The sequence below is a fragment of the Nelumbo lutea genome, chromosome 3 (assembly GCF_056320005.1).
Source record: "Nelumbo lutea isolate HS-2025 chromosome 3, American lotus-T2T, whole genome shotgun sequence".
Taxonomy (NCBI): domain Eukaryota; kingdom Viridiplantae; phylum Streptophyta; class Magnoliopsida; order Proteales; family Nelumbonaceae; genus Nelumbo; species Nelumbo lutea.
The window spans coordinates 81,620,160-81,687,500 of NC_142686.1; the positions used below are offsets into that span (position 1 = coordinate 81,620,160).

At 39.3% G+C, this 67,341-nt stretch overlaps 2 protein-coding genes and 1 non-coding gene across 17 annotated transcripts; all 3 read left to right on the plus strand.

The window, feature by feature from the left end:
* Window positions 1-4,920: 4,920 nt before the first annotated feature.
* On the plus strand, window positions 4,921-5,754 carry LOC148865977 (uncharacterized). The gene has a single exon (XM_088976406.1). The coding sequence runs from the start codon at window positions 4,921-4,923 to the stop codon at window positions 5,752-5,754; it is 834 nt and encodes a 277-aa protein (XP_088832532.1).
* An 8,395-nt stretch (window positions 5,755-14,149) lies between these two features.
* On the plus strand, window positions 14,150-52,197 carry LOC148865978 (uncharacterized). 15 transcript variants are annotated; one of them, XR_016109303.1, is made up of 9 exons: window positions 19,054-19,307; window positions 20,152-20,213; window positions 32,748-32,894; window positions 33,042-33,249; window positions 33,330-33,420; window positions 33,566-33,725; window positions 33,807-33,909; window positions 34,000-34,104; window positions 34,178-41,903. XR_016109303.1 is itself a non-coding variant. In XM_088975415.1 (4 exons), exons 1-4 carry the CDS (start codon window positions 14,246-14,248, stop codon window positions 33,586-33,588), a joined length of 381 nt encoding a protein of 126 aa, XP_088831541.1. In that variant the 5' UTR covers window positions 14,157-14,245; the 3' UTR covers window positions 33,589-33,740. The 15 variants fall into 15 exon arrangements, 1 of the variants encoding a protein (XP_088831541.1); XR_016109302.1 differs by lacking the exons at window positions 19,054-19,307; window positions 20,152-20,213 and adding an exon at window positions 14,150-14,304 and having other exon boundaries at window positions 34,178-41,902; XR_016109300.1 differs by lacking the exon at window positions 32,748-32,894 and having other exon boundaries at window positions 34,178-41,908.
* A 2,768-nt stretch (window positions 52,198-54,965) lies between these two features.
* On the plus strand, window positions 54,966-55,036 carry TRNAG-GCC (transfer RNA glycine (anticodon GCC)). The gene has a single exon. It is a non-coding gene; the product is annotated as a tRNA-Gly (tRNA).
* The last annotated feature ends 12,305 nt before the right edge of the window (window positions 55,037-67,341 follow it).

Consider the following 67,341-nt stretch of genomic DNA (forward strand, 5'->3'; position numbering starts at 1 on the left):
TGGAAATGAATATAATTAATAATTAACAAATTATTAGCTCATTACTATTGCATAAAAATAATAATTAATGATTGTTAATTAATAATAATTAAACTAGAAAATAAATTATTAATAATTTCATAAGTAAACTAATAAAAAGATAACAATTTCTAAAATAGAAATAAATAAGTATTAATTATTATTTTATTAATTAAAACTAAACATCAAAAATTCATTTAATTATTTAAGTAAATTAATAATTAATAGAAACTAATAAATTAAATATGAAAAACCACTAATAGAAAATTAATTAATTACTTATGAATGAAAATAATATTGACAATTAAACTAAATTATTTAAATTCATAAATAAATTATTAATAAAGTAATAGTTATACAATATAGATAAATACATATTAATTAAATAATAACTAATAATTTATTTAGTAAGTTGATACTTATTTAATAAATTATTTCAACCACTTTACCAATTTTTTTTTGCCTCAAAGTATAATTTTTAACCCTATGTGTTTTAATGTATTGAAGGCACCCTTACTTTACTACTTTTGCCATAAAAACAAGGGTGGTCATTTTAGCAAGTTGGAAAATTTCGCTTTTGGACCTAGATTTTGTGTTTAAGCCCTGGCCAAGGCTCAAGCCCTCATTAGAGCACTTGGATTTATCACATTTTAGCTACCAATATTGGGTTAAACCCCATTGGATGCTTTGTTTTCATACCATTTCAATGATGTGTTGTTTCAACCGATAAGAAAGTTGTGTTCTAATTAGTTAGACTCTTAGTATATCGACAATCATTTGTCTTTGAATAGTTGATATTTTGTATTTTTGTAGTTTAAGAAAATTATTGGGGGAAGGACATTTAATGTTTTTGTTGCCTAATTCATTATTTACTTGTTAAGTCTTGCAGGTTTAAAAGAAAGTGGTATAACATTAAAGCAGACATTATTGGTGTTGGATGCATGAGCAAGGCATTGAAGATTTTCTTTTTTTGAGAACACTTATTTATGTATTCTTTACAAAATTTCTTTGTTTTTTTTTTTTTTGTTGAAAACATTTATTCATGTATTCTTTACAAGTGACAAATGTACTTTTGTAATAGCATTTGATAATTTGAATAAAAATATATTTGTTTATAAATTATTATTTATTTGTATAGCATGGGAACAAAGAGTGTTTTTACATAATCAATGCTATAAATATGCCTTTAGCAATGGTTATTCAAGATTAATTGTATATAGCAATTGTGTTATAGCAAGGATTTTAAATAAAAATTGTTGCTTGCTGCAGATAATTTCTAGTAACGGTTTTGAATTATAACCGTTGCTAAAAGTATATTGTAGCAACGACTTTCATGGCGAAACGTTGCTATAGATATCATTTAGCAACCTTTTTCTTATTGAACTGTTGCTATAGGTGTCCTTTAGCAACGATATATTTAATGAATTGTTGCTAAAGGCTACATATAGCAACGCTTTTCTTAATGTACCGTTGCTAAAGGTTATATATAGCAACAGTTTTCTCAATGAACCGTTGCTAAAGACTACATATAGCAATGGTTTTCTTAATGAACCGTTGTTATAGATATCATTTAACAACGGTTTTAGAGAATAACCCTAGCAACATATCCACCAATTTTTTCTTTTGCACTCTTTTAGCTACGGTTTTGTCCGTTGCTATAACCATTTTAGCAATGGTTGACCTAATGTCCGTTGCAAGAGATTAAGACTGTAGCAGCTGTTACATCCGTTGCTAAATGATGTCTCTAGCAACGGTATTATTTATCCGTTGCCAGAACCTATTGCCACCGTGGAAAAGGCATCAATTTTGTATCCGTCGCTGGTCCGTTGCTATAGGTCTCTAGCAACGATTTTAAGGACTTCTCGCGATGGTTTTGTCCATTGTTAGAAGTCAAATTTCTTGTAGTGCATGGAGGATTCAAGTCTCAAATCCAATCCGTTAATTTTATAAGAAACCATGGGAATAGCCACATGTCAAAATCTTTCATCAATAAGATTTTTTTTCCTTTTTATTTTATTTTTTAATAGTCGTTTATCAATAAGATTCGAACCCCTTTTCCTCAAACCACGCTTGCTTGCCTCTTTTCCGAAAGGAAAAAGAAGTTTTTAGAGTTACTACTACTTGCTAGTTGCTACAGGCGTTTAAAGTTTAAACAGCTCCGTCTCTTCCCAGACAAAGGAAAGAATAAAGGAAGAGAATTCCTTGATCCACCCTTCACTAGCTACGTGCTTTCTTTCTGAAACCATGGGCATTGAGTACGATGAACACCATCAACCAAGGCTTCTCTCTACTGTGGTCCGAATATAACTTTTCTATAGTACAGGCGAGGTTGGTGATTTGTCAAACTCAAGTTATATTTGGACCATCCAATCCAATGGTCTTCACCCAGATTTAAAGTTTCTTGAAGCTTGAAGCTGCCTAACTTTTTCTTTCTTTTCCCAAGTTTATCTGATTTTAGAGATGTCAGTGGTTCGGGTCTGGTTTTAGACCGAGACAATTATATATTAATCAATCTTGATCGGTTCTATAAGACAAATCCAGAACCAAACGATGCAACCCGATTAGGCCCAATTATACTTTGACATGCATCTATCTATAATTATTTACATATGATAACAACAACTTACAATTTCTTTCTTCTTAAAAATAAAAGGGTTCAATTATGATATTCGAAAATTTTATAACCAATCAACCGGTATCATAAAAGAGGTGACCGATCAAGTGGTATTCATCAAAATTCATAGGGTGTTTTAATTTTATTGGTCAAAACTCTTTTGATAACATACATTTTCCCTTAATTACTTCTTTGTGCCGGTTGATAATTGATTGTAAGTTTTTCAGTATCATGTCATTCCAGCATCATGGTATGTCGAACTATAACATTAAAATAATAAATTATTCATATGTTAATAAAAATACAAATACTTTTAACCAAAATTATTAAATATATAATAATCAATTTACGTCTTAATCGGTTTGAAGCAACAAGAATCGGTGTTGACACAATTACAAAACGGGTCAAAAACCACATAACCAAAACCAGAACCAATATAATTGATTCATGAGGAAAATGTGTAAGAACAAAGTGAAGAAGCGTTGTAGAAGGAAGCTTAACTAGTAAGGAAAAATTATATATGGCCTTCACTGATTATTACAACTTTTTTGAAGAAGAATAAGGGAAGCGACAGTCATCTCTATCGATGCCTTTTTTAAATTGTTTGTTCCTTTTTCATTTTCTCACATAAAAAATTATTTGTTTCTATTGAAGAAATTCTGATGATCATTTCTTACCTTCTCTGTTCAGCCACACACGTGGCAAACATCTAAGTGACTTGGCTGTCTACCATCTGATTTTCGATCTCATGATCACTAGGAGGAAGTTTGGGTTAATTAAGGATCAATTGGGACACGTGTACCCCTAATCAGTTCGAAAGAAAAAGGAAAGGAATGAAATAATTGGAGCTGTAGGAAAAAACAAAAAAAAAAAAAACAAAAAATGAAGGACCCACACTGAGCATTATCTGCTTGAGATCGATCAGATTTCAGGAGTATGCCTTTGATCATCTATTCTAGTTACTGGTTTTTGGATCGGCGGTCTGACCGTTTGGTTCAAATAAATAGTTTCATTCTGATAAATAAATTAAAAAAAGAAAAATAATTAAAAAATAAAAAACAATAAAAACTGTTAAATGAGTCAATAAATCGACGGTTTGATCACCGGATTCAATAAATTATTAATTTTTTCAACGGTTTTTAACTAAATATTAAATTTGAAATAAAACAAAACCAATTGTTTAAACGATCCCCAGGCCAAACGATTCGACCGTCCAGATCAACAGCCGTTCGAAAACCTTTACTATGTTTGGAAACGCATCAGGATTTAGGGGTTGAACACCTGATTACAAGGCTTTCTTATTTTTCAATTGGAGTTCAGTTGTATGCCACTAAGAGCCTACATGTGTCAAATAAATGATTTTCTTCTTAGAACAAATCTTGCTGAGAACAAATACAGAGGTCATGTGCTAAATCATGAGCTCTTTAGTGCTAGAGTTACACTTCATTACTTCCCCAAAATTACAAGATTTTCATTATCAAAGGACACGTTGCTTAGTAGTAATTTTCCATCTGATCTGTTTGATCAAGGGAAAAAAGGTCATCTCCCTTTTAAGTGCAAAAACCAATTTTTATAATATTTTGTTCTAAAAGATTTGGGGCATTGATGAAAAATTTCATTTCAACTCCCCCACAAGAGAAGAAGAAAACAAAGAACCTTTTGCCCTAAAGAGGCCCTTAAGGAAGCAGGACAACCTAACTTTCTTTTGATTTTTTTTTTTTTTGTGGGGCTCTTTTAATTCAGAACTAATACCGACGAAACTAATTTTCATATTCAATTATTGGGATCAGAGAAGAGCTGTTCTGGAGGCAGCTGTCCTAAAACTAATCAACAAAACCCATCAGAATTCTCTTATGGGGACACAGCCCTTGCAACAAAACCCCATTCTCTTGAAACCTAGCTCCCTTCTTGACATTAATGGCTATAGATCCATGAGAAGGTTTCATCCAATGGATTGAGTTCAAGGAGGGCTCCACCATGATTCCACAGCCTCCCAACAAAAAACTAAAGAGAAAAAGGGAAAGAAATAAGAATCAACCAAGTACCATTCTAGTAAATACAGTAAAAGCACTGGGGCATTTGCACTTCAACGGTTCAATTATTAGCCACCCAGTAGATTCGTCTTGTCCTCGTGTTCAGCTAAACCCCCTATAAAACCCCTCGCTCCCTCACTTCAAGCCTCAACCAACAACTTCTTTTCAAAATTAATCCGAACCCAATCACGCACAGTGAATAGAACTTCTCTCCATCGACTCACCAGCCCCCAGCTCCCTGATCTCTGTCTGCAAATGGAGAAATCACTGCTAGATTTAGAGAAGCCAATGAAACCCAGCTTCATTGAGATACCCCAGAAAGTAAAGAGTATCTCTTTGTCAGCTTTTCTCTTCTCCTTCTTCATCTATATCTTCCTCTCCCATCCCTCCCCTGCCACTCTCCTCAAAGACACCAGATTCTGGTTTTTTCTCTCTAATGTCATCATCCTCGTTATCGCTGCTGATTCCGGCGCCTTCTCTTCCAAACAGAAGTACGATCTCTACGAAGAATACTTGAGAAACAGCAGAGTTAGGAGAGTTTCTTCATTCGTAGCTCAGCCGCCCGTGAACGTTCCTAAAGCTCATATCGAAAAGAAGCCAGAAATCTACTCAGAAAGAAAAATTATGCCTGTAAGTATGCCAGAAGCCTCCCTGAAAGCTGAAATCCAAGAGATACCAAAAGAAGAAACTCCAGAAGAGCTTGAGACTTCAAAAGAAGAGACTCCAGAATCCGAAGCTGTGGAAGAAAAGACACCTGAATCTCATACAAAGGTCGACGTTGATGCCGAAACTCGTTTTGAGACAATGGACATTAAACCGATGCATTACCGTAGTAAATCAGAGAAATCTATCTCTGATGAGATGGGCAATGAGAATACGAAGAATCTACTCAGGTCAGAGTCTGAAAAGCATGAAACGAGGTCAGAAGAGGAGTTAGAGGTACCGAAGGAGGAAGAGAATGAGTTCTCAATTATGTCTGATGAAGAACTCAACAGAAGGGTGGAGGAGTTTATTCAGAGGATTAACAGACAAATGCGGCTTCAAGAGAGCAGTAGCTTGAGAGGCTGGGAACTAGATAATGAGATTTAGAAGATTGAAGTATTTTTCTTTATCTATTTTTTCTCCTTCAGTTTTTTTGTTTTTCTTTTTTTATCCTTTTCTTCTTCTTCGTCTTTTGTTGTGTGTCATCTCAGTGAGACTGTGAGAGTGTATATATTTTGGGAATCTGTAAGGGAAGTGTATTTTCCCTTGAAATCTCAAAAGAAAGCTTGAACTATCCTCCCTCCTTTCAGTGCTACAACTATTGTCTGCTTCTTCTTCATCACCACCAGAATTTGTTTGGGCAATCATAAGTTACAGAATAATTGAAATATTCAAATATGCAAAGGAATTTTCAAATATCTCCTTATTCTTGTACCTTTGTACGTACCTTCTAGTCCACAGCAACTCCAAAGGTAGAAATGGAATGTTCTAAATATCTTATTAAATAATTCCTGTAGCAGTTGTCCTCTCTTTAATTGTTTATCTGGTTCTTTCTGGGGAAGAAGAATTCTCTTTAAACCCCATTACATTTTCATATAATAACAACAACAACATCTAGTCCTCCTTGTTCACCTAAGGTGGTTCTTAGTTCATTTCCGACTGACATGTATAATTAGTTATAGATGTAAAAAAAAAAAAAAAATCTATTTTGGAGATACAAAAACACACCCACAAGCACAAAAAGAGACAGAAAACAGAATCAAATACATCTCTTACTGGTTAATTATCTAATTGACGGGTTCTGTTTTTCTTTTTTCTTTCTTTTTGAAAATCTACAATAGGTAAAATAATAATAATAATAATAATAATAATTATTATTATTATTATTATTACAACATGTGCCACAATAAAGATATTATTTGATACATTGATAGACATGAGTTGTCTTTGTTTTGGCAATAAATATGATGATGGCTTTATATTTCTACAGTATTGTCTAGAGAGATTGACTAATTGTCATTGTTGTTTCATGTCACTTCACTCAAACAATTTTATTTGTCTTCTTCGGAAAGGGAGAAAAGCTTTCCTCATTTTCTCACCTAATGAAAGCATAAATTCAAGGAAAGAAAACACAATAAGTATACTGTAATTTTATATATGTGGGCTCAAATATATCGTGTCAAGACCTTGATCATGTTGGTCGGCAATTTTGGTTTTTATTTTCTTGCATACTTCTTTAATTTATTACAAGAACAAGCGTTAAAATTTTGATTGATAGGAAGCCGATCGAGAGAGATGCTCTTACTTGTAACAGTGGATTAGAGAAAACCATCTTTGTGGCTTTGTTTTTTTCGATATTTTTATGTTACGAATAAGGATTTCCTCCTCACAGAATGGTTGTCGTATACACCTTACAGCAATTGCAGCCGTGTATTGAGAACATCTCCCCAGAGAGTTTGAGAAGGATTATGTATGGAGGAAATTTGAACCAACATATTACACATAAGAGGGGATTAAAGAGTGGGGACAGATTTAGTAGGATGCAATTGAGGGCTACATCTCCGCCCCACAACACCCCACAGCACATTCCCCCATGTATTGGGAGCATCTCCCGATGATGACATCATCCGCTCTGATATTATCATCGGGAGATGTTCCCAATACACGGCAGGGACATGCTGTGGAGCGGGACGTTGTGTGGCAGAAATGTGGTCTCCACTTGAGGCAGGGATGTCAATAGGGTGGGTTCAATGAGAGTTTTGTAAATTTAAGATCCTACTTGTCTCCGTAGACTTTCCAACTTATACTCTCCCAAAACTTTGTAGTGATTTGGATTTTCCTTCCTCCATGTGAAAATGCAAAACTCTCCCTAGCCCCACCCTTTCCACATTTGAGGTTGGGGCAGGTTAGGTTAACAGGTTGGGTCCAGAACTCATATCTAATTTTATATTATTTCCTATTATATATAAGCAATAAACAAATAAAATAAATGAATTAATGTTTTATTATTTGATTTAAGCATATAGAAAATACATAAACTATCAATAATTATCTTTGACATAAAACTCAAAATACTATTAAATTCAACACTTAATACATAAATTTATATGCTTTCCATTGATATACAGGTTGGACAGCGCTAGGTTTAGCCTAATACCATAAATTTATATCCCAAAACCAGTTTCTACCCCAAAATTTGTTTAAAAAAAATAATAATAAATAACCATCCCATTGAAAACGGGGTGGACAAGGATGGATATCCACCAGGTAGAGTTGAAATTGCCACCCCTCCCATAAGCTCCATTGATCTTACCACAGAGAGCCTGCAGTTAGATGGAGGGATGCCAAATAACCATTTCAGCTACTGATGCGTCATTGACTTTATAAAATGGTCATCGGCTCACTTGAGTCTCAAGGATTTCAGTATCTTGTGATTCCCGAAATAAGTTCAAAATATTAAAAATATCTGGTGTGATCATGCCTTATTGGGGTGTCATCATACTCGATAAAATGATTTCACTATTTGATGATCAATGAAAACTGTAATGTATTTTAATCACAATATACATTACAGCAGTTGAGATACTGCATACAGAGACTTTAGCATTCAACAAATTAGAACAGCTGAACCTTCCCTACCCCCACCTTCTAACTTCTAACAGATAATCGTTGAATTTTTTTCTTAATTCTAATTTTTAACTAAGTAAGCCGTCCTTAGGTCAACCAAATCATCAGAAATGAAGTAAATCAAAGATCTTTGGTGCAACTCATCATCTTGATAATGAGGTAGCTTTCTTGTCATTAAAAGAGTAATTAATCAAATAAACAAGCAATTCATTTCATAGATCCACCTCTTTCTATCATCCTCCAGCCATCTCCCCTGGGTCACCCTTAGATAAAGCAAGTGATTTTGATTTCAATACTACAGATGGAACAAATCGGCTATGACCTAATAGATGAGATAGTAATTTAATTTGCATAATTGAACCCAAAGTGGAGTATCATCATACCTACAGGGAAGGCAACATTGTGGCGGATTAGTTGGCAAACTTTGTTCACTATAATGTTGTATTTGATTCTTTCATGCCAAGTATATATCCTTAAGTATGGTTAGCTGTTTTGATTTCTGGGGATGCACTACATACCCCCGTTCTGTAAAAGCCCTTTTCCTGGATTTATCCAAAAAAAATAATATTTCTTTTAATTTCTCATGCAAATGATTCATAGAAAAAACTGATTAATTGCCTCTGACCCTTACAGAGAAATAAAAACAATCTGATTAATTTTGGGATAGAGAATTAAAAAAAGAGGGTATCAGATGCATGGAATTAATGGCAAGAAATTAATTTATGCAAAATCTCTCCAAGTCTTGATCCAGAATGTCATACCACTCAAGCTTTTTCTCAACTACCCAGTCCCCGTGATTCTTGTCACTTTCTTGGCCTGCTTTCTCAATTCTCTGGCTCTTAAACGCCACCAAATGGGCTGTAGCCACATACATCCATCCAGCTCTATTATTAACATGTTTCAGGTCTCTGCTGTGAGCTCAGGCAACTAATAGAGAGATCTCTCAACCACAAACAATCAAACGTTTTTTGATTGTCTCTCTAAAGTAGACAACTCGGGCTGTCAACGCGTGGAAGGCTTATGCCGCAAGCCCCAAGCTGCAGCCACCGCCCCTCTCTGGTCTTTGGACAAATTGGGGTATTGGCGTATTGCAAGCCACATATTCTCAATACTTCTGTGGAAGTATCAAGGTTAGGTAGTGCCACGTGAAGCGAGTGGGGAGAGATGATCCTAACCTACTTCATCTAGCCACGTGGAGAGATTTTGTCTGATAATCCAGATCCACCGCCCGATCTCTCTGTTGGTTTCCACGTGTCATGTAGCCTGTGGGGGATGGTTTTCCCACACGTCAAGAAGCCTGCTGGCCTAAAAAGTTAAGGAAAGACTTTGCTGAAATAACAGGTGGACTACTCAACCCCACCTCGATTCCAACTATTTTGCCACGTGTAAAATCTATCTAAGCAAGTCTAAGTAAGCATTGTTACCGTGGCAGTTAGATAGTGATGTTCAGATGAACGTGCTTATCATTCATTGGCTTCTTTTTATCCAATAAAGAGACTGAGAGTTTCCATGAAATCACGTACGGTACCGTAATTAAGGATATGGAAGCTTAAAATCACAAGAAGACAAAGCTTGTAGACTGGCCCCAGTACCCCACTAAGCAAGAGTGTGCTTATTTGTAAATGGGCAGCTGGGTCCCGCAATAATATCTAAAAGTGTGGCGTAAGATGCAGGAAAAAGTCCACATTATTCAAAAAAGTTTCGGCCTAGTCATCCGACGGTGCTGATGGGGCGGCCAAATCTACGGTGTGACAGAGCCGGACATGTAACATCAAACCCATGATGCTCTGAACAGAATATAGGACCCATACAGTACGACTAGGTATAATAATTTTGCCATGTGTCTCTTTCCACCGAATAGATCCAAGCGTCCGAAGCTCATTCTCAGTAAAGAACCTTCATTTTCTTTAATGGCCATTTGATCATGACGGTTGAGGATCAATTGGATCCGATTGTCCTGCGTAGGACCCGAATAAACTTCAGAAGTCAAAACTCTAAACACAGAACTCTTTAAGATCGGATAAAATATGGATCCACCCGAATGATTTTATATATAAATTTGATCTTATAAACGATTTCTGTTTTGATAATCAATAAACAAACCCACAATGAACGTTCACATTTTTTTTTTCTGATATTTTGGAGCTTTGATACAACCTCTCCGTCACCGACACATCAGTAGTTGTGATCAATTGGTATTTGATGCGTGGCTTAATTAACATCCTAACTGTCTGGCCCTGGGAGGGGACCCTTAAAATGGTGGATTCGGAGTGGGGATTTTTTTTTTTTTCTTGAGAGGGCCAAAAAAGCAAAAGCTAATAAACGTGGATATGGATGCGGCAAAAGTTAATAAATGTGAGAAATTTAAGGCATAATATGACTTCCCTCCTCCACCCCTGGCTCCGCCTTAGGGTTCGGATGCTTTGGAACTTCATTTTCGATTTCATGCAAATTGCTAGATATCAATCTTTATATTTTGCACGGATCACAGGTTTGACGGTTGGATTGGCATTCCAATTACGAATGGCAACGGGACTGGTTAGGGGCGGGGCACCCCTCTTCATCCCCGCCTCGTAGTCGAGATACTTTGTTTGGTGGTGGGGTGAGGCGTTTATTTTTTGTCGGGGATGGGTAATTTTTGAATTTTCCCTGCTGTAAGGTAACTTTCTAAAAATTATTTATTTTATGAGCAATTTACACATATAATATAAGAACTTGAAAGTCTTTTAGGAATCGAATTATAATACTTTGGGGGTACTTAAAAAATGGAATTATGAGATTTTAAGATTTTAAGAATTTAAGAAAAATTTAGAGATAATTTAAATATCATATTAAACCTAAAGATATTTTAAAACCCATCCTCCCGTTCCCGATTCGGGGAAAAATATTTTCCCAATCTCTGTCCTGTCTCCGTTTAGGGTCAGGGGAAACCTGCCCCATTAGGGGCAGGATGGGATCCTGATCGTCCAAACCGTAGAACTGAATAATGGGTCTATTGGTTTGACCATCTGAGTCAGGCCAGGATCTCAAAAAACTGTTATATAAAACGTTGGTAGGGGGTGCAAGTCGGATACCCAATTTGAAGAAATTACGAAACATCAGATATGGGCCTTGGGCTGGGTGCATTTCAGAGACCTCCGAAGTTGCAGCCCAAGGTATTGGATATTATGACATTTCAAGCGAGTAAAAAAAGTATTTAGACAACTAACAGATCCGCAGCAAACCACTTTTTCTCACAGACTTACACAATGTCAAACAACGAAATCAAAGTGTTTGTGTGTATTTCTATGGGTCCACCTTCAATTATGTGAACTGATATTCTGGTGGGGCCACAATATCAGTTCGATTTTGTTAATTGAAGTGGAGACTTGCATTCCAACATGACACAAAATTTGCATTTTTTTTATTTTATGCTTAGTTTGGAAGGATTACAAATATAAATACGCAGAGTGTAAATCCTTATATTTTTATATTATTTTATGTACATTTATACTGTACATATTTGTATTTGCATTCCTTTCAAATTGAGTCTTATTTTCTGCTTGTTGGTGATGTAAATTTTGCACCACCTTCCTCTTACCTTTCTCATATAAATTGAGGACCACTTTCAATCCCATAGCATAATTCATTTTTGCATTCTCTCATATGAAATGTAAACCACCTGCATCCAAAGTGTAGACTACTCCTATTCATTTATACTAATGAAGTCTTTGGCTGATTGTAAGAGAGAAGTAGGATCAAACAGTTATCAAACACCACAAAAGCTACATTAATGATTAATATCAAACTGCGTTATCCAAAATGTTGCTATACCATAAAGTGTACACACGAATAATTGAACAACTCAAACAACGGCATGGCCTGGCCCCGTCTTTGCTGTACATTCCCAAAAATCAACAGGCAAAGTGCACTAACGGTCTTTAATTTGGATATATCCAAAAATGTTAGGCAAATGTGCATGTCCAATATAATGTCCACTAATTTGAAGTGGTCAAAAGGTGCATCTAATGCTTAAGCATTTGGGGAGAATGAACAACTCAAATGGATGCCATGGTCCACAAATCAATCACTCATCGATTCATTTTGGATTATCCAAATGCAATCAATTAAGCATTTGTTTTGTTTCTTTAATTTGCTTTGTAAACAAGTTAATGATTGGAAAAAGCTACTTTTCTGTGGGTTAAAAAAGTTAGGATTTCGGGCATCCCCTAGTTAGTTCTGACATGGCGTTGGGCTCATATACTTTACAAGAAATTCAAAGGGGAGGGGAAGTTATAGTTGGAAAGCTCTAAGGCCTGGTTTGTACTTTGTATGCAGTGCAATTTCATTTGCACTGGTACAAAAAGTATGGGAGTGCAAATTCTGATTCTTTTTGTTTTAGTTTTTATCTTATTCTGTTTGTTTATAGCAATGGTAGAGTAAAATAAATCTTAAAGCAAAGCAAAGTAAATGCAAAAGCATATATTGGACCCGAATTTGTATCCTTTTCATTTTCACTCCCATTAATTTATAGTAGTGCAAATAAGATTGCACTAGTGTAAACAATCAGAGGCTCAATATATGGTGCTAAGCCATTGGAATATTTTCTGCTGTAATGTTACCAAGATGGCTCCTTAGTGGTTCACAATTGTATCTTCCTGAAGCTTAAGTTTCTGAATTATATTGCAAGTAATATTATGTGAGGCTTAGCTTGTTATTTGCCAGTGGTTTGATTGCCAAACATCAACAATCTTTGGTGATTTAGAAGTTTCAGTCTTTCTTCCTATTACTTCCTCCTGTTCTGCTATGCTTAGTTGGGCTTGAGGCTAGCCCAGCCCAACTAAAATAAAGTTGAAAGAGGGGGGATGGGCTTTTCAATCTTCTTATTCTCCTATGTTTAGTTGGGTTTGAGCCTAACCTAAGAAGCTTCGGTCCGCGTGACTCCGTCAGGGCTTAGAGTTTGTGTCACTGGAGCTGGAGTAAAGGGATAGGGAATGTTGGCTTAACCGGTGTTTGATAGGGGAGTTTGAAGGGGAGAAACACCAGCTGCCGTTGCTTCATTCTCAGGTTGCATGCTTGTGAAACTGCAAATTTGTTCTATATCTTAAGAGTTGTGTCGGGTGGCCGCTTGATCTTCGTTTTGGATTCGGAATTGGAAACCATGCGGATAGTGGAAAAGAGCCCATACCGAATAGGAGGAAAGAAGTTGTCTCTGTTTCGGTGGTCGCTAGGAATGGTAACGGGGCAGGCCCCATCCCTGTCCCTCCTAACAGGAACAAGGTTATCCCCATTCCTGTTTTTATGAAGATTTTCATCCCCGTAGGGATCCTCATTCTCCATGATTTTTTATAATGTTAACTATTTTTTTTGTTTTTATTTTATTTAAAAAATAAAAACAAAATAATTAAAATTTACAATCCTATTAGAAAAAAAAGATTCAAGCATATTAAACTATATTTTTTAAAATATCAATGTATAAATTTATGTGTACATATATACATATATAACCTATGCATACATATACATATATATTAGTGGGGATCACATGGGGCGGGAAATGTTCTCTCCGTCCCCATGAGAAAAAATCATCCCCATCCTGCCCCATTTAGAGCTATCCCCGCGAAAATCTAGAAAATGGAAAAAATTGCCATCATTAATCTTGGAAAAGGTGTTGGTTACGGTCTTTGGGCCCATGGGCCTTCCATCTGAAAGGGAGAGCAGCTTGCTCTTGTAGGTCCATTAGTTTCGCGGGCTGATGTTGGTGCGGGCCCTCCTTTGATTCACGAGGAACATGAACCCTCCAATAGAAGGTGTCCACGTTGCCCTATTTGGGAATTGCTATTTCCGTTAACGTAATGAGTCTGTGTCATTCCGATTCAACCAGTGAGGTAAAAATAAAACCCGAGCCCCCTATTTTTCCCCCTCATTCGTTTGAATTTTTTCCATAGTTTCATTTTCACTCGAACCCTAACTCAAGAGCAAGAGGCCACCGATGGCGATTTCAGCGAGTCCGACAGCGTGGAGTCAACTGGCGGCACGAATCAACCGGTGGTAAGCATCCACAATCCTCATTTTCCTTCCAAACCCGTTATTCCTCTCTAATTTGATGTTCTTTTTTACAAACCACCACTAGTGGCGATTTCTCTGTTTCACTGAGCTTCGACCGTGTAAAATGAACCGACAACAAGTGTAAATCGGATGTGCTTGTCAGTCTTAATTGTTATAAGTTCTAACATTGAAAATCTAACAATTTTTGTCTCAACTGTATTTCCTTAACAACAAGATAAAAGGTTTGATAAAAAAAATGGAGAGAACAAGCTATTATTGGATGGGAATACTTGTTTTGATAAATAGACTGAACACTTGAAGCTTTTGATGAATCTACGACAACGTGAAGACCAATAAATCAGACCTTGTTCTTCCCAAGATGTAGGTCATATGATTCTGGCATCTTCACAACTCACAAGACTTCCACTCCTATCCTAGTGCAATCTGTATGTTGGAATTTTGAACTAGAATTGCAAGAACAACATAACACACAGTTGGAAATTGGAACTATATTGTTGTTTCCTGATTCAGAGAGAGAGAGAGACCATCTAAATTACTCCATGGGTAATGAAAGTAAACTCTTTATTCATTCATAATAGTAAATCTCATAGAAGGCTAGAGGATCCAAATAAAATGTGAATACATAAATAAGAACTCCATTAATTAATGTATCAGGGTCGCATTATATCTGATTATTGCATCAAATATTGCTATGGAGTGTGTCTTTGCCAAGCGATCGATACCCACATGCAATCCGGAAAACTCTCATGTCTCCGACGATTGGCATCTCTTACTTCATTCAAGATTGGGTTCCGACCCACCACACTGAAGGAACTACCATTGTATGGTCAGCTGACAAACACATAGATGAGAGTCATCAAAAAGTTGAATTTGTTCTGTTGTGAAGACATGGCATAGAGCCCTTGAGCACGCCTCATGAGGGTTGAATTTATATCGGGTGTGGTTGTGAGTGGGTTGTCCATCACGTAGGTTGATCCATATGAGGATGCAATTGGGTCAAAGCTCGTGATGTTCGACAGTCGGCGATAAACGCCCCAATCCAACTGCTGGTTTACACTTGTCTCTGGTTGATTCCATGCCGTTAGAGCTCAATGAAACAGAGAAATCGCTGTCGATGGTCTGTATAAAGGAAGAATATGAGATTGGAGAGGAATATTAGGTTTGGAAGGAAAATGAGGAGAATTGATGCTTACTACCGATTGATTCTTGTCCCGGTTGACTCCATGCCATCAGACGTTGAAGTCGTTGCATGCCACCCTGCTCTTGAGCTAGGGCTCTAGTGAAAATGTAACTGTGGAAAGAGATTTCAAACGAATGAGGGGGAATGATAGGGCTTGGGTTTTGTTTTTATTTAACTGGTTGAACCAGGTTGACAACATTAACAGACTCATTACGTTAACGGAATAGCAATCCCCGAATAGGGCAATGTGCACACCTCCTATTGGAGGGTTCAATGCCCCGTGAATCCAAGGGTCCACTGAATTCGGACTCCATGACGGGAAAGGAGAGAAGCTTAGTACCGGTTTCTTCAGTGTGGGAACGCCTGAAAGTGGCGATTGCTCCTAGACATGCCAGGCTTCATTCCACTTTAGCCAGGAACTTGAGAATGCTATTAAAAAAGTATGGAAATGTGTGGTATTCTGTGGAGCTCGTGAATAGTTTTCAAGTCCATGGGTTCAAGAGCCAAGATGAGAGTTCTGTTCATTTATTGGAAGAGGGAGAGTTGGAGGCTATTGATGGAGAGCAATCTGGATGCTCTTAGCTGGAGGGCAGCTCGGACGTCGACTGCTTTGCTGGTCGGTCGAATTGCAAGGAAACAATGCTCAAATGACCCGAGGTGGCTTACCTGGTGTGGGTACTCCGATTCTTAAGTTAGTATTCTTGGTATGCAAGCTGAAAGCTTGAATACAAGTAATCTAGTGAGCAATTAATCACGCGTACCTTGATACGTTGGAGTTGGTGCCCTTATATATACGAGCTGTCGTGGGTCTTACGAAACTCTTTCGAGATCTCCAGCCCGTGCTAGTAGGAGTCCATTCCGCACTAGGAGGTGGACTTCGTGATAGCTGATAAGGCTTATTGAGTCTGTCTGATCCGAGTGGGACGAGGATAAAGGTTGCAGACATGCATCGTGATCCAAAAGAGGTTGGAGATAGTTGGATAGCTTCTAGAAGTTGGCTACGTGTCACCTTGACAGGTCGGGCCATCACGAGCTGATTGGTTCTCGGTCTTGGCCAAGGTGCCGAAGATACCCAAGCTGACCTGGCTTGTTGAGGTGGCAGAGGATGCCGAGTCATCATCCAATCAATAGGTTTCTTCCACGTATTCAGGTGTTGCAGAGGTCCGGTCTAGGGTTCAAACCTCAATGACCCAACTGGTTCAACCACAGAGTTAGGTCGCATATTGGGGACCCGTGGATGTTACCCGAATTATATAAATTCCATGAACATCAAAATGCGTGCTCAACCAATTTCGACCTCGAAAGTCGTGCAACCGCTCATAGGCCTTCGAGCACATGAAGCTTGGGAGAAAAGACCTACAACCTGTCAACATCCCCCTGGTTGGCTTCAGCGGGGAAGTGTTGGCTGGGTGAGGGTACCAATTGAGGTGGCCTCGCCTCCTAACATAGTTTAGTTCGATCACAATTTCTTAGTGGTCGCCACTCCCTCCCCGTATAATGCCATACTGGGCCAACCTATCCTGCACGCCTTCCGAGCAGTTGTCTCAACATATCACTTGGCTGTGAAGTTCCCTATTGACAAAGGCATCAAAGTCTTGCGAGGTGACCAACTGGAGTCTCGCAAATGTTATGTAGCTGCCCTGAAAGCAAAAGGCAAGATTGCCGTCGACATCGATTTGGGGCCACCTCCTGAAAACACAGATGAGCGAGCTCAACCGACTAAAGAAACCGTCCTAGTGCTGGTCCCAAAGGTTGAGCCAGAGAAAACGGTTCAGATAGGAGCCCGCCTAACAGAACCAGTGCGCTCGAACTTGGTAAGTTTTTTACTTAATAATTTAGATGCATTCGTTTGGTCGGCAACAGAAATGCCCAACATAGACCCTAACATACTATCTCACAAGTTAAATGTTGACCCTACAATCAGACCAGTCCAGTAGAGGAAACGGAACCTCGCCTTGGAGAGGTGGAAAATAGTAGATGAAGAAGTAGGGAAGTTGCTCACTAAGGACTTCGTGAAAGAAGTCTAGTATCCGAGCTGGATTGCAAATCCAGTGCTAGTAAAGAAGGCCAGTGGCAAGTGGCGCATGTGCATCGACTATACTGGTTTGAATCGAACTTGCCCTAAAGACAGCTTTCCTCTCCAAATAGATCGCCTGGCAGATGCGACCTCAGGGTTCGAACTGTTGAGTTTCACAGATGCATACTCCGGCTACAACCAGATTTTGATAAACCCAGAAGACGAAGAAAAAACTGCTTTTGTAACCGAGATGGGCTTGTACTGTTATAAAGTTATGCCCTTTGGATTAAAAAATACTGGAGCAACTTTCCAGCGACTTGTAAACAGTGTTTTTTTAGACTTAATTGGAAATAAAGTTAAATGTTATGTGGACGACATGGTTGGTAAGACTCAATTTTCAAATGATTTAGTCGCTGACTTGGACCTCGTTTTCAATGTTTTGAGAAAGTACAACTTAAAACTTAACCCGAACAAGTGTCTTCGGTGTGACGTTGGGTAAATTCCTCGAATACATTGTTAGCCAATGTGGCATCGAAGCCAACTCGGAAAAAATCCAAGCGATACTAGATATGCAACCCCTAGCTTGGTTAAGGAAGTCTAAAAACTAACTGGCCGAATAGCATCCCTAAACTGATTTATGTCTAAGTTGACTGGGAAATGCTTACCCTTCTTCAAGGCAATAAAATAGTAGGACTTTAAGTGGACCGAAGAGTGTCAGCTCACCTTTGATGAGCTTAATAGATATCTAAGTTCACCTCCCTTATTGACCAGACCTGAGACTGGGGACGAGCTTAAGCTCTACCTCTCCACAAGTGACGAGGTTGTTAGCTCAGTCCTAATAAGAGAAGTAGATAAAGTTCAACGACCTATTTACTATGTAAGCAAAGTTCGGCACGTCGCAGAGACAAGGTAACCAAACATAGAAAAATTAGCCTTTGCACTAGTGTTAGTACCCCAGAAGCTAAGACCCTACTTCCAAGCCCACACTATCGTAGTCTTGACTGACCGACCTCTGAGGCAAATCCTTCAGAAGCCCGAGGTCTCGAGGAGACTAACAATGTGGGCAATTGAGCTCAAGGAGAATGACATCCGTTATGAGCCGTGACTAGTAATAAATGCACAATTCCTAGCTGACTTCATCGCCGAGTGCACCTTCAGCTCGTCGACCCCTGAAGCTGCCAAGCTAGCGAACACATCGGAGGCTTCAATCAACGTGGCACCTGCCCCTGCTCGGGAGATACCGACCTGGGATGAGGTGCCCTGGATACTCTATGTGGACGGCTCATCCAACCTGAGTGGAAGCGGAGTTGGGTTGATACTCTATGAACTTATAGCTAGGCTGTTGCTAGCAAAGGAAGTCAGGGCCAAACATCTTGTGGTTTCACTACAAGAAAATTGCCATATATCGACGGTTATTTATACCGACAGAAATAACCGTTGGTGTAGATGTACATATACCAACGGATCAACGACCGTCGGTGAAGGATATGTAGTTCCATCGGTATAGCATAAAAGTAAAAATGAAAAAAAAAAAGGCGAGGGCTAATCTTTTCCTCCCCCGCGTATCTTCCTTCCTACCCTCTCTATCTCTCTCCTCTCCCATTTGTCTCTCTCTCAGTCTTCTCTCTCGCTCGCTTTCTCTCTCGAGCTCTCTAGACGCGCTCTATCTCTATCGACTCTCTCTCTCTCTCATTCGTTCTCTAGCTCTTGCTCGCTCTCTATCTCAATATCTCTCACACGTAGTCGCACATCAGCATTTGGCACACACATCGGCGGCATTTGATTGAGGTAAAAATCCCTTTCTCTGATTTTTAGGTTTTTTTCTTGTTTGAAAAAATCAATGATTGTTTTCTTTCCTTGTTAGGGGTTGTCCATATTGGTATCTGTGGATCTCTTTTAGCGTCAATTTTTGGAGTTCCATTTATGTATGCAATTCACATTCCCTGTTTTTCTTTCCTTGGAGGGGTTGTTATCTGTCAAGAATGTATCGATATTTACAAACCTTGACCAAATCATTAGATACCCTTCCTAGATGCTATTACATACCCTTCCTAGGTGCTATCTAGCACCTTGATAAGTTGAGGTAGCTTTCCCAATCCATAGGGAGAAGGAGAAAGAGTGAAAAAAGTTAACACAACCTTCTTCCTTTCCCCCTTAACTCTTCAGTTCTCATCTGTCAATTTCTCCTTCATAGGACTCTTGTGGGATGCATTTTCTGGGGAAATTTTCTTCTAAGACAAAGGTAATGAACATTGAGAATGAAACTTATATGGGCCAATATTGTTATTCAACTCAGGGTATTATTTCTCTTTCTACTTTCCTAGTTGCTGACTTGCTCTAAGTGAAAGGGCATTTAGTTTCAAATATTGCTCAGTTGGTTCAATCATCAGTACATATATTTTTATTAACATTCATTGTTCTTCAAAATTTAATATAATTTGACTTATCAAAAAAATTTAATATAATTTACAAAAGGATGTGGCAAGAATTATTGGGGGCTCTAGGATTACATTTTTTTAATCATTGTTTAGTATAGTTGGATATCTCAACTTTCGGCGTCTCAGTTATTCTCTTTTAACTTGTATTTGAAGTATGCTAACTTTACCACTGAATTGTTCCAATGCCTTCTTAGAGTTTCTCTCACCTGGACATTGTAGCATGATAATTATTCTGAAGGATTAATTGACAAACTTGGTGAGTTTTTTGTCACCTGTTACATATTTGGTATTAATATAATCACATGGTTTGTGTTTTTTCATGCTATTGGTTCTTCCAAATAGCTTGGTTTTATTTTGTCATTACTATAGAGAACACTGATGTGGGCCCCACAGCTGTGGTCCCACTTTGTCTGTAGGGTAGAATGTACCTAGTCATCCTAGGGTTAGCTGATGGTCAATCTGTTATTCTAGTTGTTATTTATATTTCAGTTTTATATTGTTTTATGTGTTATATAAATACCAAGGGCAGATGTGTCCTTTCATGTAACTAGCATAACTTATAAATATTAAATAGAAGTGGCGGCGGCAAAACATGGAGATTCTGTCCTTCCTTTCAAATTTTGTGTTCTACTGCTCTCTCATTACTCTTTCTCCTCTTTCCTCTATACTTTCTCTCCTTTTCGAACTTGAAATTTATTAGTGCTCAAGACTGATAGTAGTCTTGAACATCTACATGGTATCAGAGCCAAGTTAGGGTTTCTCATGTGAGTCTAGTACCAGCCGACCACATGAGAATCTCCTAGAACTGGAAGCTGAAAAGGTGGAATTCGCAGACTGATTCTTGGAGATCGCCAGAAGGTTTAGCAGTATTGAAGGCTTGCCACGGTTACAGAGTGTTGGTGGTCAGGAAGAATCAGAGAAGACTAGGGTTCGGGTAACCATGGAAGGTAGCGAACAGTTTTTTCTTGTAAGTTATTTACTTTCTAAGAGAAGTTCTATCAGAGAAGATAGGTTGGACCTATCTGGAGAGGGCGGCCGAACCATTCTAGGGTTTTCTCCCTTCTATTCTCTAGGGTTTTACACCAAACCCTACTGTTGGGCCGAACTGCCTTAACTTTGTTTCTCTCTACTTTAGGGTTTGAAAGTGATCTTGCGGCAAACCCTAGTGTTAGACTGAACCTTGCGATCTACCTGGAGCTGTCCTCAAGAATTTTTTTTTAGCATTGATCATATTTTAGGGTTTCATATTAACCCTACTGCAAGTCTATCTGTACGGTACTGATTGGATTGTGCAACTGAAATGTTCACTTTAAGGACTGATTAAAACCCTAATTCTGCCAAGCATATCAGACCTACTTCTAAGCTGTTTTTTCAGATCCTTTTGGGGTTTTCGAACTATCCTAAGGGGTGAGAATTGTACGGACAGTTGTTGTTGTGTTTGCTAGTTGGTTTCAGATCAGAGTTATACCAGTTTTGTGCACATACACTGTGAATACAGATCGGTCCTACACTTGTTTGATTGTGATTGGTAGTCCAAGTGCTGTTTTTGAGACTTGACCGAGATGGAGTTTAAAAGTCAGGCAGAAGGCAGCTTTGGGAACATCAGTTATCATAGTGTTTCTGAGATGGGTGGTCAAATTACAATCGTAAAGTTTGATGGATCAAACTATTTAGAATGGGCCCAATTAGCCATGATGGCTATTGGGGGAAGAATTAAATTAGGGTACCTCTTGGGAGATGTGAAAGAACCCCCCAAGGGAGACCCTACGTATATCAAGTGGATCCAAGAAAACTACTTGGTTATGACATGGCTGTGTAATTCTATGCAGCCTCATATTAGCCGAAATTACTTGTGGACAAAGACAACTAAGGAGATATAGGATGTTATGAAAGAAATTTATTCCCAACCCCTTAATGTTGCCAGAGCATATGAATTAAAATGTGAAGTGAAAAACCTTAAACGAGGAGAGAAACCGATTTCAGTATACTTCTCTACCTTGCAGTCCCTGTGGCGTGAGATTGATCACTTAGAGATTCTTGAGTGGGAGAGTCCCAAAGATGCACAGATATATAAAAAGCAGGTCGAGACAAATCGGGTGTTTGAGTTTTTGGTGGGCCTAAATTCAGAGTATGATATTGTGCGGCAACAGATTTTGACTAAAGACAATGTGACTCTCTCTCAGGCATACTCATTCGTGCATAGTGAAGAAACTAGAAGGAAAGTTATGATGCAACCTCAACCCCTTACACTAGCCTTTGTAGCTGTCACACTCAAATCAAGGGGTGATTCAGAGGACAGGAGGAAGGAAGACAAGAAGGATGTGGTATTCAAACATTATAAGAAACCAAAACATACAAAAGAAACATGTTGGAAACTGCATCCTCACTTGGTTCCGGCGAAGTTGAGAAGTAAGAAGGGCACTGCTCATGTGGCCGTGAACACTGATTCAACATCCTCATCTGGCACAAGAGGAACACCTTTAGAGACCTTAGCTGCATTTCGGGCTGCCCTAATACAGTTAGAAAAGGAAGTTGGAAATTCAGCTCAGCCACCGTAGTCACCATCAGCTCCTGCCACATCTGTCTTCACACATTCAGGTACTCGAGCTTCAGCCTACCATGCCTCAGCTCCAGGTACTACTGAACCTTGTTGGGTAATAGATTCAGGTGCATCCGACCACATGACTAGCTTGTCTTCACTGTTTACCACTTACCATTTGTCTTCTGGTAGGGATAAAGTATCTATTGCTGATGGCTCCTTGGTGACTATTTCTAGGAAGGGTGACATCAAGTTATTAGATACTATCTTCCCGTCATCTGTTTTGCATGTTCCTAAACTTGATACTAATATTCTTTCAGTCAGTAGTATTACCAAGCATATGAATTGCTCAGTAACCTTCTTCCTTGACCGATGTGTTTTTCAGGACTTGGAGACGAAGAAGGTGATTGGGACTGGCCGTGAGACGAATGGGAAGAGTCAGTAGAGAAGATGTCTTTTGTTTTTCAGAGTGTGAGTCCGGTTATGCTTTGGCATAATCGATTAGGTCATTTGTCCTTTCGGTCTCTAAAGAATTTGTTTCCAGCTTTATTTGAGTCTATTGAATTGTCTCAGTTGCAGTGTGAAAGTTGTGATTTTGTTAAGCATTGTAGAAAGTCTTATTTATTGAGCAATAAAATGAGTAATAATTTTTTTGATATCGTGCATATTGATGTTTGGGGGCCCTATTACATTCCTTCCATGGGTGGGTACAGGTATTTCTTGTTATTTGTTGATGACCATACCCGTTTTTCTTGGGTTTATTTCATGCGTTCACGAGATGAGGTTCCTGCCCTGACCCAAAACCATTGACATCTTACCTTCTTAATCATGGGTGGGTACAAGTATTTCTTAATCATGGGGTTATACATTAGAGCTCTTGCCCTCATACACCTCAGCAGAATGGAGTTGCAGAAAGGAAGAATATGCACATCTTGGAGGTGGCTAGAAGTCTCATGTTTACTTCCAATGTTCCTATTCGCTTCTGGGGTGATGCTATCTTCACGGCGGTATATCTTATTAATCGAGTTCCTTCCCGGGTCCTTGATATGAGGTCTCCTTTTTCCCTTCTATACCCAAGTGATGAGTTATTTTCTATTCCCCTTAAAACATTCGGTTGTACTTGCTTTGTTCAGCTTCTTGGACCCCATCACTCCAAGTTCGAACCCAAGGCCTCCAAATGCATCTTCCTTGGTTATGCACAAACTCAAAAGGGTTATTGCTGCTATGATATTGTCTCAAGGAGGAAGTTTGTCTCCATGGATGTCACTTTCTTTGAGGAGACACCCTATTATCCTTGGGTTTCTCCTCAGGGGGAGAGCAGTGAGAGTGGGGGTTTGAGTTCCTTTCTTCAGGGGGAGAGCAGTGAGAATGGGGCAGTTCCTTTACCTATTCCATTGGAGTTGCAATGGTGAGGGTGGTCAGAGGGATCAGGAGTTGAGGGTCTATCACAGGCAGTGCAGGCAGGTTGATCCCAATCATCAGCAGTCCAGGCCAGCTCCAATCTCATCTGCATCTCCAAGTCCAAGTATTACAGTCCCAGGGCCCACAGAGACTTCTTTTATTGTTGCCATTTCACCTCCTACAGATGACCTTGACCTTCCGATTGCTGTTTGTAAAGGGAAAGACATTGTACCACATCTACAACCCACTGTATTTCCCAGTTTTTATCCTATGATCGCCTATCTCCTACCTACAGGTCCTACCTTAGTTCCGTTTCCAATGTCCCTATTCCAAGAACAGTGCAAGAAGCCCTATCCATCCCGGAATGGAAAGATGCAATGCAGATTGAGATGGATGCTCTATTGAAAAATAACACCTAGGAGGTAGTTGATCTGCCCAAAGGAAAGAAACCAGTTGAATGCAGATGAATATTTACTGTGAAGCATAATGCAAATGGATCCATTGAGAGGTATAAAGCTCGGTTAGTTGCAAAAGGGTTCACCCAGACTTATGGCATAGATTACTTGGAGACCTTTGCTCCGGTAGCCAAAATGACCACCATTCGAGTCCTATTATCCTTTGCAGCAAGTCACACTTGGCCTTTATACCAAATGGACGTGAAAAATGCTTTTCTGAATGGAGACTTGTAGGAAGAGGTTTACATGCGTTTGCCTCCTGGGTTCTATGATGCAGAAACAGGTAAGAAGGTCTGCCGGCTCAACAAGGCTTTGTATAGTTTGAAGCAGTCACCTAGGGCTTGGTTCGATAGATTCAGACTAGCTCTTGTGAAGTTTGGTTATGTACAGGCCCAGTCAGATCATACTCTATTCATCAAGAGGGTAGAGTCCTCCTTGACACTACTGGCAGTATATGTTGATGATATTGTGGTGACAGGGAATGATAGCCATGAGGTTGAGTCCCTTAAACATCTCATTCATCAAGAATTTGAGGTGAAAGACCTTGGTGTACTCCAGTATTTTTTGGGTATTGAGGTTGCTAGATCCAAACAGGGGATCTTTATCTCTCAGAGGAAATATGTCATAGATCTGTTGGTAGAAACTGGAAAGTTAGGTGTCAAGCCTGCGGATACACCCATTGAACAGAACCACAGGATTAGTGCAGAGAGTGGGGAGCCTCTTGAAGACAAGGTTATGTTCCAGCGATTGGTAGGAAAACTCCTATTATCTCTGCCTCACTCGGCCAGATATTACTTATGCTGTTAGTGTTGTTAGCCAGTACATGCATTCTCCTAGAACCACACATCTTCTTGCGGCAGAAAGAATTTTAGCCTATTTGAAGAGATGCTCGAGTAGGGGTGTACTGTTCAAGAACAATAACCACATGAAGGTGGAGGTCTATACGGATGCCGATTGGGCCGGGAGTGTTGATGACAGAAGGTCTACCTTAGGATATTGTGCCCTTGTGGGAGTTAACCTTGTCTCTTGGAGAAGTAAGAAACAAAGTGTTGTCTCCCGATCTAGTGCTGAAGCAGAATATAGGTCTATGACTAACGGAGTGGCTGAAATCCTATGGCTAAGATCTCTACTTGAGGAGTTGGGTATTGAGTATGAGAAGCCCCTAATGCTGTATTGTGATAATCAAGCAGCTATTAATATAGCACATAATCCAGTGCAGCATGACAGAACCAAACACATTGAAGTTGACTGACATTTTGTACGAGAGAGGGTCTCATCTCAAGAAGTATGCCTCCCTTACATCACATCCAGTATGCAACTAGCAGATATCCTCACTAAAGCCGTATCAAGAAAGAAGCTAGAGGCGGATCTATTCAAGTTGGGAATGATAAACATTTACTCCCAACTTGAGGGGGAGTGTAGAGAACATTGATGTGGGCCCCACGGATGCGGTCTCACTCTGTCTATAGGGTAGAATGTACCTAGTCATCCTAGGGTTAGCTGATGGTCAATCTGTTATTCTAGTTGTTATTTATATTTCAGTTTTATATTGTTTTATGTATTATGCAAATACCAAGGGCAGATGTGTCCTTTCATGTAACTAGCATAACCTATAAATATTAAATTGAAGTGGCGGCGGAAGAACATGGAGATTCTGTCATTCCTTTCAAATTTTGTGTTCTACTGCTCTCTCACTCTCTTTAATGCTTTTGTTTCCAACTTTTTCCCATTTAGTAGCTTTGTGTCAATGGATGTCTTGTGGTATGTATGTAGAATTCTGGTTGTTAAGGATAATGAGAATCAAGAGTCCTTTGGAGATCCGGATCTATCCTCCTAGGATAATCCCTATCTACTACTTAGGATAATCTCTATCCTAATCCTACTGTAACTCATTTTTCTGTGATTATTTTCTTATCTGTACATTCTCTTAATCCTTATAGAACTCCATTCTAATGTAAACATCTCATTTATAAATACCATACGCATGATGGTATTCAATACCATCGACATTATTCTTGATCTCCAATTATTCTCTTATTCTCAATTCTTTTATTTTCTTAACTTGGTACTAGAGCCATTGCTCACAATGGTGTGCACTCTGCAGCACGTACAAACATCGGAAGTTCCAACCAGTTCCTGAGTTCTGTGTTGGGAACATCAGTGATTAACATCCCCAACATCTCCCATTCACTTCCCATCAAGTTGAGTCACGACAACTACTTACCTTGGAGGGCGCAGATGATTCCAGTCCTCAGAACTCACAAACTGCTTGGTCTTGTAGAAGGAACCATGCAAGCTCCTCCGACTTATATTGATGGTCCTGATGGACAAAGAGTGGTGAACCCAGAATATGATAACTGGGTGTAGCTAGATCAACTTGTTCTCTGGTGGATCATTTCTTCTCTCACTGAGAGTGTGGTAATAGAAGTGATCGGTTTGACCACATCAGCCGAAGTCTGGAAGGCCTTATCTTCAACCTACTCCGCCATCTCAAGGTCGAGAGCACTCCATCTAAAACGATAGCTGCAGAGCATCAAGGGTTAGAATCAATAACCGAGTATGTCAAGAGAGCCAAGGTAATTGCCAACAGCCTAGCAGCTATTTCTGAATCGGTAGGTAAAGAAAATCTTATACTCTGCATTCTTTCTGGATTGGGGACCGAGTATGAGTCCATAGTTACTATGATCACTAATAGGACTGATTTTGATTTTCTTACTATTAATGATATACTAGGACTTCTCTTAAATCATGAGGCATGGTTGGAACAACACAACCAGCCTGACGCTGATAACCCTCCTTCAGCGAATTTTTCCGCACATGGCAAAAATAAAAATAATTGGAACTCCAAAAATACAAACCGAGGGGGTGGTTCTACTCCCGACAATGGCAGAGGTCACGACGGTGGCCGCAACCTTGGAGGTTATCCTAATCAGCATAATGGCGCAAGAAATAACGGTGGTGGCCATGGGAAAGGTAATTTTCCCAAATCATTTGCCAGGTCTGCAACAAACCAAGCCATGGTGCTCTTACCTGCAAGAGGCGCTATGACTTATTGTATCAAGGAGAACAACAAACTCCTTCAGATACTGCTGCATATCATACAAGTGTTAGGAATGAGGTTGATCCCACGTGGTATCCAGATTTAGGCGCCACTCATCATCTCAATCCAGATGTAGACAATTTGTAGAATTGGTCCGAGTACATGGGTCCAGATTAGGTTACTTTTGGTAATGGATTAGGTTTGCGAATTTTACATTCCGGATCTTCATCATTGACACATTATAATCATACATTTTCTCTCAACTCCATGTATCATGTTCCACACCACCAAGAATCTGCTTTTTGTGAGCAAATTTACCAAAGACGATGATATTTACCTTGAATTCTATCGTGATTTCTTTCTTGTGAAGGATTATACGGGGAGAGTTCTCATCAGCGGAACCAGTAGAGATGGACTCTATCAATTTCCTAGAGGGACTCAAGTTAACAATAAAGCAACTGCCTTCATTGGAAAAAGCACTACCCTTTCAGGATGGCATCAACGGCTAGGTCTTGCTGCATTCGGAGTAGTGAGTTAGATTATCTCCAAATTTGGTTTACCTTGTCAGAGTCGTACTAGTACTACTGTGTGTGAGTCGTGTCAAATGGGTAAGAGTCATAGACAACATCTTCCAGTTTCACAATTTGCTTCAACACATCCATTAGAAGTCGTTTATTCTGATGTATGGGGACCAACTCCAACTATTTCTAATAAAGATTTCAGATATTATGTTATTTTTGTGGATGGTTTTTCAAAATTCACATGGCTGTACCCACTCACAAAGAAATCTAAAGTCATGGATGCTTTTCTAAGCTTAAAACAACATGTGGAATGCTTGCTGTCCACAAAAATAAAAATCTTTCAATCTGACTGGGGAGCGGAATTTCGCTTTCTCTCCCGTTACCTCGACTCTGAAGGGATTCATCACCGTCTGGCATGCCCACACATTCATGAACAAAATGGTACAATTGAAAGGAAGCACTGACACATTGTTGAGTCTGCATTATCTCTATTGGCTTCCGCCTCTCTCCCATTTTCTTTCTGGACTAACGCCACACATATGGCAATGTATTTGATCAATCGCCTTCCCACTCAAACACTTTGCGGTTGCTCTCCATATGAGGCACTGTTTCAAAGAACCCTGGATTATGCATTTCTCAATTTTTGGTTGTGCCTGTTATCCTCTTCTACGACCTTATAATCGCCACAAATTTGAATTTCGGTCACAACAATGTATTTTTCTGGGATATATTGCCACTCATAAGGGTTACAGGTGTTGGCATCCTGTCAGTGGACGTGAATACATCAACCGGCATGTCATCTTTGACGAATCACGGTTTCCTAGTATGCAACTCTTCCCAGTTAACCGCTCCAGTACTGATCGTACCACTTCTCCTTCAGGTACCCCCTGGACCAGTTACAGGTCCACTGAACCTGTGCATAGCAACTCCATCACCAGTTGGAGACTCTTCTCCATCCGGTGACATCTCTTCTCCATCATCATATCTCCATCGACAACCCTTGGTGCCGTTAGAGACCCCCACTGCTCCTCTATCAACTGAGTCTGCTCCCAGCGACGATCCATCATCCGCCTCTGAGCCGCCTCGCCGAACCAGACTGATTCAAGAGCTTCTTGATGCCACTCCTGATGCACCTCCACCTCTACAGAGAACTCATACCATGGTCACCAGATCGATGAGCTCCACCACATCTCTTGCGACGACCACTACCAGTTATCCTATTCCGGCAACCCTTCTTGCTAACATCACACCGGAGCAATGTGAATGGGCCACATATTCTAGTGCGGCCAAGCATCCACACTGGCAGCACGCTATGCAGTAGGAATTTCGTGCCCTCATGGACAATAATACTTGGGATCTTGTTCCGTACCATCCCAGTATGAATGTAATCGGAACAAAATGGATTTACAAAATCAAACATAAATCCGATGGCTCTATTGAACGTCACAAAGCTCGCTTGGTAGCGCAAGGTTTCTGCCAAGTACCGGGTCTTGACTTTTCCAACACTTTCAGTCCCGTGGTTAAACCAGTTATAGTTTGTACAATCATTGCCTTAGCCGTATCCCTTGGGTGGAATATCCGGCAGCTCGATATTAAGAATGCCTTCTTGAATGGATTTGTTTCTGAGGACATCTATGTACGGCAACTCAAGGGGTTTGAAGATCCTTCGAAGCCCACTCATGTATGCAAACTACGCAAAGCATTGTATGGACTACGACAAGCTCCATGAGCTTGGTTTTCTCGGCTGAGTTCTACTCTCCTCAGTCTTGGTTTTCATTGCTCCCAAGCCGATTCATCCTTATTCATATACAGGCAGGGTAAGGTCTCCATATTTATTTTGGTTTATGTTGATGACATCTTAATCACTGGATCCTCTCCCCATGCTGTCTCACGCATTATCTCCTCACTCTTGGAGACCTTTGAATTAAAGGACTTGGGTAACATGCACTTGTTCTTGGGAATAGAAGCTTACTCCACTTCTACAAGATTGGTCCTAATGCAGCGACGCTATATTCTAGATTTGCTTTGGCGAAGCAAATTAGCAGATGCCAAACCCATTGCTTCTCCCATGGCTTCGTCATGCAAATTGTCCTCTCTCCAGGGTGTCTCTCTACCAGATCCATTTGAATATAGAAGTATTGTGGGTACCCTCCAGTACATCACCATCACTCGACCAGATATAGCCCATTCGGTCAACAAGGTTTGTAGATTTCTTCATGCTCCCACAGATGCTCATTAGGCTGCTGGATGTTGGATGTTGGTCTTCATTTCACCAAATCTGCTTCTCTTTAGCTTCATGGGTTTAGTGATGCAGATTGGGCCGGATGCCCTGATGATCATAAATCCGCAGGTGGCTATTGTATATATTTGGGAAACAATCTCATTTTGTGGAGTGCCAAGAAACAAGAAACAGTAGCTTGTTCTAGCACAGAGGCAGAATTTCGAGCCCTTGCAAGTTCAGTGACAAAACTCATATGGATCCAGTCCCTCCTTGCAGATATGGGGTTTCTCATCCACATCTCCTCCAGTTGCTTGGTGCGACAATGTGGGGGCCACACACCTAGCTGCACACCCGGTGTTCCAGACATGCACCAAACACGTAGAGGTTGATTTTCATTTCTTGCGAGATTTAATTCTCAAACAGAAACTGCTGGTGAAATTCATCTCCTCAAAAGACCAGATAGCCGACATCATGACTTAGGCTCTTCCAACACCACGGTTTCTTCATCTTCGGTCCAAGCTGCACGTCTTCATAAAGCCATTTCCCTTGCGGGTGCATGTTAAGGATAATGAGAATCAAGAGTCCTCTGGAGATCTGGATCTATCCTCCTAGGATAATCCTTATCTACTACTTAGGATAATCTCTATCCTAATCCTACTGTAACTCATCTTTTCTGTGATTATCTTCTTATCTGTACATTCTCTCAATCCTTGTAGAACTCCATTCTAATGTAAACATCTCATCTATAAATACCATACGTCTGATGGTATTCAATACCATCGACATAATTAATGATCTCCAATTATTCTCTTGTTCTCAGTTCTTTCATTTTCTTAACTCTGGCCTTCAAATTATAAATTGCTGAGATTTGAAGGACAACAGTAGCAGCAGTCTGGGGTGTGTATTTCCTCTAGTTCACCTAAGCTGTCAGTACCTAGCAATTGGCAGGGAAAATAACAAAAATACTAAAATAAAGAGTGCTTTTTTGTGTTATGACAGCTCTGCCTGCTTAGTTTTAAGCTTGGGATCTAGCTATCTTATACTGTGTGTATACATTTATATCCTCTTGTGTGCACAATTTTTTTCGGCTTTATAGGAATTAGTTTTTCCCCCTACAAAGGAGGGATGAAAAGCAGCATGTAGAACGAGGGAGAGTGAAAGGAGGCAAAAAAAATAGTAAGGGAAAATTTAGAATGAAAGAGGAGATAAAAAGTGTGGCATAGAGTTTCACCTTTCCTTCTTGGGTGTGAACTACTATTTAGTACAGTGTCTATGGTGGAGTTGAGAGCACTTGAATAATCGTTAGGAGTCAGTATTCACTTTTCAAGGGAACTCTTGCAGCCCAACATATGAGGCTTAACATCCTTCTATCTCTGTTTCAAATCTCAAAGTTTCTGTGTACATTCCAATCTTACACTTCTATGCTTTTTTTATCTGTTTAGTTGTGTTTTGCTTCCAACCAAGTGTGGGATGTCATTAACATAATGGAGAAATTTGAGGAAACGCTAGGGGAAAATCCATGGACTAGCTATCCAACACTCTTGCTAAAATATCCAACACTCTTGCTAAAATATTGGCATCAAACAAATTACTGTCAAGAAGAAAAGAAAAGAAAAGAAACACCTTTTGTTTGAGATTTTGATGAAATTATATTCCTAAACTCAACATTTTCATTTTTAGCTGTATGTTTCCTACTTTTAATTTTCTTTTCTTAGCTAATCTAGGATCAATTTATTAGGTGAAAAAGAAGAATCAGTTTCCAACCTTGAGGTTGATATATAAAGCAACAGGATTGACTGTATTCACTGTTATATATATCCATCAGAAGAGAAACAAATATTAGCAAAAGTTTGGAAGAATGATAAGCATGTGCCAGAAAAGACAGCCCTAGTGCTTGCTTCCTTTGTTATCACTTGAGCTGAAGGAAATATGTAGAAGTACTGGCTGTAAGAACTGTCAAGGGTGCCATAGATACCAGTACAAGGGTGCATTACTTAATTTCGAGGATAATGGGTTTGATCCAACGGTGGTGGTGGTGGTTTTGCAGCATTTCAGCACACTAGTTTAATGCTTTACGAGTTATGACATATTTATATGACAATTAACAAACAAACAATTTATACCGGATATAAGTTAAAAGTTAAGAATGAACAATTGTTAAGTATGTTGAAAGTTGAAACAGGTAAAAGTAAAACCATAACAACAATTTTCTCAACTCTCTCTCTCTCTCTCTCAGTCGTAACTAGAATTTTTTCTCTTGGATAAAGTCCAATTGACTTTTGTATATCTATCTCTCTCTCTCTCTCTACATATATATATATATATATATATATACTTGGCCATCCATCCATCCATTCATGCTCCAACCGATGAACAATGATACATGAAAAGAAAAAGAAGAAAAACACAACATCATACATGGTGAAGTCTAAAGAACCCAGAAATGTCCCACTTGGCAAGATGGTAGAACTCCCTAAAGAGTCTATGGCTTCATCTCACTACCCTCTATTAATAGAGGAAATTTCATCCTCAAAAATTCTCCAAATGCGTAGAAAAGCCTTACTTTTTGGACATATCATATACTAAAAATTAATGATTATGTATTTGATGTAGGCATAATGATGATAACATCTCCCATCTCCCATGATGGTATAATGATGAAGTAATGATGCCTGGACATGGATGACATGGACACAAATTTGGGAAACAGGGAGATGAAAGATGACACTATATCCTAAGATTTGGAGACAAATTATGGGTGTAGGTATCCCAGTTATCATGCTTATATATCTAGTTTATGCAACCAAGTGAAATCTGAATATGTAGATCTTGCTAAATTTAATTGATGTATGTATATATCTTTTATTTCAAATCATACAAACACTAATCATAAGTTATCCTTCTCAGTTACACCTTACAGGTTAATATGGGGAAATGCAAGAGGTTGAATATTGTCTCATTGAGTTCCAATGGAAGAGATGAAGTTCAACCACAAGGGGGTGAGTCCAATAATGAGGGGCAAATTAGACGATATGGTGAATGGTTTTATATACAATTTCCTGATGAGCAACTTAGTGATATCATGGATCTTGTAAACCAATTCACAAATAGAGAGGTATGATATATTTATATTCAAATTTTTAAAGTGATAAATAGAATTTTATTGTACTAATCAAATTTTCTCTAATTTAATAGGATCCAAATGCTACTACTACTCCAGATGTCTCACCAAATGGGCATCGAAACTCTTCGACTTCAAGCCATCATCCTCATGGAAATGAAAGTGGTATTATTTATGATAATTATTTTACTTAATTCGTTTTGTAATATTTTATTTTACTTTAGGTGTTTCAAGAATAGTTGCTTGCTTTCACTATCTAAGGATTTGTTCCATTCTTTTATTTATTTCGTTTTACCTATTATTTCTACAGGTAGAGAAAAATCAACTTCATGAAGAGGAACTCCTACTAGATAGATGGATGAAAGATTAAGCAAATATGTCAAAGCCATGAGCATGCTTTTTGCTGGTTTATCCAACTGTTGCTTGGACGATGTTAAAAACATAGTTTTTTGGTTTTAATGAAAACTTAGGTTATTTTTTGTTAAGCTTTTGCATGTTGTTTAGTTTTTTGATGTATAGGTGTTCTAATTCAGTTATATATATCCTTGTAGGAAACTGGGGGGCTGCGATGATCTCAACTCCTCCACTAGTCGCTTGATAATAGGAGTGATAGGCACGGTGGCAATATCTACATGGAACAGGGCCTGCGACAAGGTAAAACATAAGTAGTTAGCGCGATAAGCCTTAAACGCAATGAAGCAGTATATCAATAAAAATCCTTACATACCTCCTTGCCCACAATAGGGACTCTCGAAGCCTCTATGCTAGGCTGAGTTTCCTCAACTTCCACACACTTCAAAAGAAAGGACTATACGTAGTTCAGTTACGACCACAACGATTGACTACAAGGTTAGGAAAATAAACATTTCTAAAGAACATATAATAATTATAAAATTTCAACTCACCAAATCAACCCTTTCAGGAGAGACTATAGGGACCTCCGAGGCTGACAGAATGTCGTTGCTCCCCACAGACTACAAAGGCATTGAGGCAAACACAAATTAGTCATCCCCACCAACGACAATATATACTACATAAAACTAAGGGGAAGCAAGGATTTTCAATCACAGTACCGGATTATCCTTTGAGGAACCACGCTTCGATCGAAGAGGAGCCATCTTCTTCATTTGCCAACTCGAGAAGCGGATATAAGTTAACCTGGCAGAGGGTGCCACCACAGCCAATTCGATGGACTCCGCAGCTGGTGTAGACGTCTCTACAGGTGACGACATTGTAGATGCCTGCCTACCCTCGGCATGACAATTGGGTGCTTGCAATGCAGCCACATCCGAGCTAATAGATCATGGCACAGCTTGAGCCCGAACAGAGTGTAGCACCTTCATGGACCTAGCTCTCTTCGTAACACGAGGATGACTGCTCTCCTCTTGCTCAAATACCGTATGACTCCTATCGTGCTTTGCTCTGACCTTTTGTTGCGAATGCGGTTTGATAGTCGATAGAACACTTCCTTGATCAGCAGCATGACCCACCGGGGGAGCCATCACATGCTGAGGTTGGGAGTTCTTCCTCACGAGCTCTTGAAATCCCCCAAATAGCAAACACAAATAAGCAAACTAGAGTGACTTGCAAGTTGACACCTGAAGGGATTAGAGATCTATCATATGGATGGCCGGACCCTATAGGTGGTAAGGCGAAATTTCAAAATTTCCTCTCCCCTTATCTGGGAATCACATTCTTTATTTTAGAAAATCTGTATTTTCAAAGATCAATTTTGAACCATAAACTAAACCAGATCTGAAACCAGAAGTAGGAGAGGGATATATCTGATATGGAGAAACAATATCTCCCAATGGAGGTATTCACGCCCAAGGAAGGAACCAAAAATTGCTTCCACTGAAGATGGCGCAGTGTAGGATGGAGCAGAATTAACAATGTTTGTCAAACAAACCGAATTCTTCACAAGAACTCGTTGGAGGTTATGAGCACAACTTCATATCAGTCTTTCTCCAAAGGTTAATATCAATATCCAATCTTGATTGTTCCTACTTGAAAGAGAAAATCAAACTGGCAGTAATGGCAGTGGCAAGAAGGAGGCGGCAAGGAGAAAATAGCTCAGTTTCATTAGGTGTTATGCTCTCTCTCTGATTTGAATGTGATGATCTACTAAAAGCTGTTGCCCCCTTTTCCTTTTATAACCTTAAAGGGATAAGCTATTAGTCCTATTAGGAGTTGCTGATCCAAATTATATTTGGATCTGAATTCCCTTTAAGTGATAAGGATAGACCATTATCTTATCTGTAGGTTAGATCAATCCTCTCCTAATCTTATCAGGAGGTTTTCAGATCTGAATCTGTATTCAGATTTGGACTCTATGAGTGGATAGGGTAAGACTCTATCCTATCTGCTAATTTAATCTTAGATTCGCTCCCTCTTTAACTGATCAAATCAGGCCAGTTCAAAATGGGCTTTAGGCCCAATAAGTATATGTGCTCACTTAGCCTTCCAAATTGTTGCCCAATTGGGCTTCCTTGTATGGTGTGAGACCCAAGCATTGATCTACACATCAACCACAAGAGTTCGGCCAAACTTTTGTTACAAGGCCTAGACAAATTCATTGGAAAGCCCAATGAACTCCCTGTGCCCATCACATGGACTCTATGGGCCCAACACTTACACTAAGTAGTTCCTGGGCCAAGCCACCTTGTAACACCCAGGGACTGTGGGCAGATGCAAGATTAGCCCACCAGGTATTACCCTCAGTGGTCTTATACTTAACCTCTCAGCTCATAATGATCAAACACTGCCCGACAAGAGAGGACCTCTCTCTCGGCTTCAATGAACAATGCTACACTCTCTACTCACATGGATTTGGGGAATTAAAACTCTTTTGCAAACATTTTTGAAATCGTAATATATATAGTTATATTCGTATATAAAATATATTTTGCAAAACAAATTTCAACGATTGAAATCGGATGCCGACAGTCTTGGTTTTTATCAGAGAGAATGCATCCTCGATCATTACCTTTGTCCGACAAATGGGCTGATTCTGTCACTATGATCACCCATTCAGATAAATTCCCGGATTGTCTTAACATACACAGGTTTTGACCCCCTCTAAGGATCTCACTGATTGGCATATCAAAGACGGTTCAATCCGACACTTAGTGCAGTATTATAATCGAGTCTAGGGGTCAGGTGTAATTTTCCAGTATTGCCCACTAATCTCCAAGGTTCAGGGCAATACTAAAAATCTGGTCCAGTTTAGGGTTTCAAGCAAACCTACACTACATGTGCTTTGGGTCTCACCCTGACAATTGAGATAGGCCACCCCAACACTTGGTAGTACACTAGTGTCAGCCTTGGCAGGATAAATCTTCATAGACTTATCCAATGACTATGAACGTTCTAAACTAACACGAGTCTCATTAAATGTCTAGTTTAAGGGTATTACACAGAAACACACAACAAGAACATGAATCAAATATGCACTTTATTCATTTACAATAAATGCCATAAGTACATCAAACTAATTGGTGCTAAGGGCATACAACTGTCTAACAACACCCTCCCAAACCCAACACTAGGGAATATCAACAACCACTATGCATTGTTGGTCACCACCCTCAGGAATAGGCAACCCAATACAAAAGGACACAACATGGTGAACAACTTCAACATAGGGCTGCCAAACGATCCCATCAAGAGACGCCAGTTTCATATTAATCTCACCCAGCCTGAAGTCCTTGTACCTGGAAGATTGAAGCCAACGCTTACCCCTGCAAACTTCAAACTATTTCTCCTCGGACTCATCGTCCCTCATAGTGGCAATGGCAACTCGAAGAGGAGACAAGCAACGAGGTGTGACGCTGAGATCAAAGTGTTCACAACAGAACATCCAGAGAAAAGGAGCACAAATGTAACTGATGCACCTTTTGCAACCTGGGTCCATTATATGTTCGATGGTGTCGTCCATCTTCTTGTATAGGTAACCCAGGAATATGGAAGCTAATAGCAGCTGATGACCCCAAGTAGCCAAAACGGAAAGCGGGATCAAGATTGTTCGCAAACTACAGTCAAGTAGACCAGGGAAAAGGAACCGAGAAGATGTATACAAGATGAAAGCGGCGAGGTGGCACTGAGAATTCGCATGACGCACCATTACGTCTACCCCACCATGAGATTCAAACTAAAACATCACCCAAGTATCCAATGTCATCTTACCACACACAGTGGTTCGATCCACTCGAAACTTGTAGGCCGCAATTTCGCACAGAAGCTCGTCAGAGAGCCACCTCAAATTGGTGGGAATAGGTTCGACATGTTGAAGGTGCTGAGTAGACACAACACCCCCAACCGGCAACCCTAACAAAACAACCACATCTTTTATCGCAATGGTAAATTCCCAGAATGCACCCACAAAAGTGTGGGTGCGACAACACCAGTGCTCTAGCAGACGAGGAACATATTTTATCCTCCTTACCGGCAAGTTTCGTGTAGCAATCAACAAACCTAAGAAGATCGGAATCTTGCAACATACGATAGTACATAGGGTTTCCTAATATTTACTATGGCCATGCTGAATAACTAGTAGAGGACTTGGAGCTACTAGTCTTAGGTTCCTAACACTTATAAGTAACAGAGCGGTCCAGACGCCCACAGAGGCACACCAGTTCTGATCCATGGATGGGATCGAATATACCCTCCACACCCCTGAAAACAGGCATTGGAGGCCAGAAACCCTTCCCACCATCAGCCACCAAGGTGTCTCCCTCTCTGACAATAACTCAACCGTGTCAACTTCCCTAACAAAGTCGAAGAAGGGACTTCCCCTGACGAGAATCCATGAGAGGCAAACAAGACGAAATACAAAGGACACAAAGAAGGATGGAAAATAAGAAAGAGGAGGGTTTCACAAGAGCGACAAACTCACAGTAAAATAAGAAGACAACTACAAGAAGGCAAAGGCGCGAAGATGACGTACCCTGAATCCCTCAAATTTTTATAATGAGCGATCTCATGTCCAGAACACCAAACGGCGCCGAAGAAGATGAACAGACGCTAGTACAGAACCCCTATAAAGTGGGATGAAATGACGCATTTAAACCAAGGAAAAGGACACATTATCAAGCCGCCAATTTACAGTATCAATAAGTAAAAATCCACATGCACGAATCAACTCCTTTATGGTGTTGTGTTAGTTAAAACAAACACGCTAATGATGACTGTCACGTGGCTTACACAAAATGGTTTCTCAAACCTCCAACACCCAAATCTGCATCTAAAGAGCATGCTCTTGGTTCGACACACAGTGGGGGCTTTCGTCAACTCATGTCAAAACGTCAGTATCAGTGCCTTTTTGGAATATTCCCTTTCCATCAATGGTCAGGGGGCTAAACCACAGTGGAGCTTGACCCTAGCACGTAGGGACGCTTTACATTGGCACAACATTGTTAGTGTCTTCCACCAACCCCCCCTTCTGCCAATGGCGAGAGGGGGTTGAAACTCACAAACTCAACATAAACCTTGCCCATTGACAAAAGGGGATCACTTACAACACAATTTTCCAATATTATGAATCCACATAAAGAGCCATCTGACACATAAGGGGGGCTTGTTGTCCACACAAATAACGTTAGTGTCTTTTGCTAATTCCCTTCCTACCAATGGCCATGGGGTAGAGACACACAAAGATCAGATACCCATGAAATATAGGAAATCCATCGAAGATCAGATACCCAATGTACACCTAAGATCACGAATGCACAAAATGCACGACCATCTGAGCAATTGACTTCCAACCCGTTAACAAGCAAAGAGAGCTAACAAAATCTGAAATTAAGTTTAAACCATCATGCAAAATAAGGTAAATCCCCATACTCAATGCATGCAAATGAATCCATCGCAAGACCTAAACATAAATGTGAAAGCAGAGTGCTTATCAATAAGCTCCCACTTATCGATAAGCAGGGGGTTAATGTATGTATATAGTGCTCACTCAAACCCTTAGAGCACAGTGAACACCAAATTAATAACACATGGACGGTTGTGATCGATCTACAACTAACCCTCCCTTTGCTTACTGATAGTGCATCGAAGGCCTGCGATGAACCTATGACATGTATCGTAGGACTGCGATAAACTTGTGGTTCATTGCACGCTTGCGATGAAAACATTCTTAGCTCAAGCCAATGCAAACCCGGGTTCAGCATGCGATAAACCCTCAATCACTGTGGCACCCCAGTTCGCTGAGAACCGTGTCCAGGTGCTAACTACACGCGTAATGTCGAAAGGACGAACATGATAAGGAACCAAATAAACCTAACGAGGCGTTGCCTGTTAGACAGTGACATCATTGGCATCATGTCAGTTAAGCAAGGCGCACAAAAGGTAGTAGCACACATGAGTTAAAAGGATCCCCGAGTGAAAGGAAAGCTGATTCTTTGATAGATCCCCTTAGGGACACGTGGCGAGACCCCAACAATGCCCTTAACGACTGACAATAAATCCAATATTCCCTTTTCGAACACCTCTGGCTCCTTCCTTTCAGGATCTCGGGATCTCCCCTATAAATAGAGGTCCTCCTCATAATGTAAGATATGAATCCATTCATTGACTAACCCTATCATTGGATCCCCTGCTCAACCGTCTCTTTATCCTCTTCGCCTCAACCCCTCGTTTGACTCTTCATCCCTGGTCTTCCTCCGTCTTTCAAAGAGACCACCTCCCTAGCTAGCCACCACCTTACCTACAATTTGTATTTAGTAATATTCTTTTGTTTTTAATTAAAATTGTATAATATCGGTTTTATTCATAAAAATGTTGTTATTGAAAATACAATATTATCCTATCATGTATCAACTGTTGGATTTTAATCTCATAAGAGATTAAATCCAATGGATTTGATTGGTCAATTACATGAGAAATTGCACCTGCACACTTGATTGAAAAATTAGCTTTTCTCTTACAAAACCCAGTTTTGAACTTATCCCACATTGGAAAATTATAAGCTTTGTTTTCAGTATTTTAATAGGAGTTGATTTACACTCCCCAGAATTAGTAGAGGAGAGTATGGGGGTTCGATACCGCGCAATGCGCGCGGCGCAATGAGGCGCTTTAGAGGCGCACTTTGCTCGCACTTCGTGCGACCCACGTGGCTCACGAAGGGCGACTTTGGTTTTGGTGCGATGCTGACCGTTGATCACCGTTGATGAGATCAATGGTCATGATTCAATCGGGTGTGATCAAGAGGCACAATTCAAAGTTAATAGTCGTTAATTGTAACAGTCACAATGTTTGAAATTGTGACTGTTCAAGGTGCCTTCTCTGAACCAACACCTACTGTTTCTTCATACCTTTTCATAAACTATTTAAGGAGCATGAATCAAACTCCAAAATCACACAATTTCGAAATTCACTTTCTCTTTCTCTCTCTCTCTCTGTCAGTCCAGTCTGCTATAGTCTCACAGAAGGTTTCTTCGGGGATTCTTCAACTTTGCTGGTTGTAGATTCTCGCCCAAGGCTATGTTGTATCCTGAGAATGGATTTACCTATAACCCAACAGCAAACTCAGTGAAACTAAGTGGGGGCAAATAACGTTCTAAAGACAGTGTCTTCAGATGCACCTCAGAGCTTCTCCTCCAAAGTTACAGTGACCCCATTTTCCCAACAATTTTAGAATGTTATTCTTCAATGGAGGCAGAAGCAAGCATGACTTCGATCAAGATGATGAACCAAGATCTTGTTCGACTAGACCAATTTGATGGAGCAAATTTCAGCTGATGGCAAGACAAAATGATCTTCTTTCTGACCACACTAAAACTATACTATCTGCTGGACCCGAATTTGCAATCACTTCCTGAACCCATACGGGAGCAAGTTCATGAAGTACAGGTGATAATCAACAAAATTCGATCCCTTGACATCATCTTCCTGAATCTTTCCAAGTGGAAGCAATCATTGTCAAACCTCCACTCTCTTGGAAGGATTACAGGAAGAAGCTTCTACACAATGCTGAAAAACTTACCTTGGAGCAAATTCAGCAACACCTTCGTATTGAAGAAGAGTCTCGGATTAGAGATAAGAGGGATAAGACCCTAGTCGGTATGCTGAACTCTAAAGTCAATTTTGTGGAAAACGGATTGAAGAAGACTAACCCTGCATTACAAGTAAAGAAGAAGGATGGGAGTTTCAAAAAGAGCAACAATAAGAAATGATCCTGCTATGTTTGTGGAAAGAATGGGCATTATGCCCGAGTTTGCCGACATCGGAAAGGCGGAACCAAGTCTGCAAACATGGTAGAAGACAATCTAGTGGCCATGATTACTGAAGTCAATATGGCAAAATCGTCTTCTGGATGGTGGTTTGATTCAGGCGCCACAGTCCATGTTTGCAAGGACATGTCCTTGTTTAAGACATATGAAGAAGTGATTAATGGCTAGGAGGTACAAATGGAAAACCAAACATGTGCCAAAATTGTTGGAAGAGGCAGCGTAGAGTTGAACTTCACTTCCGAAAAGACACTGATTCTCTTGAATATTCTCCATGTTTCTGACATTAGAAAGAATGTGGTCTCAATAAATCTTGTTTATAAGAGAGGATTCAAAGTTGTATTCGAATCGGACAAACTAATCATATCCAAGAATGGGATGTTTGTTGTAAAGGGATATAGTTGTAATGGTATGTTCAAATTAAGTATTAATAAAGAAAAAGTTTCTGCTTATATTGTTGATTCTTTCTCTTTATGGCATGATAGATTAGCACACTTGAATCTTAAATCCATAAAGAACATGAGTAAACTTGGTATAATTGTTTACAGCAATGAATTAATTGAAAAATGTGAAATATGTGTAAAATCTAAAGAAACATTTCCCTAGTGTTGAGAGAAATTCTCAACTTTTAGAACTAATTCATTCTGACATCTGTGAATTCAATGGTGTATTAACTAGTGGAGGTAAGAGATACTAATAACATTTATAGATGACTTTTCTAAGTACACCTATGTCTACCTTATGAGAATTAAGGATGAAGCCTTTGACATGTTTAAACTGTACAAAACTGAAGTTGAAAATCAACTAGAAAAGAAAATTAAAATCCTTAGAAGTGATAGGGGTGTTGAATACTTTAAAAATGAGTTTAGTTATTTCTATGAAGAATTTAGAATAATACATCAGTGTTCTGCTCCCTATACCCCTCAACAGAATGGCCTGACCAAAAGGAAAAATAGAACACTTACAAAAATGATAAATTGCATGTTATTAAAAGCTAATGCAACCTTAAACCTGTGGGGGGAAGCACTCCTAACAGCCTGCCATTTACATAACATAATTGTTTATAGAGTTAATAACAAATGCCCATATGAATTATGGACAGGAAGAAAGCCTAATTTAGCATATCTAAAAGAGTGGAGGTGCTTAGCATATTATAGAGTTCCAGATCCTAAAAGAACCAAGTTAGGACTCAGAGCTAAGAGAAGTATGTTGGATATGTAGAACATAGCAAGGCTTATAGGTTTCTAGACTTAGAGTCTAATATAATAATTGAAACTAGAGATGTTGAATTCTTTGAAAATAAACTATGTTCTGAATCTATAGAAAATGAATCCATAGAAAATAATAGAGAACCTGAAAGAGAAACTCATATCTCAATACCTGTTGATAATAATGAGATTGAAAGAAGAATGATACAACTATAACACTTACAATAGGACCTAGAAGAAGTCAAAAACAAAGAACAGAAAAACACTTAGGTTCAGATTTTATCTCTACTCAGTCAATTGTATTTTTGGTTGAGGCTAATAGAGAGAAGATTTTAAATAAGATACCTATTGTCCTAAACATTGAAAATGATCTAAAAACCTATAGTGAGGCCATAACCTCTAGAGATACTGCCTTTTGGAAAGAAGTTATAAATGATGATATGGATTCAATAATGTCAAATTACACATGGATACTAGTAGACCTACCTCTAGGATCAAAACCAATAAAATGTAAATGGGTGTTTAGAAAAAAATACAACATTGATGGAACTATACAAACTTTTAAGGCTAGTTGGTAGCCAAAAGATTTAGTTAAAAGGAAGGGATTGATTACTTTGACACCTATGCACCAGTGGCTAGAACAACTTCTATTAGAATACGCATACCATTAGCATCCATTTATAACTTATCTGTTCACCAAATGGATGTTAAAACTACTTTCTTAAATGGTGATTTAAATGAAGAGGTTTATATGGAACAACCAGAAGGATTTGTTCTTCCTGAAAATGAGAAGAAAGTTTGTAAATTGGTTAAATCACTATATGGATTAAAACAAGCACCTAAACAGTGGCATGAGAAATTTGATTATTCCATTCTAGCTTTTGGTTTTAAACATAATAGTGCTGATACATGCATCTACTCAAAATTCAATAAAAACTATGGAATAATTATATGTCTTTATGTTGATGATATGCTTATTGTGGGTACAAATATGGTTGGCATAAACTACTTATCCTCCGTCTTCAAGATGAAAATTTAGGAGAAATAGATACCATATTGAGAATAAAAGTTAAAAAGCATAGTAGGGGTTATGCATTAAGCCAATCGCATTATATTGAAAAAGTACTTGAAAAATTTAAGCATTTAGGGTTTAAAGAATATAACACGCCATATGATTCTAATATAAAGCTAGTAGAAAATATTGGTAGAGCAATTGCACAACTTGAATATGATAGTGTAGTAGGAAGTTTGATGTATTTTATGCTTTGTATCGGACTTGATATTGCATTTGTAGTAAGTAAACTAAGTCAGTTTACAAGTAATCCCGGTGCAAAGCAATGGAAGGCAATTGGGAGAGAACATTGGAACTTGATTTGTTTTATAGTGATTATCTAGCTGTACTAGAAGGGTACACTAATGCAAGTTGGATTACCGGTAATGGAGATAACAAGTCCACCTCTGGATGGATTTTTGTCTTTAGTGGGGGTGCGATCTCATGGGCATCCAAGAGACAAACTTGTATATCTCACTCAACCATGGAATCCGAATTCATAGCTTTAGCGACTGCTGGAAAAGAGGTTGAATGGATTAGGAATTTATTATTGGATATAAAACTTTGGCCTAGTCCTATGCCTCCAATTTTCATTTACTGTGATAGTGAGCCAATTTTGTCAAGAGCTTACAGTGGTACCTACAATGGTAAGTCTAGACACATAAGTCTGAGACATGAATTTGTAAGGCAATTGATTCAATATGGAGTCATCACTATAGCCTATGTGAGGTCAAGTAAAAACTTGGCCAATCCTCTTACCAAGGGCTTGGATAAAGAATTGATAAGAATGATAATCAAAGAAATGAGATTAAAACCCTTTACTTAGTCACCTGTAATGGTAATCCAACCTGAACTGGAAAACCATCAGTATTGGGTTTAATGTGTAACAACAAATTACAACAATGTGGCTGTTAACACTGACATTGAGAAATTTCCCATCACAACATAAACAGTGTTGTCCGTTATGATGAAAGGTTGAGTTAAACTCTTAATGAAGTTTTGAAATGTGTTAAATAACAGAACACATAGTGGAACTTCACCTATGTAAACATAGAAGTGGTGTCGCTTCTCATGAGAGTTTAGGTTTGCTCTCGGGATTGTTCATGAAACCAGGAAAACTTAAAACTCTAGCAGAGACTGGACATTTTTGTGTGTATGGGTGTCTTCGGTTTGTCTTGAGAGTAATTAGTTTAAGGTCTTATCACCAATAACTTTGACAAGGCTTTGAGATATCTATATTTACAAAATGTTTAAGTTGATAAACACATTTTGTATGCATAACTTTGTCATAGTAGTTTGGATTGAGAGAGAACTATGCAATTGATCAATCAATGTGGGGGATTGTTGGATTTTAATCTCATAAGAGATTAAATCAAATGGGTTTGATTGGTCAATTACATGAGAAATTGCACCTGTACACTTGATTGAAAAATTAGTTTTTCTCTTACAAAACCCAGTTTTGAACTTGTTCGACATTGGAAAGTTATAAACTTTGTTTTCAGTATTTTAATAGGAGCTGATTTATACTCCTTAGAATTAGTAGAGGAGAGTATGGGGGTTCGATATCACGCAACACGCATGCGCGCGTGTGCGCGTGTGTGTGGCACAATGAGGCACTTTAGAGGCACACGCGTGTGCGCGCGTGTGCGTGGCTCGCGAAGGGCGGCTTTGGTTTTGGTGTGATGTTGACCGTTGATCACCATTGATGAGATCAATAGTCACGATTCGATCGGGTGTGATCAAGAGGAACAATTCAAATTTAACAGTCATTAACTGTTAACTACTTTTTAAATAATCACAATGTTTGAAATTGTAACTGTTCAAGGTGCCTTCTCTGAACTAGCACCTACCTTTTCTTCATACCTCTTCATAAACTATTTAAGGAGCATGAATCAGACTCCAAAAACACAATTTCGAAATTCACTCTCTCTCTCTCTCAGTCCAGTCTGCTATAGTCTCACAGAAGGTTTCTTCGGAGATTCTTCAACTTTGTTGGTTGCAGATTCTTGCCCAAGGCTCTGTTGTATCCTGGGAACGGGTTTGCCTGTAACCCAACAACAAACTCAGTGAAACTGAGTGGGGGAAAATAACGTTCTAAAGACAGTGTCTTCAGATGCGCCTCAGAGCTTCTCCTCCAAAGTTACAGTGACCCCATTTTCCCAACATCAACTATTAACAGTTTTTTATACACAGATAAAAAATAAATCATTGAAGAATTGTTATATTCTTTGAGATCGGTTAATATCCACCACAAGTACACCAATACCAGTAAATAATCAGTGAGAGTGTGCCTGTGCTCGTTAAACCTATCAATGACAATGAGCCCGCTTGCGTTAAGTCATGAGCACCCTACCGTGTTACTCACTCATCCCCTTAGGCTATGTTTGATTTGAAAGAAAAGGAAGGGAAAGACAGGGAAAATTATACAAGGTTTGTTTTCCTATCTCTTCCTTCCTTTTCCTACATTTTTCTTCAAATCAAACATAACCTTAAAAATCCATGCAGATGAAAAAAACTATATAAAATTATTATTTTTTTCATTCAGTGAATTTTAAACATTTAGGAGAACCCAAAGAAAGCGCACTCAGGGGATCAACACTTTGAATAAAGATAATTCGCTAAGTTTCTGTTGAAAGTTAGTTATCAAATTTGTTATATGTCATGTGATTATGGTGTTTTATTTTTATATTACTTTTTTCTTATAGTTAACGTTATAGATTCATAAATAATTAATACTAAGATTAGATTATTTTAAGAAGAGCTTGAAATGTTGGTGGGACTAAGTTAATAGGGGAGTATATATATATATATATATATTAAATTGAACCAAATTAAGAACCGGAATGGGAGAATAAAACATGCATGGGAATTATACTTGTCTACTTGTAATGTGAGACCTAAGGAACTAGGCCACTATTACTAAATTAATAGTAGCATAATAAGAAGACCTATAGGTTTTTCTCTAGATGGCAATTTTCTTCGGTCTTAAATAGAGGTGGGTAAGGATGGGATTTGCATATGATTCTTTGAATCTACCCCAAAGTAGATGGTAAGTTAATAAATTATTCAAAGATTTAATATTAATTTTTAAAATATCTCTAAGTTTTCTTCAAATTCTTAAAATCCTACGATTCTATAATTTCATTTTTAAAGTATCCTAAATTGCAATAATTTATTTTTTAAAATACCCTAAATTCTCATAACCTTATTTGTAAAATATTCATAAATTATATTATTTTTAGGTGATTTCTTTAGGGGATGGGGGAGAGAATTTAGAGATTCCTCATTCTTGAAGAACAGTGGGTGCCTCGACCCGGGCTGGGGGTGCTTTTCACTCGTGCATACTAGGCCGAGCCGGTGCGCGGGCATGGGCGCGAGTGCGGGTGCAAGTGCGGGTACACGTGTGTGCGATGCACCGAATCAATTTTGCTTTTGTCAGTTTGAAAGGACACCTTTGTGTCTATTCGGGTCTAAGAACACTCTATAAAAAGAGTGTTGGTCAACCCAATTTACACACCACAACACATTCGACAGTCTTCTCTCTTCTCTGTCTTCTCTATCAATCTTAGCATTATCTCTCTGTGGTTCGCGAAGGATTGGTAAGCGAGTGCACACCTACCAGTGGCATGTGGGCTGTTTTATCTTGGCGACCGATTTGCAATCACCCGATTGCACCATAGGGGGAAATGTGGTTTTAAGGAGAGTGACCAAGTGGCACGATTCAACCCTCATTTTCTTTGCAAGTCGTAGTTTTGCATCACTTCACTTCTGTAAGTTTTCAGTTTAGAAATCCATTACCAATAAGTTCCATCTACCTCTTTTATTATTTTCCAACAATCTTAAAACTGCATTTATGGAACCTATCTTTGCTAACCCTTTCATGAGAAACCGAATACTGTCAATAGTTCCCGATTTCTCTAAGATTGAACATTTCAATGGAACCAACTACAAGCGTTGGAGACAATGCCAACTATTTACCTTAGAGTAGTTAGGAGTAACCGTTGCTTTGACTAAACCAAACCCATCAAACATGGAGAAACCAACCCATTCTATTGTTGTATAACACTAGACTATAGCCGACCACCTTTGCACCAATCATATCCTCAACTGCCTGTCCAATGAACTGTATAATGTTTATTCTTCCTATAACTTTGCCTATGAAATCTAGAATGCACTGGACAATAAGTATGCTTTCAAAAATGCTATAAATAAAAAATATGTAATTGTCAATTTCTTGTATTTCACCATGAAAGAAGACACGGGCGTGTTTACCCAAATAGATGAGTTTTAGTTGCTTGTGGGAGAACTAGCAAAGGAAGGCATGATACTGCCAGATGAATTCATTGTCTGGTCTTTCATCGAGAAATTGCCACATACATGGAATGATTTCAAGACTAGTATGAAGCATAAGAGGAAGGACACTACTTTGGACCAAGTAGTAGTCCAAATCAAAATAAAAGAAAATAACAGAAAGAAAGATGAGGATCAGTTTTCCAAAACCAATCTAGTTGAGGAAAATACTACAAAATTCAAAAAGAATCTGAATGTGAAAAATGATAAAAAATTCAAGAAGCAACAAAAGAAAGAAAATTGCTATGTATGTGGCAAACCCGAACATTACAAGAATGATTGCCAATATCGAAAGAAGAACGACTCTAGGAAACCAAAAATCAACTTGATTGAGGATGTTATCGCAACCATGGTAACTGAGGCAAAATTAGTTGATAAGCCGAAAAAGTGGGTATTGGACACAGTTGTTACCAAGCACATATGTAGGGACCACAAATCCTTCTATGAGTATACAACTCAGTCTGAGGGAAATCAAGTCTTCATGGGAAACTAACAAACTTCGAATGTCATCGGCAAAGGAAATGTGCTCCTGAAACTGACTTTAGGAAAAATTCTAATGCTGAATGATGTGCTGGGTGTGCTAGAGATCCAATGGAACTTGGTATCGGGAGCACTCTTTAACAAAGTAGGACTAAGCTCACATTTGAAGTAGAAAATCTTGTATTAATTAAATATAATGTTTTTATTGGAAAATGATACAATGCTGGTGGATTGTTTGTATTGAATATTTCTTATATTGTTATGAATAAAAATACTTCTTCTTTTGCTTATATTGTTGAATCATTTGATATTTGACATGCTAGACTAGGACGTTGTAGTGCTTATTTAAAACGATTATGCAAGTTAGAAATTTTGAATGTTTCTATTAATTTTACAAATGAAAAATGCCAAGTATGTGTAGAAGCAAAATTCACTAAGAAACCTCATAAAAGTGTACAAAGAGAAACTGAATTATTACAACTTATATGTAATGATTTATGAGACCTTAAATATCACAAAGCTAGAGGAAAAAGATACTATGTAACATTTACAAATGACTTCTCTAGATATGCAAAAGTAGTTATACTTAGATAAAAAAAAATGAGGCTGATCAAGCTTTTATAAACTACAAAACTGAAGTACAAATCAGTTAGCAAAAAAATAAAAAGACTTAGAACAGATAGAGGGACAGAATATGATAGTGAAACCATTAGAAATTTCTTTGAAGAAAACATAATCATACATGAAATCACAACCCCTTATTAACCTGAATCTAATGGAATAGTAGAAAGACTTAACAGAACACTAAAAGAGATGATGAATGCTATACTAATTAGTTCAGGTGCACATCTAAACTTGTGGGGGGAAGTAATCCTAATGGCTTGTTATTTATACAATAGAATACCACCCAAGAAAAAAGGACAAAAACCTTTTGAACTTTGGCATACCAGAAAACATAGTTTAAATTACCTAAAAGTTTGGGGCTGCTTAAGCAAAGGTTGGAATACCTAAACCTAAAAGAAAGAAATTAGGATGGAAAACCTGTGACTGTGTGTTCATTGGATATGCACAAAACAGTACGGCTTATTGATTCTTTGTAATTAAAACAATTGATAATGTTGTAGAAAACAACATAGTATTAGAGTCTCGAGATGCAGAGTTCTTTGAACACATATTTCCTTAGAGAAAAGAAACAATAAATAGGGAACCTTCCTAAATCCAAAACAAAAACCAAGAACAATTTTTGTTTACACTACTCAGGTTTTCCTCCTATTTTAGAAGGTTTTACTGATACGAATTGGATTTCAAATTCAAAGGATAGTACTTTCACTAGAGGATATGTGTTGACTTTAGGTGGAGGAGCAGTATCATGCCATGTTTATTGCTCTAGAAATGATATAGTGGCTAAGGAACTTATTAGCAAATATACCACTTTGGCCACGACTGGTTCTATTTATGTCACTCCATTGTGATAGCCAAGCAGCAATAGGCAGCGCCAAGAACAAGATTTACAATAGTAAAAGAAGGCACATCCGCTTAAGGCATAACCTAATAAGACAATACCTCAGTGAATGTACGATCATTTTGAATTTTGTTAGGTATGAAAAAAACCTTGCAGATTCGTTAACAAAATCACAAACTTCTAAGGTGAGTTATGAAGCATTGGTAGGAATGGGACTAAAGCCCATTAGATAAGTCATTAGTGATGGACACCTAACCTATGTGAAAGGAGATCCCTGGAATTAGGTTGAATGGGTAAAAACAAGTTGCTAGATGACTTGGAAAAGCACTATCAGTTTGTGTCCCATTTTAGATGCCGATGTAAGATAGTTCTCACTGCAACTTGAGGAGGTTAAGCATGAGGCTCTTAATCAGTTAAGAATAGTGTGTGCAGGGTAGCTAAATAACTGATCTAAGTGAGTGTGAAGTTGGCCGTTTCTAAGAGAGATTTAGGACTGACTCTCTAAAACGCTCATGATTCTAAGAGGGGAACAGGGCCGAAATGTTCCAAATCAAAAGAATCACTAAAGAACTAGTGAGTTGAATTGGTTGGTAGGTTAGCTAGTTACGACAAAGAGGAAAGGTTAAAGGAGTCTGACTCCACTCGTACTTTGTAACATAGCCTATTATACCTAAGTGTTGATTAAAGTCCAAAAGACATCACCATGAATACTTTTATCACCGCGATGCTTAAATTGTTCGATCTTCTTGTAATTTTGAATCGTGTGGGGGATTGTTGGAGGGAGATCCAAAATTTCAAGAATCTCTCTCTTCCCTCTCTTATTTTTGAGTTTTTGTCTTTTCCTCTTCCTACTCTTGAGTGCATGGAAAAATTATTTGTCCCACATTGCTTGGGAAAGGAGTAAAGGTAGAGTATATCTATAGCTTTGCTCTCTCTCTATGGGTAAGGACCCATAGGAGGAAAGCACTATAGATTTCCCATGCATGTGAAGGGGGTTGGGGGTGATTTTCACACGTGCGCACTAAGCCGGGTCGGGTCGGGTCGAGGTGTGGGTGAGGATGCGGGTGCGTGTCGACCTAGTTTACACACCACAACACATTCGATGGTCTTCTCTCTTCTTTGTCTTCTTTGTCAATCTGAGCATTATCTCATTGTGATTCGCTCTATGGGTGCAAATGCCGTTTTAAAGAGAGTGACCAAGTGGCACAACTCAACCCTCCTTTTCTCTACAAGTTCTCAGTTTCACAGTTTTACATCACTTTACTCCTGTAAGTTCTCGGTTTGAAAAGTGATTACTGATAAATTCCATCTGCATTCTTTATTATTTTCCAACACACCCTCTTGCCATTCCTACCCCTACTCCCAAAGACAATAAAATGCTATTTATTGGGTCCACAACCTATGCTTCTATCAACCGGTCAGGTGGGCCCATTGAGCGTTTCATAGTGATAACCCATCCATGTATGATCTAGTAGAGGGAATTACCAATCCCGCCAACACTAGTGGTTTCTTTGTGGTTAATCTGTTTTTGGTTAATATAGTAAAAATCGAAAAATGATGAGTGAAAGACTTGTAAACAAGGACAAACTGGAACAAGCCCATACACAAAACGATGCAGTGGGCAAAATTATTAGCATACATACACTTAGGCTACAAGATTATATTGTGACAAATAGGTATTGTGCGGTGGAGATGAAGACAACGTGGGTTGTAGGTTCATTAGACACCGATTCATCCGTGTGGGTGTCTTTATACTGTATGGATTTCTGGTTTGAACCTTCAGGCCAAGCTTAAGGAGACAAGTAGTAGGAGGCCAAATTCATTAGGGCATGTCACCCCCATTTTTGTCTCTCCATGTTGGGTGGCTTTGCTTTTTTTTTTTAACTCATCATTGATAGTTAATTGATTTGGTTAATTAGTTTTAAGACAATGACTGATCAGTCCAGCTCAGAATTTTTTAGCCCCACCGTATAAGAAATGAATTCTGACCGTGGATTGATGTCAAATTTATGGGCAGGATGCGATTTATAGGAGGCCAAGGCTATTATGGGAAACTGCAATTCAAAATTCTGCATTAGGCTGCATTATACTTAATCCATTAGTTTTTTTGGTATTAATTACTGTTGGACACCTTATTATTCTTTTAAGTGAACAGTACAGTATCGCATTAATAACTTTTTCTTCAATAATAGCAGGATTCGAAACCCATCACCGCTGGGACATCCAGCGCACCATGCTAATTGATTTGCCTAGTTTGCAGCAGTTTCTTCTCCTTTTTAAGCTCTTCAACTAAAAAACAATTCCCTTACAAATCTTTGTGTAGAGCAAATGAGAGAAAATGGGAAACATAATCCTAAAAGAAGAATCCAAGTTGTCTAAAGCTGATTTAGAAACTTGGGCTGTGTTTGGTTTGGTTGTATGTAAAATATGATAGTATAAATGATTCGGGTGCAAATTCTGATTTATTTTTGTTTCAATTTTTACTTATTTTGTTCAATTTAAGTGCAAATGAAATAAAATAAGACGTGAAACTGAATTAAATAAAACATAAGAAAAAACTAAGCCAGGTTTTATTTTATTTTATTTTTTCATTTATAGTTTTACACTCTTATGCATTTGTTCTAGTGCAAATAAAATTGCTCTACAACCAAACGCAGCCTTAGGTTTCAGCTTTCAAACAAATGAATGTTGTTAAGCAGAAAAAATAAGATGAAACAAACTTAATTATATGGGCCATAATAATTGGCGGAGATGAAAGAATTCCGATCGCTATATCCAATAATACCAGGCCCATAAGACATGAGCTTTAGCGATGGTTATGATCCTATCCAACAAGAGGCTGACAAATGTGGTGCACATGCACACACAAAAGGATAAGAGGTTTGATTTAAGACAACACTAACAGAGGGCCCTGTTTCGCATGGGCTGGAATGGAATCGTCGCTCTATCAACCCGTTGACCCAGTTCTTAGCTAAAATCGTTGAATCGGTCAATTATTCATTGATTTAAGTAGTCGAGCCATTGACCAGTTGACCTATTCAATGGTTTTTTATTGTTTTTTATTTCTTTTAATCGGTCATTCAGACAACCGATTCTGTTTTATCCTAATCTTGGTTCGTAGCCAAAAATCATTGAATCGGTCAATGATCCATTGACCCAGGCGGTCGAACCGTTTGACTCGAAAACCAGTGGCCATAACGGTTCTGTTTTCAGGTTGTATAAGTCACACTCCAATGACATAACATGTATGGTAATGCTTGATGGACCTCACACACTCAATACTTTGCATGTAATTTTTGTTGTCAGAATGGGTTGTCTGTTTTTTTTTTTTTTTAATTGGAAACTGCCCAAGCAACCAGTTTCGTTTTACCCCAATCCTAGTCCCTAGCCAAAAACCATTGAATCGATCAATGACCCATTGACCTAAATGGTCGAACCGTCAACCCATTGACCCATTCAATGGTTTTTTCTTATTTTTTTTTATTTTTTTAATTTTTGTTGTCAGAATGGGTTTTCCGTTCGAACTGGGCAGTTGAATCGTCGACCCAAAAACCGGTGGCCAAACGGTTCCATTTTTGGGTTGTATGAGTCACACCTTTGAATGACATTACATGTATGATACTGCTCAATGGACCTCACACAATTTTTTGCCTATAATCTTTGTTGTTAGAACGGACAGTCCGTTCGAACTAGATGATCAAACTGTTGACGTGAAAACTGATGGCCAAAACGGTTCCACAAATTTTTGTTTATAATTTTTTGTTGTCAGAACTAGCCGTTCGTTCGAACCAAATGTCTAAATCGTCGATCCAAAAATCGGTGGCCAGAACGATCCCGTTTTCGGGTCATATGAGTCACATGCTCAAATGACATAATACATATGGTACTACTTAATGGACCTCCCAAACTCAATTTTTTGCCTATAATTTTTGTTGTCAGAATGGACTGCCCGTTTGAACTGGATGATCGAACCGTCAACCCGAAAACCGATGGCCAAAATGGTTTCGTAATTTTTTACTTATAATTTTTGTTGTCATAATGGACCATCCGTTCGAACTGTCGGTTGTTAGAACGTTATTAACAACATTTATCAATAATAATAAGTAATTATACTATTTAATTAAATAATCATTAATGATAGTTTTAATAATATTATTTAGTTATTTTCAATATAACATTAATCATTAAATTTATGAATAGGATTTATTAATAATATTCATTAAATTAATAATTACCAAAATTAAATTAAATTAACAGTATTTATAAGTGATAGTTAGTAATTATAATATTTTATTAAATAATCAATAACAATACTTTTAATAACATTTTAAATTATTTTGAATATAACAATAATTACTATATTTATAATTTTAATTTAAAGTAAGATTTAAGTAAATATCTGTTTATTAATAATATTTATAATAACAGTAATTATTAATTATAATCACTAATTATATATTTATTAAATTACTGTAATAATCAGTAATTATTATTACAATAATTATATTATTACTAGTAATTAATTACTGTTATTAGTAATTAAAGTAAAATTTAAATAAATATCTATTTATTAACAATATTTATAGTAACAGTAATCATTAATTATAATCACTAATTATATATTTATTAAATTATTGTAATAATCAGTAATTAATTACTGGAAATGGGTGCATGTTATTACACTATTAATTACTGTAATTAATTAATAATAATAATTATTATTAATTAATAATTAATTACACGAGTAGATTCCGTTTCCTGCAGAGCACCCATATCTTTTAATATATATATATAAGATATACATATAATTGGATCGGATCACATTAAGAGATTATATCAATAATCCTGATCTTTTCTGGTTGTTAATCGATTTGTCTACTTATTGCTGATATTTATAATGATATGTAAACACCTTTCGCAGCGAAGCGGCACCAGTGGTCTAGTGGTAGAATAGTACCCTGCCACGGTACAGACCCGGGTTCGATTCCCGGCTGGTGCAGTTGTTTTCTTCTTTTTTTTTTTTTCTTTCAAATTTATTTATGTGGACCTTATGCGAAAGATAACTGGAGTGGCTTTCCCGAGCCCATTTGAGAACTGGGCTTCTGGGCTTCGTCAAGTAGGGGCCCACTTCAATTGTTCAACAGTTGAAGGATGAACATCAAAGGACCTTATGCGAAAGATAACTGGAGTGGCTTTCCCGAGCCCATTTGAGAACTGGGCTTCTGGGCTTCGTCAAGTAGGGGCCCACTTCAATTGTTCAACAGTTGAAGGATGAACATCAAAGGACTATTTCTTTTTTTTTTTTTTTTTTTCTTTCAAATTTATTTATCTGGACCTTATGCGAAAGATAACTGGAGTGGCTTTCCCGAGCCCATTTAAGAACTGGGCTTCTGGGCTTCGTCAAATACTATTTGCCCAAATGACCTACTTCAATTGTTCAACAGTTGAAGGATGAACATCAAAGGACTATGCTATGCCAGAGAGGACTTGGCATGTGGCAAGACCAAAGTAATCAAGCATGGCCCGGACTCAGGCCTCATGAGTGAGCAATTATCATTACAGTGATTCGGGCACAAGTTTTTGGGCTGCCCATTCAACTTTTGATAAAAGCCCAATCCAAGTCCGTCCAAATTGGGGTGGATACTGGAAGCTCAGGCCGAGCCAAACAAAATCAGGCTATTATTACATGACTGCTATACATACACCCCAGCATTTGTTAAACTATCAGAGACGAAGTTTTCAAATTTCTAAGGCTTGGTTTGTTTGGGATGCAAATTCATTGGGAGTGTAAATAAGTTGAGAGAGCAAATTATTATTATTGTTATTATTTTTACTTTTTCTTTCAGGTTTCACTCTGTATTAATTGTTTGTTTGCATTGCAGAAGGTGGGAAGAAAAACTTGAAAAAGAGCAAAATGAAACCCAAAGTAAATTAAATACATGGCTTTCTTTTATAGTCTTTTGTGGTCTCAAATTGCTCTGAGAATTTTCCTTTTAACCTAACCTAAGGTTGTGGCACAACTTGTCGGGAAATTAAAAGAAAACTCAAAATGTTTGAAATAATGAAAATAACACAACTAAAGATTTCCGAACTTTTCCTTTTCTTTTACAATTCTCATTCGCTTTGGGAGGTAGTTCGGGGTATATGAATTAAAGAATAAAGAAGAAGGAGAAACATTTAAGCCTTCCGTTGGCAATTTTGAATTTAAACACTTGTTAGATTTTTAGTCCAGCATATAAGTTTGACATTCTTATGATCTTTTCACTCATCCATCTTATTTTTTAGATATGTCTTTTTTGCTGTCCAACACTCTATTTCATACGACATAGCTAGCCTTGTATATAACGCTTTATGGAATTTTACTAAGTAGTATTTATCTATCACATAATCTATACTTTAAATGCATCCATCCGTTTTGTCCAATAATAGCCCATATTATGAATTATTGAACAAATTGAAGGTGTAAAAAAATTGGTTAAAATGAATTATCTCTTGATCTTCGATCCTAAGCATACCTTGATTTACACTCCTATTTTAGTCTTATTTATTTTAAAACCTCTTATTCTATAGTATTTGTGTGAAAACTTTAATTTGCATTTATTACCTCATTAGTTTTATCAATAAATCAATGCCAACGACAACCAATGTCTCAAAAAAATCCTTGTATCCCTAAAGCACGGTTTATCACCTATTTATTTGTTTCTTTTGGGCTTTTATTTGTAACAATGCCGATTACTCTTTGTTTTATACATAGGTGCTTACAAGATCTGGATGGGCAGAATGAAGGGATGGGAGATCCATCATATGGATGGCCGAACCCTACAGGAAGATTGGGCAAATTTTCAAAAATTTCTCTCTCCCACGTGGGAATCACATTCCCTATTTTAGAGAACTGCATTTTCAATGATCAATCTTGAACCTAAACCAGATCAGATCTGAAACCAAAAGAGAGTGGAGGGTTATATCTGATACAGAGTAATAATAATCTCTAATGAAGGAGTTCACGCCCAAGGAAAGATCCAAATACTACTTCCATCAAATATGACACGGTGCAGGATGAAGCAGAATCAACAGGATGGCTCTTTAGCAAGAACCTGATTCTTCAGCAAGAATCTAATAGAGGCTAGTGAGCACGATTTCTAATTACATTTTTTGCCAAAAAGTAATATCAAGAACATTTCTTGATCGCTCCCACTAGTGGAGATCGAAATAGTATGTCGGTAAGAGCAGGAAAGAGCATAAGATAGGAACAGCCGAACTGTAGGTTCTTCTCTCTTTATAATCACGGAACTGCGAATTGTATGTTGGAGGTTCTCCCTGCTCCTCTGTTTATAGCCTTTAAAGTGAGCATCTCATAATTCCATTAGAAGTTTCCTAGTCTAAATCTTGTATTTGGATCCAAACTCTCTTTAAGAGATAAGGCTAACCCCTTATCTTACCTACAAATAAAGATCAGCCCTCCTAATCTAATTAGGAGTTTCCTTATCCAAATCATTATTTGGATCTAGACTCTATGAGTGGATAGGAACAACCCCTTATCCTATCTACTGATCTAAATCCCAGAACTGCCCCCTTTAATTAATCTCATTAATCCAATTCGAATTGGGATTTAGGCCCATTAAGTCTATCTGCTCACTTACCCTCCAAACTGCTGCCCAGTTGGGTATCCTTGTATGGCGTGGGACCCAAACATTGATCTACACATCAACCACATGTGTTCAGCCCAGCCTCTATTACAAGGCCTGGCCGAATTCACTATAGAAGATAGTGAACCCCTGAGTCCATCACCATGGGTTCTTAATGGGCCCAACATTTACACTAAATGATCATTGGGTCAAGCCACCTTATAAAAAACCAAGGACTATGGGCAGATGCAAGATTAGCCCATCAGGTATTACCTCAATGATCTTACACTTAACCTCTTAGCCCATAATGATCAAATACTGCCCGACAAGAGAGGACCTCTCCCTCGATTGCAAGGTATAGTGTTGCATTCTCTACTCACATGGATCCTAGGAATTAAAACCTTTTGCAAACAATTTGAGACCATATATATATATATATTTATATTTTTTGCAAAACAAATTTCAACGGTTGAAATCAACTACCGACAGTTTAGGTTTTCATCGGAGAGAGTGCATCCCTGATCATTCACTTTGTCCGACAAAGGGGTTGATCCTGTCACTATGATCACTCATTCAGATGAATTTTTGGACTGTCCCAACATACCTAGGTTTTGACCCCTCTAAGGATCTCACTGATTGGCATATCAAAGACATCCCAATCCGACACATAGTGTAGTATCATAATCGAGTCTAGGGATCAGGTGTAAAATTTCAGTTTTGCCCATTTATCTCCAAGGTCCAGGGCAATACTGGAATTCTAGTCCGGTTCAGGGTTTCTAAAAAATTCACACTGCATGTACCTCGGGTCTCACCCTAGCAGCTGAGACAAGTCACCCCAACCAACTTGGCAGCACATTAGTGTCAGCCTTAGTAGGATAAATCTCCCTAGATCTATCCAACGACCGTGAAGATTCTAAACTAACACGAGTCTCGTATGTGTCCAGTTTAAGGGTATTACACAGAAACACACCATGATAACATGAATCGAATATGTAACTTATTCACTTACGTTAAATGTCATAATGTACATCATTCTAATTGGAGCTAAGGACATACACTGTCTAACACAGAAAGATGCTCCTCTTGAGGATATCTCGTTTTAAGTTCTCCCAAAGGTATTTCTTCATAGATGAAAACAGTTGTTAGTTTGTTACTGGTGTGGGGTGACCCAACCCAGCCCATTTGAGGTTGGAAGGCCTAACCCACGAGTGCCAGATTAGGGAACGAGATTCACTACAGCAGGGGTTACCCTGCTCACTTCATACAGAACCAACCAGAGCACTACCACATGGCCCTGTACGGCTCCCATCTCAGGCGTTCATCTTCACCTACCTCCAGGCAGCTCAAGTATAATTTCTATTATGACTCTAGCATAGAACTAATCACCAGGATCCTCCCTTAATGCTCTCTCTTCATACCCTGTACTAACTTGACCATCGGAGACTCTGCCTCGGATTCTCACCCGGGGCCCTCTAATGATTTCCTGTCTTGCGGCAGATATCAGCCATCTATCTTCGACTTCTACCATACTCGGAGACCACCCCACCTCAGCCTCAGTAGCACCCTCTCTGAGTCCTCAAAGCCTTTGGCCTACCTTCGGAGTCTAGGGATGAAATTACCTTGTTGTCCTCGGCCATTTCGAGAGCCAACAATTGGCATTGTCTGTGGGAACGACACTGATACGTATTCCAAAAACGAACTAAAGAAAATTAACTAGTCCCTGAGCTCCAACATTTCAACATGCTACGAAGAACGAGAAATACTCAAAATCTCATAAACAATGAACAGTTCCAGGCCATGATCGACTGCCTAGAATATTTAACATAGCAAGTTGAGTAGAACCTTCCCTAGTTAGGAGGTCGCCCCCAAGGTGACCGCCCCGCCGGGGAGTCAACACAGTCGGGCCGGTACAGGTCCACCACCCAATCTGCCCCCTGCCTTGGCCACGCACATTGGGTCGAGCCCTTAGTGTCTGGCAGCAATCTCTCGGCCGACCCGCGCTCTAACACTTTCAAGCCTCCCGGTCGAAGGGAGGACAATTACGAACCCCTCAGTCGGAGATGGGGGAACTCTAGACCTCAGTCGAAGGACAACCACCAACCCTCCGAACAGCATCACCGATGCCGGAGGGCTGACCCGAGGGACGAAGGCGGGCACCGAGATCACCCCAGTGCCCACTCCAGAGCCAAGGACTGGCGTCGAGCCTCTTCCCCTCACATCACGGACCTCTGAAAATGTCCTGAACGATCGCCCCAGTAGGCGCGAGGTGCGCAGCCTCAACTCTGAGCACACTGGGGTTCATGCCGAACACCATCGCATCCACAAAGATTAGGATGGTACCCAGGTCAGGCCCGATCCCATGTACACCAAACTCTTAGCCGAAATCAGTGCGGTCAAGGTTGAGCTCAATCAGCTCAAGGAGGGTTGAGCCGATACCTCAGCCAGACAAAGCTCTTGCCAAGGGAGAATGGATGCTTTCTCGCCGGATATCATCACCGAGCCTCTGCCCCGAACATCAAGACCCCCGCCTTGGAGATGTACGATGGGAACTTTGACCTGAACGACCACCTAGAGAGCTTCAGGGCATTCATGATCCTATATGGGTACTCTGACGCCTTGATGTGCTAAACTTTCTAGGCAACCTTCAAGGGAGCCGCCCGACGATGGTTTTCAAGCCTCCCACCTCAATCCATTAATTCGTGGGAGCAATTTTCCAACATGTTCCTCGCATGCTTTATCAGTATCCGACGTCCTCAGAAGAGCGTTGTCTCGCTAATGACTGTCAAGCAGAAGTGAGGGGAAATCCTACGGTCATACATTGACCACTTCAAGAAAGAAGAACTGGAGGTCCGCGACCTCGACCCCCTGGTCTCCATGCATGCCGCCATCAGCGGGCTTCTCCCCGGCTCGACCCTCAAATGCTCTATGGCCAAGAGCCAGTCGAAGATGAAGCTAGAGTTATTGGAAAGGGCCTAGAAATACATTGCAGTTGAGGAGGCCTCGGCCATGGATGCCCAGGAGAGGGGCACGGAGCACCAGGATGGAGCCCCCGAGAAGAAGAGGAAGAATGCCAGAACCACAGCAGCAACAACAACAGAAAGCCTTCGGCCTCGGCCTTGGCTTACAACCAATACACACCACTCAACTCCACCGGCATGCAGATTCTAATGCAGATCAGGCAGGAGAAATTTATGAAGTGGCCTGAGAAGTTTAAGAAGAACCCCCATCAGGGGAATCCCAAGAAGTACTACAAGTTTCATCGAGGCACATGCCACGATACTAAGGACTGTTATGATCTCAAGAATGAGATAGAGTCCCTCATTTGTTGGGGCCACCTCAAGTAGTACATTGAAGGCAAGGCTGGCACCTCATCCCCTCAGCAGTAACACCACCACCACTAGCAAGCAGCAAGCGTCTTTGACGTCATAGTGGGAGGCAAGGCCTCGGGTGGAGCCTCAATTTCAGCTCGCAAATCCTATACTAGGCAGTTGAACATCCAGGGGCCAGCCCCCAAGAAGTTGAAACAAGAAGCCCTCTCCTTCACGGACAAGGACCTGAAGGGGGTAGCAATCCCCCATGACGATGCATTGGTGGTTTTGGCCGCCATTGCGAACTTCGTAGTCAAGAGGATCCTTGTAGACAATGGCTCCTCCGCCGACATCCTCTTCTATGAATTTTTTGAGAAGATGAAGATAGCTCCGGAGCGCCTTCAGCTAGTAGATGCTCCACTAGTCTGCTTCTCTGGTAGCATCGTCAAGCCAAAGGGTAAGATCTCCCTACTGGTCACGAAAGGGATAGAGCTCCAACAGGTGATGAGGATGACAGAGTACCTAGTCGTAAAGATCGGGCTCACCCTACAATGCTATCATGGGATGGCCAATCCTCCACGCACTCCGGGTGGCCATCTCTTCCTACCACCTCACCCTGAAGTTCCACACCGAGCACGGCATCAGAGTTGTTCGTAGGGACCAGCACGCTGCCCACCAATGTTATGTGGCAGCACTGAAGGGCAAGAGCAAAGAGACCCTACCACTTGAGGGCCTCGACCTCAGGGAGGAGCCAGTGAGCGAAGGCCAATTGGCTGAGGATCTTATCTCGGTCCCCCTAGACGAGGACGAGCCCGACAAGACCGTCCGCATTGGGTCCAACCTTCCCCCTAAGGGCCTGTCCGAACTGGTAAGTTTCCTCAGACTTGATGTTGATGTCTTTGCTTGGTCTGCCACTGATATGCCCAGAATTGACCCTTCGGTCATTACACACAGAATGAGCGTGGACCCGAGCTCTAGATCGGTTTGGTAGAAGAAGAGGAACTTTGCACCAAAGCGTTGGAAGGCCATAGAGGAGAAAGTTGAAAAGTTACTCGATGTAGACTTCATCCGAGAGGTACACTACCTTAATTGGTTGTCAAATGTGGTAATGGTGAAGAAAGCTAATGGGAAATGGCAGATCTGTATTGATTTCATAGACCTTAATCGAGCCTGCCCCAAGAATAGTTTTCCTTTGCCAAGGATAGACCGTCTTGTTGACACCACTGTAGGGTACGAGCAACTCAGACTCATGGATGCCTTCTCCGGATACAATCAAATAAGGATGCAAATGATAAAGAGAAGACCTCGTCCGTCACAGAGCATGGCACATACTGCTATTGTGTGATGCCTTTCGGCCTCAAGAATGCTGGGGCCACTTATCAGTGCCTTGTCAACAAGGTGTTCAAAAACCAGATGGGGAGGAACATCGAAGCCTACGTGGACAATACAGTAGTAATGAGCCTGAAGGCCGAGGCCCACGTCTCGGACCTAGCCGAGACCTTCAACACCTTGCGGAGGTATAATATGAAGCTCAACCCCAGCAAGTGTGCCTTCGGCGTTACGACGGGCAAGTTCCTAGGTTTCATCATCACTTAAAGAGGCATTGAGGCTAATCCAGAAAAGATACAAGCCATTCTAGACATGGCTCCCCCACGGACGGTGAAGGAGACCCAAAAACTCACCGGCTGAATAGCTATGCCCAATCGCTTCATGTCAAAATCAGCAGACTTCTATCTGCCCTTCTTCTGTGCCATCAAGAAGCTGAAAGAGTTCCAATGTACGGAAGAGTGCCAACACACCTTCGACAAGATCAAGGCCTACCTCACCTCGCCTCCCCTCCTTGCCCGATTGGTCGAAGGGGAAACCCTATATCTGTACCTCTCGGTCGGGGACGAATTAGTCAGTTCAGTCCTCATCAGGGACGATGGTGTGCAGAAGCTAGTTTACAATGCCAGCAAGGTCCTTTGCGACGCCAAAACCAGGTACCCCAAAGTAGAAAAATTAGCCTTTGCCCTCATGGTTTCAGCAAGGAAGCTTCAGCCATGCTTTCAAGGCCATACTATAGTGGTCTTGACGAAATGGGTCATCGAGCTATCAGAGTTTGACATTCAGTACCAGCCGAGGCCCGTGATCAAGGCACAACCCTGAGAGATTTTATAGTGGAATGCACCTTTAGTCGAGCCCTTCATCGCCCCCCTGAAGAGGCCGAAGGGGACCAGGTGGATGATGAGACTTGGCCCCAATGGAAGCTCTTTGTTGACGGTTCCTCCAATGCTAAAGGAAGTGGAGGGGCCTCATCCTCCTTACCTCAGATGATATTGCCTTAGAGTATGCACTAAGGTTTGAGTTTCCATTATCAAACAACGAAGTCGAGTACGAGGCCCTCCTCGTCGGTTTATAGTTGGCCAGAGACCTCAACTCCTCATGCCTCAAAGCCTTCAACGACTCCCAACTGGTGGTGAATGGTGAGTACGAGGCTAGTGAACAAAGCATGTCCAAGTACCTTAGTGTTCTTTGGAAGCACGTCGTTAAACACTCTAGAACACCAGTTTAAACACTTATAATTTTTACCATTTCTCAAACAACTACTAACATAGTAAATGGGTGAGAACGGGTCGTATCCACAGGGAAGCAAGTAAAAAATGAATATCTACTTAGATCCGGACAAGAGAATGCAATCGGGAATGGCAGAAAATACGAAAATAAAATCTATTATTGTTGAAATTAAATGTTTCAAATTTAAACAAGACAATAAATAAAAATCAGAATTTAATAAAGTATGAGAATCAACAAAGAAAATAAAAGAAATAAAAAGAAATTATCCAGAGTCCGGATTCGGTGGCGGTAGCTGCAGATCAGCCAGACAGCTTGCAGAAACCCCTCCTGACAAGAACTGGGGGTATGTCCTTTCTACAACCCTCAAACCCCTCGAGACACCTTAGACTTGAACCGAATGAATTTAGATCTGCAAAAAGAGAAACAAACAAGAATTAAATCCAAAAGATTGCAGAAATAAAAATAACAGAAAAGAAAATGAAAAAAATAAATAAATTGTTGATCAGATCCAGTGGTGGTAGTTGTAGATTGGTTGAAAAGCTTGCAGGAACCACTCCTAAGAAGATCTGGGCATCCTCCCCTTTAACAACCCTTGAACTCCTCAAGAAACCTTAGCCTTGTTAACTAGGTGAATTGACCAACCCCTTCTCCAGGGCCCCTGGGGTCCTTTTTATAGAAAATGGTGGATATAACTAGAATTAGAAAGAAAGAGGGGGGCGGCAACTGGGTTTTAGCAAAAATGTGGGTGCTCTAGGGTTTAGAATGAAGAGTTAGGATGATTCTAGGGTGATCGTAAGGCTGAGGAGAAGAGGACAAGGCACCCAATATTATGCAAGGTTGAGATTTAATGACTAAATGCTGAATGGTGAAGATTAGAAGTTAGGTGGCTCCTAGGGTTAGAATGCTAAAAAGAGAGCGCCCTATAATGGATGGTGGAGATTAGAAGGGATGGAAGGTGAGGATTTCATAGTTAGGGGCGGCTAGGGTTTGTTAAGAGTGAAAAGAATGGGTTAAAAGGCACCCTAGGTTTTGCTAAGGCGTGGGGAACATGCTAATATAGTAGGAGGGGCGCCAAACTAGGTTTAGCAGTTAGGAGGTGCCCTCCTACTTTCAGTTTTTGACAAAAACACCCCCTCTCTCAGCTAGATTCCACACCAGCTTCCCAAAATCTACATTTCAGATATAAAAACTTCTCAGTTTTCCCCATAATTTGCACAGAGACCCTTAGAGGCCACAATATTGCATTTAATTGAGAAAATGACACATCTTGACTATTCTAATGCCAAGAATACCCCTGAATTGATGCCCTTAAGACATCAAAATGCTGAGTTATCACACCCTCCAACTTAAACATTGCTAGTCCCTTAGCAATGCATCCTTAAAATTACATTGAATATATAGATCTTTCCCATTACAAGGTCGTCTCTAACACAATCAATCAAGCATCTGGATTCCAACATTCTCAAACTCTATATAGATCGGTATTAGGTTTTAGGGGTAAAACTGTCTTATTTTGAATATTACAGAAACATGGCTTAAAAGTCTTATTTACCCTTCCATTTGCAGTCTGTCTTGATAAAATGAGATTGATTTTAAAATCAAACATGTATTATTCTTATTATTTTTGACAGCGGATTTCTATCGCTGAATTTGTTATGCATACTTATTTTTATTGCTACATTTCACCGTTTTACGTGAATCTCCACACTTGCCTTAGGTGAAAAGACCCAGTTACTAAGTGTTAGGTAAGTGTTTTTGGCATTCCCTTTTCCGTTTGATTCAAATCTCGATACTTGACTTAGGTGAAGAGATCCAGTTACTAAGTCTAGGGTGTCCATTGACATTTTATTCTATCTCTCTTTTTTTTTTTTTTTTTTGCAACACTATTCAGGGTAGTCCACTGTCTCTTAACAATTTGAAGAATTTTGTCTAATTTCTCAATCTTTCTCTTCATATCTTGATAGGGGCAAACTTGGGAGTATTTTCTAATTTCTAAACGATTTCAACAATATTCAAACGAGACCAATTTTTTACTCCTATCACTTGCTACCAATTTCTACAAAACTCATTGTTCTTTTATCAATTTCATAAACTTTTTTCTATTTGGGAATCTCTTTTAATGGAAAATTTTAAAAATTTCAATAAAATTTTAATTCTCCATCTTTAAAGGCTTAGCTTCACAATTTTTTTTTCAATTTTTCTCTCTCATTCCTCATCCCCCAACTTAAATGCCATTTTCCCTAATGGCATGAATAGAATGATGCAAAGAAGATTTGGGCCAAAGGGAACAACGAGTAGGGTTTTCCTGAGGGGTTCAAGGTATGCCACATGGTCTTGAATCAAGAAAAAAAAACTCTAATCCTAAAATTAACTAAAAAGAAATACGTTGGGTTGCATCCCAACCAACGCTAAGTTTAACGTCTTCAGTCGGACACATTTATGCGCTTTCTTCATCTAAACTCTCCGATTCACTTTCATCTTCATACAAACAGGGCTCAGACTAGGCTAACCAAGGGGTAGACAGGTTATTTAAAAAGTCATCCACTATATCTACCGTGAATAAATCTCTCCCTAGGTCTGGATACTTGGGAGCACTAAAAACATTTAACTGGACCTCCTACTCCCTAAATGAAATGTCCATTTCTCCCGATTTGTAGTTAGTGTTTGTATTGGCTGCTGCTAAAATTGGACATCTTAAGATTATCGAGGTATGGTTTTGTTCTACAGTTGGGGACATGTCTAGGATGATAAAATCCAATGGAAAGTGACAACCCTCTACCCTAACAATGATGTCCTCGATAGCTGATGAACCTACAATTTATCTATATTTTATGAGGTTTTTGCATGAAATTTTATGATGGTTTAATTAAATTTTGCCCTATTTTAGCTTGATTGCAAGAAAGATTTTAGGGGGAGCCAAATCAACAAAAAGAAGGCAAAAGCAAGAAAAGAAAACCCAAAATTTATCAAGTTCAGCCCGGCCCAGCCATGAGAGCAAGAGAATTTCATTCGGCCCAAGAAGAGCAAGTGAAACTCTTTGAAAAATCCAAGGGAAGAAGCCTAGTAAGAAGGAAATTTTGGCCCAGCCCATTTTTAGCCCAAATAACAGCCTAGAGTGTAGCCCACTTGAGCTCAAAAACAAGCTAAGTTGTAGCCCAAATAGCAGCCCAAAGGGATATAGGGGCGGCAACTCCTAGAAGTTTCTTGAAGAGAAGGAGGGAGCACTCTAGAAGGTTCATGAGGGGTGTAATACACCCCATTCTAGAGGCTTCAAGCAGGGGCAAGAGCCCCTTTGAAAAACTATATAAGGAGGCCTCTAGGAGGGGAGAAAGTTGTTCAATTGCTTGACAGAAAGGCTCTCCCACTCTTAGAGGTTCGGCCACCTTGAGAGAAGAGAAGAGAAGAAGGCTAGGCGCAAGGAAGAAGAAGAAGAAGGGCTGAAGGAAGTTCAAGACAAGCAAGCTAGAAGAAGAAGGTGAGTTCGAATTGAGGGATTGTGATTCAAAGATTTTTTGTAATAAATCATTTGTAGTTTCATTCTCTTTTGATTTGAATTCAGTTTCTTAGTTATATGTTCTTTCTTCTTTCTCCTTGTTTCCATTCTTCCTTGATGTATTTCAGCTTGTAAAATTTCAGTTCAGCAATCTAATTCTTTTTGATTCATTCAAATGGTCATGCATTGTACTTGAAGTTTCTTGAATAAGGGTGTGATTGCAGATCAATTCGGCCAACTAACCTTCAAAACTCAGATCTGAGATTGCAAGATCTGAATTGCTTGAAAGAGAATTCAGATCTGCAAATTTCAGATTGGGCGA

Bases quoted from the DNA above. Each gene is read 5' to 3' on its own strand.
- LOC148865977 (XM_088976406.1), top strand. From the start codon at position 4,921: ATGGAGAAATCACTGCTAGATTTAGAGAAGCCAATGAAACCCAGCTTC.
- LOC148865978 (XM_088975415.1), top strand. From the start codon at position 14,246: ATGGCGATTTCAGCGAGTCCGACAGCGTGGAGTCAACTGGCGGCACGA. The intron at 14,305-33,041 runs GTAAGCATCCAC...TATCCTTCTCAG, and splicing joins GCGGCACGAATCAACCGGTG to TTACACCTTACAGGTTAATA. The intron at 33,250-33,329 runs GTATGATATATT...CTAATTTAATAG, and splicing joins ACCAATTCACAAATAGAGAG to GATCCAAATGCTACTACTAC.